This window comes from Alligator mississippiensis, chromosome 6 (genome assembly GCF_030867095.1).
Source record: "Alligator mississippiensis isolate rAllMis1 chromosome 6, rAllMis1, whole genome shotgun sequence".
In the NCBI taxonomy this organism is placed as follows: Eukaryota; Metazoa; Chordata; order Crocodylia; family Alligatoridae; genus Alligator; species Alligator mississippiensis.
The window spans coordinates 101,321,553-101,378,760 of NC_081829.1; the positions used below are offsets into that span (position 1 = coordinate 101,321,553).

The following is a 57,208-nucleotide window of genomic DNA, read 5'->3' on the forward strand; positions in this document are numbered from 1 at the left end:
GCTGCTGTGGGGAGGCACCCCCTGCCTGCTCATTGGAACCAAGGAGCGCAACTCCACGCTGCCACCCTTGCTGGCTGGTGGGCAGGGGTCACCTTGCCACTGCGGTGCGGGGCTCGCAGCAGTGCCAATGATGCTCCCGACCCTGGAGTGCCCTGCCATGCTGGGTGTGCCCTGCTGGGCCAGAGAGGACCCCAGGAGAGGCCAGCAGTCTGGGAAGATACAGCATGCTGCGGGCGGCCTGCCACCACCCTACGTGCAAATCTGGGGGGCATGTGCCCCCATGTCTCCCTGGTAGCGTGTGCAGTGGCGAGGAGTCAGGCCCCCGCCCACTCCCCTCTCGGGCCCTTCCTTTATTTGCTGGCCAAGTTAGTTGTCATATCTGCAGGGGTTCATGCTGCGTTCAGTGAGAAGAAGGCTTTGAGCTTTCTGCTTAGCAGCACTTCTGCAGCTTAGTCTAGGTGCCTTGAAAATGGCCGAGGCTGGGAGCAGGATCCTGTTACTGTCATCCGTGTTATGGTTAACAGTGTGAGCGTTTTACATCGTGTGAAAGTGTCTGATGTGGATCCGCCCTTTCTCACAGGCTAGTCCTTGTGCAACTGTCCTTGGCACCAGGTTATTGGTGAAGAGGTTCAGTGTGACAGTGGGCTCCAAAATGCCTGGGGTAGAAGGGCCCCCGACAGTTGACACGTCTGCAAAGGGTCCCTGTGCTGGCTGTAGAGAAACAGGGTTATGGGGCCTGCGCTAATCTCTTGAAAAGATCCGAGCCAACCCCGGCAGCAAGTGAGCGCGTGTTCCTGCCTTGGACACCCTCACGGAACACAACGTGCCACTAGTTGCCTTGGTTTCTCACTGGATGCACGTTGTTTGCTTGCACATGTCCAAAGGTACCACCTGCAGTGACTGCAGCTCTGGCCTCTGAACTACTAGGGCGCCTTGCAAAACAATGGCCTGCCTTGGGCTAGGCTGATATTAGTGGCCCAGACCCAGACACTTCCTGTTGTTTCCTGCTGTGCCTGGATTAGGTGTTGAGCACTTGGACCTCTTCCAGCATCAGCACGTATTAGCTTCTTATTCTCCTGTGGCCAACACCGGAGGGCATATGACCATGCTGTCTCTGTCAGCCTCTGTCTCAGCCTTCCCATGCTGGCTCCCATGAAAACCCTTGTCCCATCACAATGTGCAGTGGGGCTGCAACAGTATTTCCTAGCTGCAACTGGAGAATTGTGAGGTGGGTGGGAAAGAGCCTTCGTTGCCTGCACGCTCCTTCTTTTTTTCAGCTTGGAGCTGCTTGTCTGTCCCAGTGCTCCTTTTCTGTTCTCCTCTGTATATGCTGCCCCTGCGTAGCCCTCCTGTCTCCTGTGAATGCTGGGAGGTGGTGTATGAGGGTGTACATAGGCCTCCAGTCAGAACTGTTTACTTACGGAGTTAAGCTGAAACCCCTCTACAGAGCATCATGCGAAGTGCCTACACATCTGCAGCAGTGGAAGGCGAATGGGGTAAGGGTTAGAGGTGCGGGGATGGCTCTGTGTTGCCCTCTGTGAGATCCCAGGGAACCACGTTGTTACGGGCGGTCGAGTGGGTCACAGTACAACCATTCTTCCATGCCTGAGCTTCAGCCCATGAGGTTTGGGTGCAGGTTTCCCCCTGGGTGACATGACACTGCCTGTACAGGCGCAGTCACCTGAGCACAGAGCCAGGGGGAACTGTATGGTATGGTTGGGTTTGAAATGCAAAGGAGCAGGGACCAGGATGCACTGGTCCGAGTTGGGTTACAAACTAGTGAGGGGTTTCATACATGTCTGGGGCAGGGCACTGGGGGTCCCTGTGCTTCTGGCTTGTGGGGGAGGAGCCTGGGGCTGGGGATGCCCCTTGCTGCTGCCCCCGCAGCCCATGCTAGTGAGATGCTTTAACGCCCTTGACTCCCAGCGCTTCGTCTCCGCTTGTGTTGTGATGCCGTCACTGCTGACCCGCAGCCCCCGCTCCCCGTTCTTGTCCCCACGGAAAAGGTCGGTCCCGCGTGCGGCTCCCGCCAGCGATCACTAGAGGAGCCGGGGCTGGGGGCGTGTCCTGGAGCGCGCGGCAGGTCTGGCATCAGAGGCGCGTGTTCCCGTTGGCCGCCTTGAGGCGAGCCGCGATTGGGTGGAAGAGCTGTATGGGCGGGGTCTCGGAGACTCCGCCCTTCCTCGCTCTGATTGGCCTTTGCCGGTGGAGGCGGGTCCAGGAGGAAGTCTCGTTCTCCGCAGTCTGATTGGCTGTTGGGTTTGGTAGGAGGAGTAGACCCAACTGCGTGCTGATTGGTCCGACTCTGATCTTCAGCGGCTCCGTTTGCGCTGGCAGGGCGGGTGGTGGTTTTTTGGCCGCAGGCCGCGTGCCCTGAATGTGATCTGGTGCTGCCTGTGGGCTCCTTTCTGAGGTGTGTCGTTCCTAGCAAGGTTTGCATGGTGTTTCCCTGTTTTAAAGTTAATTAAAAATGAAAAAAGGTTGTTCAGTAAGAACTGCATGACATCTGTTCTAGTGGAGAGTGGGGATCCTTGTTTTAACATAAGTACCATGTTGAGCCCGGTGCGGGGGGACGAAGAATTGCCGGTATTATTCGTATTCTACGTCCTTGTCACGACAGAAATGCGTGGAGGTGGGATGCGTGTGCAGATGTGTATACAGTGCGTGTGCTCTGTGTAGAATATATACGGGAGCCCCGCGGCAGTACTGAGCGGTTGCCCCCTCCCCGCCGTTGTGTCCCGGCTTCGCGCCCGGCTGCAGGGACAGGAGGGCACGTGGAGCCACTTTCGTCCCTGTCCTTGTCCGCTCGCTGGCTGCAATGCCCGGCGTGACCACAGGAGAGCAGCACTGAGCCGTCCTCAGGAGCCGTTCCCCCCCCCTCCCGCAGTGCCCGGCGTGAGCCACCGGGGGCAGCACCGAGCGCGCTCTCCTTCGAACCGTGGTGCGGCGGGGGGGCGGGGACCTTGGGTTTGTAACCCGCGTGGGAGCGGGGCACGTGCGGGGTGCGCGGGGCCGCAGCCCGGGAGCCGCGGAGCCGGTGCTGGCGGGACGCTGCCCCGCGCCGCCTGCGTCTGGCCCCGCTGCTCGTCGCCGCTGTCCTGGGGCGCCCGGCCCGGCCTCGTTCCGCAGCGGCGGGGGCAGGACCCGGGGGTGTCTGTGGGGGCTGTGTCCTGTGTGGAAACGTGAGTTGGGAACCTTTTTCTGGCAGTGCGGTGATTTTGTGGGTGGGAAGTTGGTTATTTAGTGTGGTGATTTGGGGCGTTTCTGTGGAAACGTTTGGGGAAATATGGAGACTTTGGGGAGAAAGCTGGGGATTTGGGGCCTTTTTTCTGGATGTATGTGGAAATGTGTGTTTTGCTGTGGGAAACTGGGAATTGTGTGTGATGATAGCTCCTTTCCTTGAAAACACAGTGGCTCTGTATTTAAAGCTGGTTACTCTAGTAGTTTGTAGAAATGTGTTTAGAGAGATGGTGTGGTAATTTTAGGGTGAGTTGGGAGGGTTTTTAGGGGACTGGTTTGTTGTGGGATGTGTGGGAAAATTGCGTGGCAATTGGGCAAGCATATGGAAATACGGTCAGGTTGTGTCAGGGAAATTTTCTGGGGATTTGGAAACCCTTTTTGTAGGAATGTGTATAGATAAGTGAAGATATTTGTGTAGTGATTTGGGTACCCTTAATGGAAATGTGCTGGGTCGGCCCACGGCGGTCGTCTTATCCACTGCGGCGCGGTTAACGGCGTGTGCGTTTTCACTCGTGTGAAACGGTCTAACGTGGGTGTGCCCTTTCTCTGAGGCTCTCCTCATGCACCTGTCCTTGGCACCAGCATATCAGTGGTGAGCTGCAGTGTGACAGAAGTGTTACTTGGGGCAGAAGGGCCCCCAGGAGCTGTCGTGTCTGCAAGGGTCATTCTGGGTACCGAGACGGGTGTGGCGGTCCCTTGGAAATAGCCAAAGCACCACAGGCGAGTACGTGTTTCTGCTTCGACACGCCAAGCGGACAGAACGCACCAGCAGTTGCCTGGGCTTCTGCCTGGAGGCACGTCATTCACGTGCCCTGCTCCAACGGGAACACCTCCACTGACTGCAGCTCTTGCCTCCAACTGCTGGTAGCACCCTCAAAAAGCAATGGCTTGCCCCTTGACTTGCAGAATACTGGGGGCCCAGACCCCACAGACTTTGTATTCTCTTCCCCTGTGCCTGGGGGAGGTGTTGAGCCCTTTGATCTCTGCAGTCTTCAGCACTTGTTAGCCACTCCTCCTTATGTGCACAACACCCAGCCCCTGTGACCTTGTCCTACCTGACAGCCTCTGTCCGCCTCTCCTAGTCTCATCCTTCCTCGGAAGGCTTCCCATGAAATCCCGTCTTCTGTCCCAGCGTGCAGCAGGCCTGCACCAATGTTTTCCAGCTTGCTTTAGAGAGTTGTAGGGTAGGGGTGGTGCTTCCTTGCCCCCTGCTGTTTGCTTCTGTCCGCTTTAAGGTGTTCATGTATTTCAGTTTTCCTTTTCTCCCCTCCTCTGTGGTGCCTGTGTCTTGCGCATATGCAGGATGTTGGCGTAAGGCAGGGGCCGGCAGCTCTTTGGTCCTGTGGGCCACGGAGGCGGTACTGGGGAAGGCGAAGCGGGCCGGTCAGCGGTGCCGATCCCGAATAGCCCAGGTCCCGCTTGCCCTACGGCTCCTCCCCGTACTGCCAACAGTGCCCAGCCTAAGCCCCGACCCCCAGCCCGCCCTGCACCTTCTCTGGACTCCCTGGACAAAGTTGACCAGATGGAACCTGTGTGCATAACCCTGGCCCGTTGTGCCCCTGCTCCAGACAACCCGTGCACGCTGAGCAGCGGCAGTAGCTGTTGCTCGACATGGCGGAAACATGACTCCTCCTCGTCACGGCGGCCGGTCCCTTCTTCCTGCGGCTGCGCAGAGTCTACACGTGGGCTGCCCTGGGGCTTGTCTCCACTGCCATCGCTGCTGCTTCCGGGCCGTGCGGCAGGGCCGTGACGGCTGTGCAAAGGAACCGTAGGGCAGCCCAGCCTCAGGCTCGTAGCGGTTGCAGCCAGAAGAGCCTGGTAGCTGTGAAAGGTGTGGGGCCACTTGCCCCTTGTGCCGAGCACGAGCTTGCGTTCACCTCTGGCAGCTACGGCCGCTGCTCAGCGTGGATGGGCACACGTAGAGGAGGCGCCGTGCAGTTTGGGGTTTGGGCCGTGTGCACGGGTTCTGGCTGGGCTGGTGCTCGTCCACTCTGCCCGGCCTAGTCCTGAGCGGGCACTGGCTGGATGGAGTTGGAGCTGTGCGTGTGGGTCCCTGCCAGTAGCTTGGGTTTGGGGCAGTGGCGGCAGAAACTGAAAGCAGCTTTCTTTGCCTGCGCAGCCTGGGGAGGCAGTTCAGGCGCACCCCGCTGCATGCCCAGAGGCAGCGGGATGCACCAGAGGCTAGACAGTGATTGGGCAAGACAGGATTGAGGTACCTGCCAAGGGGCAGACTGAGTCCCTCCATGGGCCACATCTGCCCATGCTACTCATGGTGTTTCATATGGAACAGGTTTTAGGAGCAGAGTATCTGGAAGGAGGACTACTGTTGTAAAACTGTCCGTCTCCCTGCAGCTGTCTCCCCACACGGATTTGTGGCGCTGAGCAGCCGTAATATGCTGGTGCCCTGCCCATGGCGTTTTCCCTCCCCCCTCAAGGCCAGTGCCCCTCGCTCCCCTTTTCTATGCTGATGCTGAAACCTGTCTAGAGAGCAGGTTGCAAAGCACCACACTTTCATTTTTTAAGCAGAAAAAGAAATGAAAAAACCTGTTGTTGTTCAGGAAGCACCGCAGGACATCAGTTCAACTTCAGGGGAGTTTGAGATGTGTGGTATACAGATTCTCACCTGTGCAGGAGGGAGGAGGAGGCTAACAGCAGATTGTCTCCACTTTGCAAATGTCTTTTAAAGCTTTCCTCTGTTCACATCGAATGTTTACGTGTGGTTTTTGCTTTGTTTTTTAAATGGATATTCCGATACGTGTCAAGCAGATTGGCGTCGCTGGAAGTTTGGGAATGGGAGCGAATCCGTTTTCCAGCGGACTTGGGAGATGTCAATGAGCGGGGGGCCCGTGTCCCTGGAAAAAATACAACTCTGGAAGGGAAGAGCACTGCTCATCTCTTTCCCTGCCCACCTGGGAATGCTCCTTGTCCTGTTTTGTTTCTTTTACTCTGCTGTCTAGACCGATTTTTCATTTACAAAGGTTCACAAAACCAAAAATCAGTTGGTGTTTTAAGCTGCTTTTTTCCCACCTTTTCAGGAAGCAGTTACTCATCTTTGGTCTTGCCTGGTATTGAAGGCTGGAGAAACAGATTCTTATTGTACTTTCTCAGGCCATTGCTTGTGATGTAAATGCAGGCTTATTACTTGTTAACAGTTGCAAAGAGCATGTTCATCTAACACACGAGGTACATGGTCCCACTAGGGACCTCTTACTGGACTCGGTGCTGGCGACAGGGGATGACCTGGTAGGGAATTGACTGACTCGAGGTAACCTAGGGGACAGTGACCATCCATTGATTGGATTCACTATCTGGCACAGGGTGGGAAAAATAACCAGTAGGGTAGGAGTGCTAGACTTCAGTGTGGTCAGGAGATTAGTTAGCGAGGCGCTGAAGGACAAGAGCACTGGTAAGATGGGAGTCCAGGAATGGGAGGTGTTCCTAAAGGGAGCAATCCTACAGGTGTAGGAGAAGATGATCCCGTTGCACAGGAGAGGGGAAAGAGGGGCCAAGAAACCCTCTTGGCTGAACAGCAAAATGCAGGAAAACCTAGGGGCAAAAAAGAGGCATATAGACAGTGGAAGCATGTGAGATTTACCAAGGTGGAGTATACCTACTTGGCCTGCACTTGCAGGGAGGCAGTTAGAAAGGGTGAAGCAGAAATGGAGCTTGGGCTGGCAACAAAAATTAAAAACAAGTAAAGTCTTTCTTTAGGTGTATAAGGAGTAAAAAGAAGGTGCCATGGTAGCATAGGAACCCTACAGGACAAACTAGGGTAAATAGTGATAGGTGGGGTGAGCGGGGCAAGGTTGAGCTCTTCAGTGAGTTTTTTGCTTCTGTATTCCTGAACATGGAACAGGACAGGTCTCCCAGTTGGATGCTAGACAGGCATAAAAGGGACACCAGCCCACCAAGTGTTTGTGCCAACTTGGTGAAGAGGCACTTGGAAAGACTGGGTGTGTTTAAGTCAGCAGACCCACGTGATCTTCATCCAAGGGTGCTAAAGGATTTGGCAGCATTATAGGAGAGCCCCGACACAGCTGTTTGAGCACTCGTGGCACTCGGGTCAGGTCCCAGAGGGCTGGAAAAGGGCCAGTGCGGTCCCTACCTTTAAGAAAGGAAAGGAGGATCCGGGTAACTAGACACCAGTTAGTCTCACTTCTGTTCTGAGGAAAACCTTTGAAAAGATTAAGGATCGCATTTGTGGGAGTCCTGGAAGGTGGGGGGATGCTGAAGGGCAGTGAGCACATATTCATAGCAGGTAGATCCTGCCTGACTAACCTTGTTTCTTTTTATGACCAGGTCACAAAATGCTTACACACAGGAATTGAGGTAGATGTCATCTACTTGCATTTTAAGAAGGCCTTCAATATGGTATCTCATTCTAATGTCATTAATAAACTGAGCCGCTGTCACGTAGATGATTACACGATCAGGTGGGTGGCAAAATGGCTCAGCGTCATACCCAGAGAATGGCGGTGGATGGGTCGGTATCGACCTGGAAAGATGTGGGCAGTGGAGTCTGACAAGGCTCGGTCCTTCGACCTGTGCTGTTTAATGTCTTCGTGAGTCACTTGGATGAGGGCGTGGAAAGCACTCTGTCCAAATATGCAGATGATACCAAATTTATGGGTAACGTTAACATGCTAAAGCAGAGGTCCTCAAACTGTGGTCTCTGGACCAGCGCTGGTCCACAAGCTCCATGTAGGTGGTCCTCAGAAAGGTTGCAGAAAAATTGAGAATCTCTGCGTTTGGCCCTGCAGTTGATTACTTTTTTTTCCGGTGACGGAGATTAAGCGGTCCGCTGAGACCCTCGGCAATTTTCAAGCGGTCCGTGCAAAACAAAGTTTGAGAGCCGGTGCGCTAGAGGGTTGGGACCAAATCTGTGGGCACCTGGGCAGGTTGGAAAAATGGGCAGACCGGAATAGGATGCAGTTGAACAAAGACAAGTGCAAAGTGCTGCACCTAGGGAGAAGGAATCACCGGCACGCTTACAGGCTGCGGGAGGGCTTTCTCAGCATCAGAGCAGCGGAAAGGGATCTCGGAGTCAGCGTTGATACCGAGATGAGCGTGAGTTGTCAACGTGACAAAGCGATTGGTAAAGCTAACTGCACTTTATCATGTGTTCGCAGGTGCAGGACAAACAGGTCCAGGGAGGTGATGCTTACCCTCTACGCGACATTGGTCGAGCTGCAGTTGGAGTACTCTGTCCGGTTTTGGACGCCACACTTCAAGAGGGATGTGGACAACCTTGTGAGGGTTCAGAGGAGGGCAAAAGTATATCTATTATAGAAAATAACATGCAGTATATTTAGTTACATCAATTGCCACACTGCTAGCTAAAGATAAACCTATGATATACCATATAGGGATCATTTATATACGGTCTGTTAGCTCCTTTTAGGACTTGTGCTTTGTTTAATTGTGTTTGACGGTTTCCTTTACTTGCTGACCAAGTTAGTTGTCGCAGCTGCGAAGGTTCGCATTTTACCTTGCGTGAAAGTGTCTGATGTGCGTCTGCCCTTTCTCGCAGGCTAGTCCTTGCGCTCCTGTCCTTGGAACCAGCTTATCGGCGAGGAAGCGCAGCGTGACATTCGGAACCAAAAGGCCCGGAGTAGAAGGGCCCCCGACATCCGTCGCATCTGCAACGGGTCCCTGCGTGAGCTACTGAGAAACGAGCGTTTGGGGCCCGCACCGGTCTCTCGGAAACATCCGAGCCAGCCCCGGCAGCAGGTGCCTGCGCGTTCCTGCCTCGTACGCGGTCAGGGAACGCTACGCACCAGCAGTTGCCTCGGCTTCTGACCGGACGCACGCCGTTTGCTTGCAAGCATCCAAAGCTAGCACCTCCAGCGGCTGCAGCTGTTGCTTCCCAACTACTAGGAGAGCCTTGCAAAAGCAATGGCCTGCCCCTGGGCCAGGCTGATACCAGTGGCTCAGACCCAGAGACTTGCTGTTGTACCTCCCGGTGTCTGGATTAGGTGTCGAGCACTTGGAACTCTGGCAGCTTCAGCACATATTAACCTCTCGTCCTCCTGTGGCCAACACCACGGAGCCCGTGACCCTAATGTTTCTGTCAGCCTCTGTCCCACCCTTCCCCTGAAGGCCTCCCGTGAAATCCCTTGTCCCATCACAGTCTGCAGGTTGGCTTCAGCGGTATTTCCCAGCTGCACGTGGAGAGTTGCAAGGGAGGTGGGGAAGAGTTTTATGCCTCCATACTCTTTACTTGTTTCAGCCTGAAGCTGTTTGTTTATCTCAGGGCCTTTTTTTCCTCTCTCTCCTCCTCTGTCTGTGCTTCTGCTGTGTAGCCACTGCCTCCTGTGTATGTGGGAAGGTGATGTAAGGGGGTGCACAGTTACCCTTAAGAAGGAGCAATTTTTCTATGGAGTTAAGCTGAAACTGCTGTACAGAGCGTCTTGCAAAGTGCCTCCAGGTCTGCAGCGGTAGAAGGTGTATGGGGTAAGGCACAGAGCTGAGGGAATTGCACTGTGTTGCCCTCTGTGAGCTTCCTGGGAAACACTTGGGGCGGGGGGGTGGGGGTGCGGTTCCTGTAGGTGCCTGGGCAGTGCAACCATTTTTCTTCCATGCCCATGGGGTGTGGGTGCAGGTTTCCCCCTGGGTGACATGACACTGCCAGTGCAGGCCCAGTCACCTGAGTGTAGAGCCAGGGGGGACTTTATGGTATGGTTGGGTTTGAACTACAAAGGAGCAGGGACCAGGATGCACGGGTGTCAGAGATGTGTTCCAGACCAGGTGAGGGGTGCATGCAGGTCCGTGGCAGCGTCCTAGGGCAGGGCAGGGCACTGGGGGGTCCCTGTGCTTCTGGCTAGTGCGGGAGGAGCCTGGTGCTGGGGGTGCTCTGTGCTGCTGCCCACCAGCCCGTGCTTCTGGGATGCTTTGGTGCCCCTGACTCCCAGCCCGCAGCCTCTGCTTGTCTTGTGTTGCCCTCACTCCTGACCCGCAGCCTTGTCCCCATGGAAAAGATCAGTCCCAAATGCGACTCACGTGGGTGAACAGGTGATCCAGGGCTGGGTTTGGTGGGGGAGCGGGGGCAACGTGTCCCCTAAGTGCACGGTGGCATGCGGTTGTGTCCCTCACTGGTGCTGTGTGGGCTGGGGATGTGGTCCCACTGTTCCCGAAAGCAACGGGTTGCACCTGCTGGGCTGCAGAGGCCCCGGGGCGAGGGCAGCAGGGAGGGAGCCCGAGTCTGCAGTGGGCAGCCTGCCCCTGCCCTGCACACAGGATTGTGGGCACGGGTTCCCGCTGCCCCTCGGGAATGCGCACAGCTGTGAGGAACCCCCCACCCAGCCTGAGCCCGCAGCAGGCAGGCAGTGGGTGGGGGGAGCTGGGCTTTGGTCTGCTGCAGCAGCCGCTGTCTCCTGCCGGGCAGCGTGGACACGGGTCCCTGGCCCCATAGTGCTGGCAGCTGGGGGCCCCCTCTGGTAGAGCTGGGGGCCAGGAGGTTGGGCGGAGTGGGGAGTTGAGGGGCTTTTCATTTTAATCAGGCATTTTGGTGTTTTTATTTGAGAATTAGTGGGGTTATCTATCAGAGATTTTGCTTTTTTTTTTTTTTTTTTATCAGGGAAAAGCAGGATGCCTCGTCATTAGAGCAGCACGTGGGAGCCAGGGCCTGCAGCGTTATCAGGCGTGGGGTGGACACGCGGTTCCCGGTGTCAGTCAGAGCCCGGTGGGTGGCGGGCACGCTCCGCAGCAGCACCCGGGCTCCGGCGCTGCCGTGCGCTCTGGACACGAGGGGCAGCTCTGAGCCGGCACGTGTGGGGCCGTCTGCAAGGCTGGCTCGGGGCAGAGCAGACCGGGGTGCTGTGCGCGACCCTCGGGGCTGTCAGGCAGCCGCTTGCCCAGCGGAGGCATCAGCGCTGCAGGCGGGATCCCCCATGGCCACGTGCAGGGCAGGGCACGGGGGGGCGGGCGGGTGTTTTGTGCGCGGTGCCGCAGCTCGGCCCCTTCCTCCTCGAGCTGGTGCTGGCGGGACGCTGCTCCGCCCCGCTCCGCCTGGCCCTGGGCGCGCTGCTCGCCCCGCGCCGCCCGCACGGGGTCGGAGCCGCCGCTCTCCTGGGGCGCCTGGTGCAGCCTCGCCTCGCCCGGCCTCGTTGCGCGGCGGGGCAGCGCGGTGCGGGCGGGCAGGCCCCGGAGCCAGACGGACCCGGGGGAGGGGGTGTCTCGGTCGTGTTGGGCGGGCGGGGGTGGAAATGTGCCTGTGAGCAGGGGCGTGGAGCTGTGTGAGCACCGGGGGGTTTTCGTGTTGCCTGTTTTGTGTGGGGGGCTTGGGAGACATTTTTTGTGGCAGTGTGATGATCTTTTTGGTGGGAAGTTGGTCCTTTAGTGTGGCGATTTGGAGGTGGTTTGTGGAAATGTGTGAAATATGGTGGTATTGGGAGAATTGTGTGAGGAGTTGGGACCTGTATTTGGAAATTGTGGAAATGTGATTGTTTGGGGGGAATTTGGTCATTGTGTGTGGTGATATAGTGCCTTGTTTGGAAATACTGCTATTTTGTGTGGAAACGTCATGGTTTGGGAATCTTGTGGAAATGTGTGTGGAAATCTGGTGATTTTGTGTGGAAGTGGTGTGGTAATTTTAGGGTGATTTGGGAACTGTTTGTGCGACTGGTGTGTCGTGGGACCTGTGGACAATTGTATGGGGATTGGTTCACTGTATGGAAATACGGCTGTGTTGTGGGGGGAAAATGGTCTGGGGATTTGGAAACCCTTTTTGTGGGCTCGTGTGTGGGCTTGTGGTGGTTTGCGTGTGGAAAACCAGCCATGTTTTGTGGTGACTTGGGGGCATTTTTGTGGCAATGTTTGGAGATGTTTTGTGACGTTGGGAGAGGTCTGTGGGGATTTGGGACGTTTATTGGGGGAGTGTGTGGAAATGTTAAAATGTTGTGAAAAACTGGTGATGGTGTGTGGTACTAAAGGACGTTGTTTCTTGGAAAATGTGATTTTTGTGTGGAAAACTAGTGATTTAGGAACTCTGTGGAGATGTCTGTGGAAATGTGGTGATTATGCCGGTGAGAAGTGGTGTGGTAGTTTTAGGGTAATTTGGGAACTGTTTGTGTAACTGATGTTCGTGGGAGCTGTGGAAATGTGTGTGCATGGGAATATGGTTGTGTTGTGTGGGGGAAACGGTGTGGGGATTTGGAAACCTTTTTTAAGGGCATGTGGCGACTTTTGTGTGGAAAACAGTTTGTTCTGTGTGGTGATTTGAGAACCCCCTTTTTATCTGGAAGTGCTGATTTGTTTGGTGGCAGGCGAGTCATTTTGTGGTAATTTGGTGATGCGTTGGTGGAAAGGTGTGGGGAAACGTGGTATTGGGAGAATTCTGTGGGGACTGGGGAGCGTGTCTGTGGAAATGTGCTTTTTTGTGGAAGATGTGATGGTGTGTGGTGAAAAAGGATCTGTTTTGGAAATGTGATTTTTTTTTGCGTGGAAAACTGGTGATCTGGCACAGGTGTACATGGAAATGTGAGTGGAAATATCTGGTGATTTTTTTGTGTGTGTGGAAAATGGTCTGGTAATATTAGGGTGATTTAGGAACTGTTTTTGTGGAACTTGTGTGTTGTGGGACGTGTGGAATAGTTTGTGGTGACTGGGTAAGTGTGGAAATATGCTTGTGTTGTGTGAGGGAAATGGTGGGCAGGGGTTGGAAAAATTTCTGTGGGCATGTGTGTGCCTGTGTTTGGACACGTGGTGGTTTCCATGTCGAAAACTGGCCCTGATTTGAAAACCCTTTTTCTGGCAGTGTGGTAGGGTGTTGGGTTTTTTTGAGTGGGAGGTTGGTCATTTTGTGTGGCGATATGGAAGTTTTTTTGTAGAAACGTTTGGGGAACTATGGTGGTTTTGGGACAGTTCTGTGGTGCTTTGGGAACTTTTTCCTGGAAATGTTTAGAAATGTGATTTTTGTTGTGGAATTTAGGACCTAGAGGTATACAGGACATTTGTTTGGGACTATAGGGGTTTTGCGTGGAAATATGATGATTTAATTTTTAGAAAATGGTGTGGTAACTTTAGGGTGATTTGGGAACGGTTTTGTGCGACCTGTGGAAAATCGTGTGGCGATGGGGTAAGCATATGGAAATATGGGTATGTTGTATGAGGGAAAATGCATGGTGATTTGGAAACCTTTTTCGTAGTAGTGCGTGTAGAAAAGTGTGATTTTGTGTGTGTGTGTGTGGTCATTTGATAAGTCTGAACGGGAATGTGCTGGGCTGGCCCACGGGGGTCATTTCATCCGCTGCGGTGCGGTTAACAGTGCGTGTCTTCTCACTCCAATGAAATGGTCTAACGTGGGTCTTCCCTTTCTTTCCAACTGCTCCTTGTGCACCTGTTCATGGGAGCAGTGTCAGCGAGGAGCTGCAGCGTGAAAGAAGTGGGACTTGGAAATATCCAAGGGACCACGGGTAACAGGTGAGTGTGAGTTTCTGCCTTAAACACTCTGATGGGGTAAAATGCACCCGCAGCTGCTTACGCTTCTGCCTGGAGGTGCATCATCTGCGTGTCACTCCCCATTTATGGGGGCCTCAATTCACCTCCTTCCGCCGCACCTGATTTACATGTGGGGACCCACTCTTCAGCCTGTGGGCAGGCATGTACCTGTGTACATGGTCACATGCACATAGCACCCCTTTGTGACCCCTCCTCCTGTTTCCCTGAGCACCTTGCAGGATGGAAGTCTGGCAGCCTGCAAGGAGAAACCCACCATTGGTCATGCTGTTCCCCTTTAGAGGTGAAAATCTGGATTTTTCTCATTTAAAGGAGAAAATCTGGGGGCGCTGGGTATCAGCAAATAAAAACCTAGGTTTCCGGACTAGCCCAGGGATTGACACGACACTCGGTTCGAGGAGTGACGGAAAGGCTTTATTTACTACAAGTATTTAAGATCAAGTCAGGCAAATCCAAACCAAATCAAAGTCCAGTAATTAGCTGTAAGGTGATGATTTCTCGCCAAACAGGCGACAAAGAGGCGGTCTGTTTCCCTTCACCTTGTAGAGTAAGTTGGGTGCGTCAGCAAGCCGTGTCAGAGAGATTTTTCACTCCTGAAGCGTGCGTGTGCTGTGTGCTGTTTTACTTTTTATCCCCTTACTTTAGCATCTTCAAAGCATTCTTTTAGTTGTGTAAATTAAGATGGAGTCCCAAACAGTAACCGACAGGAAAAACCTGCCAAGTACCGGTTATCAGAAATTTCTAATGCGAACGAGTTAGCTTCTTCGGTAACGAGAGGTTATTCAGTTTGGAACGTATCGAGAAACCGATTAACTGCTAGGAAAAACATACTAAATCAGGAGGAGACATCTATTACATACGGAGAATGTGTTTCAGCATATAAACGCGACTTAGTCGGAAAAGAGATATTTATCGTGCTAATTAATTGAGGATAGACGCTTCATACCGTTACACACCAGACAACTAAGAGTCTGTCTGAAATCATCCTGAATATAGCCCGATAAGATGGAAGAGACTTCATAATTCTTTCTTAGGTGGCCTGGCCATGAAATTGCATTGTCTTGCATTATGCAGTTAGCGTTATTATTCAGTATTTTAACTTTTGTGAGTAGGGCCAAGCTTTACATGATTTTCAGAGTCGTTACTGGGTCGGGGTTCTTAAGGTGACATACTGGGTTTTACTGCATTTTTCCCTGGTGAATGCAAAACCCGGGTCCCTGCCAATTACCCTTTTTGTACGTGAAGTGAAGACGCTATGACATTTGCCGGTGATGCTCTTAGCGTATAAAGGATTACAACCCTGCAAATTGGATAAAGCAGCTAGAGACAGGGCTAGAATATGCACTTTTATTGATCACACCTCGAGGCATAAGAATAAACCCTTTGTGCTATGCCTACCTAGTGACTTGTCACACCACAATACAGATTGTCCAGTCTACCGGCTGGGGGAGATGCAGGAGGGAGGAGGAGGCTAACAGGAGGTTGTCTCCACTTTGCAAAGGTCTTTGTAGTTTCCCTTTTGTAAAAACCTAATTTTTACGTGGGCTTTTTAAATCGATAGTTTGACGGGCGTCACGTAGACTCGTTTTGCTGAAACTTTGGGAACGGGACCGAACCCATTTTCCTGTGCGCTTGGACCTGCAGATGGCTGGGGCCCGTGTCCCTGGGGAAACTCCGAGTCTGGAAGGGAGGAACACTGCTCATCTCTCTCCCTGCCTGCCTGGGAACGCTCCTTGCCTTGTGTTTGTTAGACTCTGCCATTTAGACCTATTTTAACTTGTAACAGGGTCACAAAACCAAATGCCAGTTGCTGCTCGTAGCTGCCGTTTCCCATCGTTCCAGAAAGCAGCTACTCGCTCTTGGTCTTGTCTGGTATTAAAGTCTTGAGAAACAGAATTTTATTCCACTTTTTTTGGCCGTTCCTTGGGATGTAAGTGTAGGCTCACGGCCTATTCCTTGTATGCCAGCTTAAGCACGTGTCGTTCTTAAGTTAGGCTTCTGGTAGGTGTGTAGTCTGCAATACTGAGCGTGGTCTGTCAGGCCCTGACCATATTTTCAGTTTACACCGAGGGGAATCTGCCCATAGCCTTCCTTCCCCTTTCTCATCACCATCTTCGTAACATCCCTGCCTCTTTACTTGTCGCTCATTTCAGGAGCTGTTGTGTGCCAGTGCTTCTGTTCCCTGGTGCTTTCCCCGGGTACCCACCCTGTCTCCTGTACGTGGTGGAGGACCGGTTTAAGGAGTTGCACGGAGGGCCTCACAGAAGTCCTGTGTGGTCACGGGTTTACAATGAAGACTGGCAGCTGTGTGTTACTATTTCTGGGGTGTGCCATGTGTGAGGTGCAGCTGTCAGAGGAACGCTTTGGAGATGTCGCTCACACAGGGAAGCAAAATTGTTCTGCTCCCCACTACTGAGCTTTAAAGGGTGATACCTGTGAGACATCACATCCTCTGTCCAAACCTGAGCCATCTGAGCAGGGGAAGTGGCATGGGAGCGGGGGCCAAGATACCTGGTTGACAGCCCAGACTGCAAGTTGAAGGCTGCAATGGAAGCGCTCAGAGTGTGGCCTGTCAGATTCCAACAAAATATGTCAAGTCTTACATGTAGCTTATCACAAGGAAACGAAAAAGAAAAGGACATGAGCAGGGGCCCATGTTAGAGTCTTAGTGCATTGGTCAGCGATTGGGGGTGAGGGGTGCATGTCCCTCCTTCACTGCTTGTGTGTTGACTGTCATTGTTAAAGGACCAGGGTTGGGGGCGGGGGCATTCTTGGCTGCTTGGCCAAGTGCCTGGGGGAAGAGCTAGGAGGGAGGGGGAGGTTCAGCAACCCCGGACTGGCCAGGTCTCCCCCTGCCTCCCACAGGGCTGCGCTACCTGCTACTGGCAGTGACTCTGCCTGGAGCAGTTGGCAGGCCCTTGTAAGCAGCCTGCACTGCTTGGGAGATGTGGGCTGTGACACCTTGGTTTTCTGGACTGTGGTAAGAAAGCAAACAGCCTTGTAGTACAGGCTTCAGTTGTGGGACTGCACCCTGTTGTTGAGACCCCCCCCAGGGGCTTATTTCTTGTATGTCCATGCAGGATAGTTGGAGGGGTGGGGAATGGAAGGAAGAGGCATGGATGAGACCTGCATCTTCTGTTCAGCAAATTTCTGTAAGTAATGTTAGTACTACTAATATTATCCCTGTTCTGATTCTTACTATTACTATTATTTGTTTTCCCATATACTTTGCCAACAAAGCACCTGGCAGGTCCAGTAAGAAAAGGAAGTTTCCAAACAGGTGACAGAAGGAAACCAAATGATTTAAGTATGCAAGTGGTGGTGGTGGTGTTGGGAAGGTTCAGGAACCATGGGGGAGGCAAGATTTTTTGTTATGTCTTTTGTGGCAACAACAGCACGGTTTGGACGGACAGAAGCAAGGTTTTAGGCATCCCAGTCCCCTTTTTCAGTCCTGGTTCCTTCCCAGAATCCTGAGGAAAGGTACTGTCATACCCCAAAGGTTGCCTGTATCTTACAGTTGGTCTGGTAAAACAGGGGTCAAAAAACCTATGGCCTGTGGTTTGGATCCAGTCTGTGAAGAAACTGGTTCTAGCCTGTAGCAGTTCAACCAAGGAGCAGCACACTCCCACGGTGACAGCAGCAGGGACATCCCCAGCGGCCTGTTGCCACTGTGTTCAGTTTGTTCTTTGTGCTGCAGCAGAAGCAGCCTCCCCAGGGTCCCGGCCCCTGCCTCTTTCTTTTGAGTCCCTTCACAGCCTGTGGAGATTGCCGGGGAGCAAGCTGTCACGTTGGCAACGGTGCACAACGGCAAAAGAACGGCCCTTCCCTGCAAGGAAAGATTGCACCTAACTCCGAGCGAGCAGAGCAGAGCAGAGCATGGACACAGAGCGAGATGCTCATCAGTAGGGTAGTCTGGCCTTGCCTTTGCTAGGAGTGCCCAAGTAGGGAGGTGTTGGAATAATTTCTCAGCTTTTTCCCTAGATCGCTCTAAGAGGAGAGGGGAGCGCTAAGCACACTTGGGTTCGTGCACGCTCCCCATCGTTTTCAGAAGCGGACGGCAGGAGAAAGTTTGCGGTCAGCGATAGCAGCACAAGGCCGCGCAACCAGGCTGGGGAACGTGGGGCTCTTTCCTAAACCAGGAGTGGCAGGACTTGCACAGCTTTGCCAGGTGAATGCTGTGCCTGAGTCCTATATATTGCTTACCTTGGCTCTTGCTGCCCTCTCCCTCCCTGCCTCCACGAGCACAGGTACAGCCTTTCTTAAGCCCCTCTCACTGCTACCTGGCCAACTTTTAAAGCAGTGGTTCTTGCCCTTTTTCACTGTAGGACCCCCCACCATCCTGGTCCGTGATTCAGAGAGTCTCTCCCTCCCTCCCTCCCTTTCCTTGACCCTGCCCCCAGGCAGCCTTGCAGCATTTCTCTCTACCTTGCTGTGACCCTTTCAAATCTTGCAGAGGAACCTCTCTGCTCCCTTTGGCTGGTGGTGTAGATAACAGGGAGGAAGGTAGGGAGCCTCTTCCTGTCCTGGAGGGCACAGTGAGCAGAGCTAGGGTATAAAGATGGACGTGGGCCCCGTGCAGCGAGCGGAGGCTGCTTCGGCACCGGACCTGAGGACGAGGACCGAGCTGAGCACGGTTGCGTTCTTGTTGCCCGGGCAAACGGGGAAGGTCGTGCCGGCTGGGAAGGGTCCGGTGGACACCTCGGCCTGTTCTCCACGCTTTTTCTGTGGGCGGAGCGGGTGGGTCGTCCTGCCGGCAGTCGGGTCGAGGACAGGCTCTGGCATGGCACTGCCGAAAGCATTTTGGCAAAGTTGAGGCTCAGCAAGGCCTGCCCATACTGCTGCTTGGTTCCTTAGTATCGCAATCCTGTTTTGGTTTCTGAGTTCCCCCATTTCGTGTTCTTACTAACAGCTCGTTACCGCCGGGCCTCGGCCGAGGAGGCTGCGGCCAGTCTGCGCTCAGAACCTTGCAGGCCGACGCGGGCACAGAAATGACGCAGCTACGCTCCCTCGATGGTTACCCTTGAAATGCAAAAGGCGGGTCCCACTACAGTGGCCACCCAGGCAGCTAAGAGGCAGGAGACCAAGCTGCAGCCTGAGCTTGCCTGTCATACCCCAAAGGTCCCCCACGCAGTAGTGCAGCACCACGCACGTTCTCCCCCGTGGGGTGGGAGGTGGTGGGTCTGACTGGCAGCAGGTCTGGAATTGGTGCAGATTCCCTTGCCTTTGCCTTCCAGCTCGCCCCGTCCTGCAGACACCCGAAGCAAAGGTCTGGGGTGGGAGCCAGGTGCCAACAGCTGGGGGTTGGGTTTAACGCCGTGTGCCAGGTAGTGTGGCGTGGGCCAGGTGCTCTTTCTTGGCTGAGTGGGTCAGGTGCCTCACCCGCAGAGGTTTTGGGGGCTATGGCATTAGCACCAAGCCGGGGTCAGGACGGGTGCTGGAAACGAGTGCTTGTCGCACACGGCCACGGAACAAGATGCGCAGCTCCGCATGACAAGGCAGCACCTGCGGCGGTGATGCCTGATGCCCGCTAGCGCTTCCTCACAGGTAGGACCTGCCTCGGGCCGGCGCAGTCCGGCAGCCGCGGGACCGCGTACCTGCCCGAGGCTGGGGTGCGCCCGGAGTGGCAGCGGCCCCCGCCTGGCGGTGAGGACGGCGCTGGCGGACGGGGAGGGCAGAGTTTGCAGTCCCGGTCCCTCCTCCCGTCCCAGGGGCAGAGCCAGACCCAGCGCGCACTGCCCTGCGGCCGGGCCGGAGTGCGCGGGGCGGGCGGCAGGAGCGGGGGGCGGTTGGGGCCCGAGCGCTTTTCCTGGGGGCCTGGGCGGGATCCGCCGGGCCGCCCTCGGGTCCCGGCGCGGCAGCGGGAAGCCGAGGTGCGGCTGGTGCCGCCGGGGCGGTGGCGGCAACGGGCCCCGGTTCGTGCGGCGGGGCCCGGCGGCCCCTGCGGAGCTGCCTCCCTGCGCGCCCGGGGCGCTCATCCCGTGAAAAGCCGAGCGCTGGCGGGCGCGGCACGTGACCGGAAGGGGCGGGGCTCGGCGGGCCGGCCTCGGGGCGCTGGAGGCGGGAGCTGTGGGCGGGCGCCCTGTGTGCGGGCTGGGCGTGCCCGGTCCCCAGTGCCGGGGCGGCGCTGCGCTGCCCCGTGTTCCCGCGCTCCTGCGTTTTGTCCGTCCTCGTTTTGGTGTTGTTAACCCGCCGCTTTCTCTGCGCTGCTCCCAGCCGGCGGGCGCGCTGCTCCGCGGGGTGCTGTCCCTCGGGCGCCTGGGGCCCTGCTTTGCTGGGGCCGGGGGTGTTTTGGGAGCCGTTGGCTGAGACCTGCCCTCGGTCCGAGTCCTGGCCTGGGAGTGCTGTTAATTGCCCGCGTTAATTGCCTCGAGTCGGGGCGGGTCTTTCCGCCGCGGTGCCTGGTCTCCGAGGAGAAGGGTTGCGGGGCCTGGGTGCGAGGAGTGTCCCCTGTGCCGGCTGGGCCTTCCCCTGGGCTCCGGCCCCTGCGTGCTCTGGGCCTTGGCCCGAGGTGCCCCAGCCGCACCTGGCCTGCCCTGCCCTGCCCTGCCGGGGGGCGGGGGCGGAAGGCTTGACCCTGCGGGTGCCGGGAGCCAGCTGCGGCCGGCTGGTCTCGGGGCCCGGCAGAAATGCGTCTCGCGTGAGGGCTGGGGGTGAGCGGTCCCGTTGTGGGGCGGGGTCCTGAGCTCTGCTGTTTTTAATGCTAGTTTACTAGCTGCAGCCCCCAAAACGCTAGGAATTACATTTTTATTCCAAAAGTATTTATTGAAGTCCAGGATTTTTAGGTACCCTTTGAGTGCGTACTTTAACACAGCGTCAGCAATTATTTCCGGTGCAGGGCCACTCACCAAGTGGTGGCACGGGTTGCAGCCCTGCCCCTGGCTCGGTGCCCTGCCCCTTGGGCAGCAAGTCCTATCCCGTAACCCTGGCCTTTGCCACTAGAAGCCCCTCTCCTTTCCCCCTGGAAACACTCCTTTCAGGAAGGGGTTTTGCCATCTCAGAAGCAGAAAAATTCCAAGTTAGGTTCTAAAAAGAGAACATCTACAACAATGACTAATTTTATTAAAAAAAAAAAAAGCGGTAATTTGATTTCAAGAGTCACTCTTGTGCTCCCCGGGCACTGGAAACACATCCAGCCTGAGCTTCTCTGAGCACAGCCAGGCTTCCAGAAACCGGTGCACCATTGGATCCAGCAGGTGCAGCCTGTGAGCTGGGGCTGCAGCCGTGCAGCTAGCACCCTGCCTGGGCAGCCTTGAGGGAAACGGCTGCTGCGGAGGGAAGCACCCGCCCCCTGCGACTCGGGGGCTGTGCAATGCCCAGCAGCTCGTGTTGGCAGGCTCTGCGGAGGGCTGTGGGGGGGGGGAAGCAGTGAGGGGCTTGATCTCTCTTCTTCCCCCTCCCCCAGCCTGCGTGCATCTGTGGGCAGGCTCCAGAGCACTGTGGTTGTTTCATTAAGCATGGTGACGAGCTGCTGAGATTAGACCATCGGAGCGCTCTGGAGAGACGGAATAAGCCTCTGGAAGGGGGAAAACTTATAGAGCGGATGACTGGTTCCTATGGAGGGGGGGAGGGGTGGAATAGAGCTGCTTCTGTAACTCTTTGGGTGGGAGTTGTTCTGCCCTCGGTGCTGTGAGGACTGGAAGTGGAGTTGCTTGTAAGGTTTTTTTGGTTGTGGTGGGGTCGGTTGGCCTTTCTGCCAAAGTTTCTAGGGTCTGAGAAGCAAGTGTAATGAAGAGACCTAGAGCTGATGACTCATGGAGGGAGCAAGAGGCTGGGTGTGTGCTTCTGGATTCCCTGTGGTGAGGCCTCTGCCCCTGTGCCCTTAGCTGCCTTGGAGCGGGACATGGTCACAGCCCGGGGGAGGTGCAAGCTTCCTTGGATCGGTGTGGGGTTGTCTTTGATTTGTCAGTTTGTTGCAAGGCACAGGGATGGCTTCTGGGAGCTTGGAGACACTGGGTGGTGGGGCCTGGATGTGTGTGTATGCTGTTTGGGAGGGATTTCCCCTGCCTTTCAGTCTGCTCTTGATTGACCCTGTGGGCTCTGTGGCTTGTTTTGTCTTTCAGGATCCTGGCTGTTGTGGAGAGACTTTGGGTTGGAGATGGATGCAAAGAAGTGGAGGCGTGCCATGGTGATGGAGGATAGAGCAGGAGGAGTAGTGTGATGGAAGGTGGACTTACCTCAAGCGGGGGTGGTGTTTTGAGTGGGGGTGTCTGGGTGGGCTGGGAAGTCCCTGCTCTGGGTTGGTGTCCTGAGCTGCACACTCCCAGGGCAGGGCTACTCAAGCGGAGGGCCATGGCACCCAGGAGTGCCTCTGAGATGAGTGGTGTACGGCTGGGCTGGCTTGGCCCAGAGTTGCTCTGAGTCTGTGCAAAGTTCTCCAGGTTGCGGTGGGACAGAGGATTGGGTCTCTGCCTGGCTGTACCTGTTGCCACATGCCTCCTTTCAGTGCTGGGAATTGCATTTATGTCTCATCTCTCTGGGTGTGTCACTGGTGTCTGTCTTTGTACTTCTGTTCTTAAAAATCACTGCAGCACTTGTTACTTTGTTCTTCCCAGGACTGAAAGGAGGGTTGTGTTTGCATGTAAATTGATCCCCTCACTTGGGAGGGGTGTAGCTGCAGCCCCCTGCGGTTTGTTAGTGGGGCCAGTCCAAGCTGCTGTTGTACCCCTGGTTGGGAGGGAGGGGATGCTGTCCCGTTGGTGGTGTGAGACCTGCGCATAGCGCTGCAAGTGTTAATTTCTGTTGTTCATTTTTGGCGGTGTGGACATGTTTGGCAAGATGACCAAAGTCTGGTCCTGAGTGGAGAAGAGCTGAGGAAGAGGTGAAGAGCCCTGGAGCTGGTATGGCGTGGAAGGAGTTGGAGACGGCCTGAAGCCATGCTCACGTGATCACCTGGAGCGAGGTATTTGCTTCTTGTGGGTTGCAGCTCTGGATGGAGAGATCCTGCAGTTGGTAAGGGGTTGCTTGGAGCAGTGTGGGGCTAACTGCTAGACTCAGACATTCGTGCTTTGCCCTTTGATGTTTTTCATGCTGAGGCTTTTCTTTTGCGTCCTCAGCAGGTGCCTGCATCGTATCTGGGAAAGGGATAGCAAGCATGAGGACTGATGGCGCACAAGGACTGAAGGCGCAGCGTGATGCCAGGTGTGGTGAGTGCTGGCTCTCGGGGCTGAGGCTTTCCCCTGCTGTCTGCGTACCCTGTGCGTGCCCATAGCAGTGTGTTGAGGTGCTCCCTTGGCTGGATGTGTGGGGTGGCAATTCTCCCGGTGGTTCCCTTTGACTGTGTTTTGTTCTTCCACTTGGGGTGAATACCTGTGCTTGCTGTGGGAAAGCCCTAGGAGGACTCTGCCTGCACCCTTGCAGCTATGGGGGGGGGGGTTAAAAAAAAAAAAAGGAAAAGAAAGGGTGCCCGTGGGGTCTTGGCAGGGTGGGGCCACTGTCCCCAGCCCGGTGAGGCCTCTGAGTTGCTGATAGTGGCAATTTCCTTTTCTTTGTCTCTGTATGTGTGTGGAGGAGCCATCTTCTGAAGGCTTGAGGGCTGTGGAGCAGACTCTGTGAAGATGAAGTGAAGAGTCCCAGAGATGGTGCAGGAGGAAACGGGCAGCCCTGTTGTGACTTCCTGATTTGCGTGGTGTGAGGCCTCTTCCCCTGTGGCATCACCTGGCTGGAGTCTGGGGTGGGTCTGAGCTGTCTTGCAACAGTGTGATGCGTTTGTCTTCCTGCCTGACCACTTCTTCCACACTTGTTCTTTCATGTTTCTAGGAGGTTTTGTGTGTAGCTTTGCAGGCGGTGCGTCTCCGCTCCCACTTCTTGCTGTGAGGATGCCTGGATAAGCAGCAGCATGATTGTGGCTGGGGTGAGTAGTGCCTGTTGGAGGTGAGGGCTCTCCTGCGGTGGCTGTCCCCTGTGTAGGTTAGCTGAGTCCTTGATTGCTTGTAAATATGCACCTCAGGCTGGCCACAGGCATGCCTTTGTGAGCAGAGTTAGTGGATAGGGGGGCTGGATGTATGCTGGGGGTTTGGAGAGGGGAACGTCCCTTATCTCCGAGTCGGTGCCCTTGCATTCCCTCGGTGGGCTGATGAGGTTTTTGTTTTTTTTCCAGTGGCCTCAATGTTGTGGGGGAGAGGAACAGAAGCGAGGCTTCTGCGGTGGTGGTAGAAGATGGAGGAACTGGATCCCGAAAGGTGGGCTGGGTTAAAGTGGGAGGCTGGGTTGCGTTTTCCCTGGTCGTGTTTGGGTGGGGAAGGAAACGCCTTGTGCGTAATGGGGTCTGGAGCTCCGTGCTGTCTGGGAAGTGATGCTGAAGCAGGGACTTGTGGCCCTTAGGGATGCTGCAGAGCAGGGGGTGTAAGCCTGAATTGGGTTTAGTTTGGTGGTGAGACCTGACTCCTTGTAAAGGCTGGAAATTGTCCTTGAGTATATTAGGGGTTTCAGTGTTTGCCCCTGGCTTCTGGGTGCAGGTGACAGCATTGGATGTGCTGGGACAGAGGAGCGGCTGCGTGCGTGTCCGCCTCTGCCTGGCTGTTGCTGCTGCCAGTGGTCTTCCTTCAGTTCTGGGAATTGCACTCTGTCCTATGTCTCTGGGTGTGTCACTGGTGTTTCTTTCTACTTTGATATCTAAAATCACAGCAGCACTTCTTCTTTCTTTCTTTGCTCTTCCCAGAGCTGGAAGGATAGGTGTGTTTGCAACTGAATTGATCCCCTCATTTGGGTGGGCTTTGACTGCACCCTGTGTGCCTCGCGTGCGAGTGGGGGTGTTATGCTTTCGGTGTCCTAGGCTGCTGGGGGTGGGGGGCGTTGTCTCTGCTGTCAGTACTATGAGACGTGAATACTGTTGCGTGTAGTAATTGCTTGTTGTTTTGGGTGTGATGTTAATATGTCGAGCGTGAGTGGAGAAGAGCTGAGGCGAAGAGACCTAGAGCCAGCGCTAGGTAGAAGCGGGTGGAGGAAGCAGGTGGTTGTGCAGCCATGCTCGCTTCTGGGTCACCTGGAGGGAGGCCTCTGCCTGTTCGGTGGACCTGTGTGCATGAGCAGAGCCTGCAGTGAGTAAGATGTTACTTGGAGCGGTGTGGCGTGGTCTTCCCACGGGGCGGTTGCTTGTGCTTGGCCATTTTGTTTTGCAGTGACGTTTCTTGTGTGCCCTCAGGAGGTCCCTGCTTCCCCTGTGTGGAGAGGATGGCAAGGAGGGAGGAGAGCGCGCTGGAGGAAGAGGAGCGCGATGCCAGGTCCCATGAGTGCTGTCTCTTGGGGTGAGGCCCTTCTCACAGATGGATGGGTGCACCCTGGGCAGGCACGTCTTGGAGAGCTGTGAGCTGGGTCCTGGGTGTGTGTGGTGTGAATTGTACTTGTGGGTTTCTTCTTCTGTTCATTTGTCCCCTTTGGGGTGACTGCGTGTTCTGTCCCTTGCAGGGTCCTGACCTGTGCAGAGGGAAATGACTGCCGGTTGAAGGAGTGAAGCTGAGCAGCGCCCACGGAGGGTGAAGCAGGAGGAACTCGATGCCGCACGGCGTGTCGGTGCCGGATGGGCAGTTCTGGCAATTGGTACGAAATGGCGTGGGGCGGTCTAGGGTTTTTGGAGTCTGGCAGTTAGTTTTTGTTTTGCTCTTTGTTGCTAGTTGTGCTGAGGTTTTTCCTTGGCTGCCTCAGCAGGTGCCTGTCTCCCGTATGGGGAGAGGATGGCAAGCAAGGATGCTTGAGGGCTGGAGGAGAAGAGTGATGCCAGGTGTGGCAAGTGCTGGCGGTCAGGGGTGAGGCCTTTCCCCTTGTGCCTGTGTACCCTGTGTGTGCCCTTAGTGGTGGGGAGAGGTGCTCCCTTGGCTGGACGTGTAGGGTGGGAATGCCTCCGCAAAGATCAGGACCCTGGACTGGAGTTCAGCCCAAGGAGCAGAACTAAACACAGGAGAAGGAAGCCACTGAGGAGAAGGGAGAGGGCGAGGGACTGGAGCAGAGCAGTGGTAAGGGAGCAAGACGAGCAGGATGCTAGAAGGTGCTGTGGGATGGTGGGGGTGTCTGTGTGTGGTGGGAAGGCCCTGGTGTGGGACGTTGTCATGAGTTCAATTAGTGCAAGCAGTTACGGTCAGCCGGGGTGTCGCGGAACCTGAGGTTTCCCTTGTTCCTTGCGGTGGCTTGCTGTGGCCAGGGGTCCCTCATCTGGCTCTGCGTGAGGCTTGAGCATCCCCGCCTGCCCCTGCCACTAGCTTTTTTGGCTCCCTGGGCTGGGTTTGGTCCAACATCTGGGTGCCGGTGTCTGGCTTTCCCAGGTTTTGTTGGGGCAGGAGTTGGGCGTGCGTCTCTGTCTAGCTGTTTGTCTTCCCACAGGCTCTCCTACCAGTGCCAGGAATGGCTTGTCCTGTGTCCGTGTGCTTTCTTGTTTGTCTTGTTGCTTTGAGAGTCGCTGCAGCATTTCTCTCCTCTTGCCAGAACTGGCAGGAGACCTGCGTTTGCACATTAAAATTGCTTCCTTTGCTTGCTGAGGGAAACTCCTGAGCGGGCTCTGGCTGGATAGTCACAGCTATGGGGGGCGGTGGTAAAATAAATTTGCTTGGGAGTGTTGGCAGGGAGGGTCCACTGTCCCCAGTGCTGTGAGGCCTCTGAGTTGTTGATAGTGGCCATTGCCTCTTTGTGAATGTGCGTGTGGAGGAGCCATCTTGCCAGGGCTTCAGGCTTGTGAAGCGGACACTTGGCAGAATAGGTGAAGAGACCCACAGGTGGCAGCGGAGGAAATGGGCAGCCCTTTCACGCTTTCCCATTTTGTCTCGTGTGAGGCCTCTGCCTCTGTGGCGTCACCCGTCTGGAGCCCGCGGCGGGTTGGAGCTTCCTCGGACCACCGCGACGTATTTGTCTTCTTGTCGGACCGCTTCTTCGCACTCGCTCTTTCGTGTTTCCAGGTGGTTTTGCGCGTGTACCTTTTGCAGGTGGCGTACCCCCTCCCCTTTCCAGCTGTGAGGTTGAGTGGAGAATGAGCCGCACGGTCGTGGCTGTGGCGAGTAGTGCCTGTAGGAGATGAGGGGTCTCCTGTGGTGGTTGCGCCGTATGTGTGGCGGTGCTGTGATTGGTGACTCCTTGATTGCTGTGAATATGTGGCTCTGGGTGACCACAGGCAAGCCTTTGAGAGCTCAGTTGGTGGGTAGTGGGGCTGAATGTGTGTGGTGGGGGTTTGGAGAGGAGCTTTCTTCCTCTGAGTTTGTGTCCTTGTGTCCCCTCTTAGAGCTGATGAGGTTTTTGTTGTTTTTTCAGCTGCGTTGATCTCGGGGGAGGAGGATACAAGGGCGTGTTGTGGCGTGATGATGGAAGGTGGAGGAACAGGATGGTGAAAGGTGGGCTGGGTTAGAGTTGCAGGGATGGGATTTGCCCTGGTGATTTTCAGGTGGGGGAGGTAATACCTAGTGTGGGACAGTGTCTGGAGCTCCATGCTTCCTGGGCAGTGATGGTGACGGAGGGGAATGTGGGCACCAAGTGTGCTCTAGAGCTGGGTGGTATAACCCTGGATTAGATTTTACCCTGGTTGTGAGTTGTGTTTGTGTGAAGTCTCAGAATTGCCCTTGGCTATATAGGGTTTATCCCTGGCATCTGGGTGCAGATCTTGCCCTTGGATGTGCGGGGGTAGAGGAGCGCATGTGTGCGTCTCTGCCTCTGCCTGCCTGTTGCCGCTGCCACTGGCCTCCCTTCCGTTCTGGGAACTGCACTTTGTTCTGTCTTTCTGGGTTTGTCACTGGTGTTCCTTCCTTGTTTGTTTGTGGCTTTTCTTCGTTTTGGTTTTTTGTTTTAACCACTCTAGCACTTCCTTTGTTCTTCCTTTGCTCTTCCTAGACCTGGAAAGAAGGCCATGTTGGCACCTAAATTGGTTCCCCCTTTGGGGAGTGGCTTGACTGCACCCTGCCTACTTTGTTTTGGGAGTGGTTTGGAGGGGAAGGTGTCTCCCCTCAGTACTATGAGATATGAATACTGTCCCATGTAGTAATTGCTTGTTGTTTTGGGGTAATGCCAATGTTTGGACCGCGAGCAAAAGAGAGCTTGAGATAGAGGAGAAGCGACGTAGAGCCGCGACCATTTAGGAAGTGGAGGAAGCGGGCGGCTGCGCACACGTGGTGACTTGCGGGTGGACTTGGGGGCAGAGCCTGTAGCGAGTAAGATGTTACTTTGAGCGGCGTGGGATTGTGTTCCAGTAGGGCAGTTGCTTGTGCTTTGCACTTGCGTGTGGCTTCAGGAGGTGCCTGTGTACCCCTGTGTGGAGAGGAAGGCAAGCAGGGATGAGACTGGGCTGGAGAAGGAGCAGCGTTATGCCAGGTTGGGCGAGTGCTGCATCTGGGGGTGAGCCTTTTGTCCTGGCTGGATGGGTGCACCCTGGCCAGGCATGCCTTGGGGAGCTTTGAGCTCAGGGCTGGGTGCGTGGGGTGGGAATTGTACCTGTTGGTCCCTCTGTCTGTTCACTTGTGCCCCTAGGGGTGACTGCCTGTTCTGTCCCTTTGTAGGATCTTGTCTAGTGTGGAGGGAAGTGAATGCTGGTTCAGGGAGTGGAGCTGAGCAGTTGGGGAGGAACAGGGTGTTGTGAGGTGTGTTGGCATTAGATGGGTAGATCCAGTAGTAGGTAAGGAGCTTGCTTGGAGTACTCTGGGGTTGTGAAGTCTGGCAGGTATTTCTGCTTTGCCCTTTATGGGTCTTTGTGGTGAGGTTTTTCCTTTGTGCCCACAGCAGGCGCGTGCCTCTGGGATGGGGAGAGTTAGGGTTAGGATGCACGATGGCTGGTGTGGCAGTGTGATGCCGGCTGTGGTGGCTGCTGGCTCTCAGGGCAGAGGCCTTCCCCCTGCTGTCTGCCTACCCTGTGCAGTGTGTTGAGGTGTTCCCTTGGCTGCATGTGTGGGGTGTGAATTCCCCCGGTGGTTCCCTTCACCCATGTTTTGTTCTTCCACTTGGGGTGAATACCTGTTCTCTCTATTCTCTAGGTTCCTGGTGTACATGGAGGGAATGGTGAGGGGAAAGGGTAAGGGCCCCTGAGGATCAGGATGCTAAAAGATGTTTTGCGTTTGGGATAGCGGGGCTGTCTGGGTGTGGTGGGGAAGGTTCAGGCAGAGTGTTGTCGGGTTTGAGGTTTGCCTCATCTCTAGTAGTGGCTTGCTCTGGCCAGGAGTCCCTCATCTGGCTGTACATGAGGCTTGAGTATCCCTGCCTGCCTCTGGCACTAAGTGTTGTGGGTCCCTGAGCTGGGTTTGGTCCAACATTTGGGTGCTGGTGTCTGACCCTCTCTAGATTTTGCGGGGGCAGAAGTTTGGTGTGTGTCTCTGCCTAGCTGGTTGTCTTGCTACAGGCTGTCCCAGCAGTGCCAGGCATGGCTTGTCCTGTGTCCGTGTGCCTTTCTGTTTGTCGTGTTGTCTTCCAAGTCAGTGCAGTCTTTCTCTGCTCTTCCCAGAACTGGCAGGAGACCTGTGTTTGGACGTCTCAAGTGCTTCCCTTGCTTGCTATGGGAAAGCCCTGAGAGGGCTCTGCCTGCACCCTCACAGCTACGGGATGAGGTGGTTTAAAAAAACAAAAAAATAACAAAAGTTGCCCATGGAGTCCTGGCAGGAGGGGCTGCTACCTCCAGTGCCATGGGGCCTCTGAGTTGTTAACAGTGGCAAGTGTGTCTCTTTTGTCTGTCTGTGGAGGAGTCCTCTTGCCAAGGCTTCAGGACTGTGAAGCAGAGACTGGAAGAAGAGGTGAAGAGCCCCAGAGATGGCGGAGGAGAAAACGCACAGCTGTCTCCTGACTTCCCAATTTGTGTGGCGTCAGGCCCCTGGCCCTGTGGCATCACGCGGTTGGAACCTGCGGTGTGTCTGAGCTTCCTCGGAGCGGTGCGATGTCTTCGTTTCCCTGTCTGACCGTTTCTTTCACAGTTGTTCTATCATGTTTGCAGGATGTACTGTGTGTATGGTGGTTGCTGTGGTGCATTGCTTTTTGATGCGCTGTGACTATCTGGCTCTGGGCGGCCACAGGCAAGCCTTTAAGAGCTCAGCTAGCGAGTAGTGGGTCTGGATGTGTCTGCCGGGTGTTTGCAGAGGAGCTTTCCCTGTCTCTAGCTTTGTGCCGTTTCTTCTGCTCTCTGGGCTGGCTAGGTTTCTGTTCTTTTTCCAGCATAGTCTATCTTGATGGGGTGAAGGATACAGGGAGTACTGTGCCACAGTGTTGGAAGATGAAGGAACAGAATACTTAAAAGTGGGCTTGGTTAGGGAGGGGTGGTGGGGTGGTGGTGAGTGGTTTCTTCCCTGTGGTTTTTTGGGTGAGGGAGCAAACGCCTAGTGTCTGATAGTGTCTGGCGCTTCTTGTTTCCAGCAGGGTTCTGGCCTCCTGGGGTGCCCCAGAGCTGGGTGGTGTAAGCCTGGGTTGGGTTTAGCCTGTGTGTGTGTCCTGGCTCTCTTTGTACAGGCTGACAATAATCTTTGAGTATATAGGTGGTTTCAGTGTTTGCCCCTGGCATCTGGATGGAGATCTTGTCCCTGGGTGTGGTGGGGCAGAGGAGCGGGTGCCTGTCTCTCTGCCTCTGCCTGCCTGTTGCTGCTGCTGGCCTCCCTTCCGTTCTGGGAAGGGCACTTTGTTCTGTCTGTCTGGGTTTGTCACTGGTGTTTCTGTCTACTTGGATTTTGAACATCAGTGCAGCACTTGTTGTTCTTGCTTTCCTATTCCCAGAGCTGGAAGGAGGGCTGTGTTGGCAATTAAATTGGTCCCCTCCTTTGGGAGGGGTCTGAATGCACCCTATGTTGCTTGTTTGGGGCAGTTGCTTGTGCTTTGTCCTTTTGTTTGGTAGTGAACTTTCCCCATGTGCTGTCAGGAGGTTCCTGCATCCTGTGAGAGGAGACGAAGCGAAGCAGGGACAAGTGAGGGCTGCAGAAGGAGCGGCATAATGCCAGGCACGGTGAGGGCTGTCCTGAGGCTAAAGCCTTTTCTGCGGCTGAATGGGAGGCGTTGTAGCCGGGCGCCCCTCGGAGACCTTTGAGCCGGGGAGCGGGTGTGTGGTGTGGGAGTTGTACTGTGGGTTCCTTCTCCTTGGTTGTGGTCCTGGAGTGACTACCTGTTCTCTTCCTTCTAGGGTCCTGGCCCGTGTGCAGGGAAATGTATGCTGGTTCAGGGGGTGGAGTGGACTAGTGCCCATGGAGGATGAAGCAGTAGGAGTTGGCTGTTGCATGGTGTGTTGGCATTGAATGGGCACATCCTGCAGTTGGTAAATGATTGCTTGAAGCAGTGTGGGGTTGCCCAGGTCTGGCAGGTTTTTGTGCTTTGCCCTTTGTTGTTTTCTGTGCTCGTTGCGCCGAGGTTTTCCTTTGCGTCCTCGGCAGGCGCTTGCCTCCCGTGGGGAAGGGATGGCAAGCGAGGCTGCGCAAGGGGTGACGGAGCACTGCGATGCCACGTGTGGCGTGTGCCGGTTCTCTGGGCTGAGGCCTTCGCCCTGGTGTCTGCGTGCCCTCTGTGTGCCCTTTGCAGTGTGATGAGGTGCTCTGTTGGCTTGCTGTGTGTTGTGGGACTTGCTCAGTGGTTTGCTCATCCTGTGTTTAGTTCTGCTTGTTGGGCTGATCACTTGTTGTCTGTTCTCTGTACGGTCCTGGTATGTGTGGAGGAAAAGGAAGAGGGCTAAGGAGCGGAGCAGAACAGTGGTAATGGAGGAAGAGAAGCAGGATGCTGGGAGGTGGGGTGGGTTGGGGCGGGCGGTGTCTGGGTGTGGTGGGAAGGCCCTGGTCTGGCATGGTGTCTATGTTAGGTGATCCCAGTCAGAGATGCTGGAGCAGGGTGTTGCGGCATTTGAGCTTCCTCTCATCTCTTGCGGTGGCCTGCTGTGTCCAGGGGCCCCTCGTGCGGCTCTTCACGAGGCTTGAGAATGCGTGCCTGTCCCTGCCAGCAGGTTTTTTGGCTCCTTGAGCTGTGTTTGCTACAACACTTGGGTGCCGGTGTCTGGCCCTCTCCAGGTTTTGGCGGGGCAGAAGTTTGGTGCGTCTTTGCCTACCTGGCTGTCTTGGCACAGGCTCTCCCACCGGTGCTGGGACTGGCTTGTCCTCTGTCCATGTGCCTTTGTTTGTCTTGTTGTCTTGAAAGTTGTTGCAGCCTTTTTCTGTTGTTCCCAGATCTGGCAGGAGACCTGTGTTTGCACACCTAAATTGCTTCCCTTGCTATCGAAGGGAAAGTCCTGAGGGGTCTGGCTGTCCTGTGACAGCTGTTGGCCGGGGGTTGGGGCGTAGGGGATAAGTCGCGTGCGGCGTCTCGGCAGGGAGCGGCCGTTGTCCCCGGTGCCGCGAAGCCTCTGAGTTGTCGATAGTGCCAATTGCCTTTTCCTTACGTGTGTGGAGGAGCCATCTTGTGAAGGTTGCAGGCCTATGAAGCAGCCACTGGGAAGATTTCATAGACATTCGGGCTGGAAGGGACCTCGGAAGATCATCGAGTCCAGCCCCCCGCCCAAAGGGCAGGAAGTCAGCTGGGGTCATAGGATCCCAGCAAGATGAGCATCCAGTTTGCTCTTAAAGGTGTTCAGTGTAGGCACTTGAACCGCCTCCGGCGGCAGGCTATTCCAGACCTTGGGGGCTCGGACAGTAGAGAAATTCTTCCTTATGTCCAGCCCGAAACGGTCTTGTCGTAGTTTATGACCATTCGACCTAGTCGTCATCCCTTGGGGCGCGCTCTGGTGAACAAACGTTCCCCCAGATACTGGTGGTCACCCCCGATAAACTTATAGGTGGCCACCAGATCACCCCTGAGCCTGCGCTTTTCCAGGCTAAAGAGCCCCAGGGCTCTCAGCCTGTCATCATAAGGTCTGCTTCCCTGAGCTCTGATCATGCGCGTGGCTCTTCTTTGGACTCTCTCAAGCTTCTCCACATCCTTTTTGAATTGTGGAGCCCAAAACTGGACGCAGTACTCCAGCTGCGGCCTCGCCAGGGCCAAGTATAAGGGGAGAATGACGTCCCAGGATTTGCTTGAGAAGCATCTGTGGATGCAAGCCAGCGTTTTGGTTGCTTTAATAGCCGCAGCATCGCACTGCAGGCTCATGTTCATCTTGTGGTCAATGATGACCCCCAAGTCTCTTTCTTCCATAGTGCTAGCCAACGTAGCACTGTTGAGCCTATAAGGATGCTGCAGGTTTTTCTTCTCAAGGTGGAGAACCTTGCATTTATCGGCGTTGAACACCATCAGATTCTCGTCCGCCCACTTGCTGAGCCTGTCCAGGTCAGCCTGGATCGCCCGCCTGTCTTCTGGCGTGGATGCTTTGCCCCAAAGTTTGGTGTCGTCGGCGAACTTGGCCGGCCCGCTTCTGACTCCAGTGTCCGCATCGTTAATGAAGATGTTGAACAGTATGGATCCAAGGACAGAGCCTTGGGGGACCCCGCTGGTCACAGGACACCACGATGAGTGACTTCCATCAATTACTACCCTCTGGGTCCGACCACGGAGCCAATTTTCCATCGAGTGGATCCTGGAGGACCCAAGGTGACAATTGGCCAGAGGCGATCATGGGAAACCAGATCAAAGGCTTTTTTGAAGTCAAGATATGACATCAATCTCTTCTCCCTTGTCCAGGTGATAGGTCACCCGGTCGTAGAAGGAAATGAGATTGGTTAAGCAAGACCTACCCGCAACAAACCCGTGCTGGCTATCCCTTAAGACGTTGGCGTCGGCCAGTCCGTTAAGGATGGCCTCTTTAATTAACTTTTCTAAGATCTTCCCCGGGATAGAAGTCAGGCTGATGCGCCTATAGTTAGCCGGATCCACTTTCCTCCCTTTCTTGAAGATAGGCACCACATTGGCCTTCTTCCAGTCTTCGGGCACGACACCAGAGCGCCAAGAGTTGTCAAAGATCCGCGCTAGAGGCTGGGCTATGATGCTCGCCAGCTCCTCGAGTACCCTCGGGTGAAGATTGTCAGGGCCGGCTGAGTCGAAGGTATCCAGCTTTTCAAGATGTTCCTTCATGAAGTCAGCATCAATGGAGGGCAGGGGATCACGCTCACCCGGTGAAGAGACCCACAGTGGGCAGCCCTGTTATGATTTCCCGATTTGGCACGGTGCGAGGCCTCTACCTCTACTGTGTCACCTGGCTGGAGTGTGTGGTGGGTCTGAGCTCCCTTGGAGCAGCGCGATGTATTTGTCTTCCTGCTTTGTCACTTTTTCCACGCTTGTTCTTTCAGGTTTCCAGGAGGTTTTGTGCGTGTACCTGTGCAGGTGGTGTGTCCCCACTCTGTCTTCTGGCTGTGAGGATGCCTGGATAAGGAGCAGCGTGGTTGTGGCTGTGGTGAGCAGTGCCTGTTGGAGATGAGGGCTCTCCTGTGGTGGCTGTGCCCTGTGTAAGCTAGGTGGGTTTTTGATTGCCTGTGAATATCCAGTTCAGGCTGGGCAGAAGCAAGCGTTTGAGAGCTCAGGTAGTGGGTTGTGGTGCTGGAGGTTTGGAGAGGAGCTTACCTTGGCTCTGACTAGGTTGCCTTGTGTCCCCTGTTTGGGGTGATGAGGGTTTTGTTTGATTTCTAGTGGCTTTGATCTTGTGGGGGAGAAGGATGTGAGGGCATGTTGTGCTGTAGTGATGGAAGATGGGGGAACAGGGTGCTGAAAATTGGTTTGGTTTAGAGTAGCGGGGTGGAGTGGCTGGTTTGCTCTGGTGATGTTTGGCTCGGGGGTGGGGGGGGTGCCAGTCTCTGCCTGTGTGTTGCTGCTGCCACTGGCCTCCCTTCAGTTCTGGGAGCTGTACTCTGTGTTGTCTCTCTGGGTGTGTCACTGGTGTTTCTTTCTGCTTTGATGTTGAAAATCACAGCAGCACTTTTTGTTCTTCCTTTGCTCTTCCCAGAGCTGGAAGGATGGGAGTGTTTGCATGTAAATTGGTCCCCTCCTTTGGGAGGGGTTTGCTTGTACGCTCTGTGCCTTGTGTGGGGGTGGCGGCTGTGTGCTGCTTTTGGAGACTGGGGCGGGTGCATCTCTCTCCTTAGTACTGAGATGTGAATACTGTTTCGTGTAGTACTTGCTTGTTGTTTGGGGGGTGATGCAAATATCTGGACCCTGAGCGGGGAAGAGATCAGGTAGAGGTGAAGTGACCTAGTGCCACCACCATGCAGAAGGAGGTGGAAGAAGTTGGTGGCTGTGTCCCTGTCGTCATTTCTGGTTCTCCTTGAGCGAGGCCTTTGCCTGTCAGGTGGAGCTGTGTGCGTGGACAGAGCCTGCAGCAGGTAAGACGTTACTCGTAGCGGCGTGGGATTGTCTTCCGGTCAGGCAGTCGTTTGCGGTCTGCCCTTCTGTTTGGTAGTGAAGTTTCCTGTGTGCCCTCAGGCGGTGCCTGTGTCCCCTGTGTGGGGAGGATGAGGGAGGGGTGGAGAAGGAACAGCGTGATGCCCGGTGTGGCTGTTGGGGCTGAGCCCTTTCCTAGGGCTGGATGGGGCGCACCCTGGCCAGGCCTGCCTTGGAGAGCTTTGAGGTGAGGGCTGGGTGTGTGGAGTGGGAGTTCTCCCAATGGGTCCTGTCTTGTGTTTGGTTGTGTCTCCTGGGGTTACGGTCTGTTCTGTGCCTTGTAGGGTTGTGGCTTGTGTGGATGCAAGCGAATGCTGGTTCAGGGAGTGGAGCCAAGCTATGCCCGTGGAGGTTGAAGCAGGCAGAGGTGTGTTGGCAGTTTGTGTGGGAGGCCTTTGCTTGTGAGTTGTGTGTGAGGCCCCTGTGTGGGATGGTGTCTGAAGCTTCGTGCTTGCCGGTCAGTTTGTCTAGTATGCGGGGCAGGCACCTTGGGGGTCTGAGCTGTGATTTTGGTGCTGGTGGGTCCAGCCGGGGTGTTGTGTCTTGCTGTGCTTGAGGAAAGCCTCTGTCTTTGTGTAGGGAGTTTTTGGACTTGTAGCGGATTAACTTTTGACACGTGGGTGTCGATTTTTGCCCCTACATAGATTTTGCTAAGGTAGAGGATTGGGTCCGTCTCTGCCTGGATGTTGCTATTGCCACAGGCTCCCCTTCGGTGCTGGGAACAATGTTTGCTGCTTGCGTGTCTGCATGCGTGTGTCTGTCCTGTTACGTTTGTTACTGAAATCACCGGGGTGTTTTGTTTAGTCCTTCCCAGAAGTGAAGGCGGGAGGGCTGCGTTGGCAGGTGCAAACAGAATCCCCTGCTAGGAAGGGGGAATCCCGGAGAAGGGTCTGTCTGCGCCCCGTCTGCGCTGCGGGGCAAAGCAGGCTGGTGTCGGAGCCCTGGGCGGGAGGGCCGCGGGTGCTAGTAGTGAGGTGCGTGCGTTGCGTCGATGGCAGTAACGGCTTCTCTGTTGCGGGCGGAGGGTTTGTTTGGTGTTTGTCCTGAGGTTTCTGAGGATGATGATGTGCACCAGACTGTGGGAAGAGGGTGAAGCGTCCCAGAGGTGCTGGAGGAGGTGCGGTCAGTCCCTGGTTGCCTGGTTTGAGGCCTCTGGCTTTGTGGTGTCTCTTGGCTGGATCCCTATGCATCTGTGGTCCCTGTGGTAGGTGGGCGAGTGCTTACTTGGAGCAGCGTGGGACTTCTCTCCAATCTGCCAGTTGCCTCCATGTTTTTGTTCTTGTGTTTTGGTGAAGATTTTCTGTATCTTGCAGGTTTCTTTTTTTCTCCAGCCCAGTCCTGGGTGTTGGGCATTGACTAGGTAGGGTAGACGGCTGGAGATCGATCTGGATGTTTCTGACTGGTGAGTACTGGGTGTCAGAGAAAAGGTCCTTCTTGTGGTGGTGTCTCCAGCATATGCTGTGGCTGCTGTGCTGTGGTCCCAGCAGAGGCAAGCCTTGGAGAGCTCAGAGGTGTGGACCAGGGGATGGGATTGCATTGTGTAGCTTTGTGCCTTTGCTTCTGTTGTTGGACTCCCTGGCTGTTGAATGTATTTCTGTTTGCAGGGTCCTGGTCCTTGGAGAGAAGTTTGAGCAGAGAAGGGTGGAAGATGGAGGCAGAGAGGATGGTGCAAGGTGTGTTTGTTCTGGAAGGGGGGTGGGGTGGGGTGACAAGTCCCTGGTGTACTGAGCTTCACGCTCCTGGGCCAGCGATGCTCCGGCAGGAGGTTGTGGCACCATGGGTGGCCCCTCTCTGTACCGGTGCAAGGCTGTGCTGGTGTACCTGGGAGTCCCGCAATTGCCTCGGTGTAAAGAATGGGAATCGTTCCCCTCCATTGTGGGCGATTTCTGGTCCTTTGAGCAGGGTTTGCTTCTGGCATGGGTGCAGATCTTGACTCTGTCTAGGCTCTAGCAGGGCAGAGGATTGGGTGTTTGCCTTGCTGATGCCATTACCACAGCTTCCTGCTTCAGTTCTGGGAATTGTCTGGGGGTATCACGGATGGCTTGGAGTCAACATCACTGCACTATTTCTGTCTCTGTCTCTTTTGTCCTTTTCTTTGCTCTTCCCAGAAGTGAAGGGGGAGGCCTGTGTGCGCACATGTAAATGGCCTCCCTTAGTTGGGAGGGGAGAGCTGTGAGACAGGTCTTGCTGCATCCTGTCAGCTTTGTGGGAGCTAAGTAGGGTGGTTTTGGGTGGAAGGGGCCCCTGCCGCCAGTGCTGTGAGGCCTGTGAGTTGTGCTGTTTTGTGGTAATTGCTGCTTTATCTGCAGCAGGGGGTCTTTTTACCAAGACTTTTGGGGCCGGGAGGAGAAGTGGAGATTGGGCAGAAGAAGAGAAGACATCTTGAAGTCATGAACCATGGAGCTGCCTGTCATTGGTGCGTGGAGCATGTGATGGGTGAGAGCTTGCTTTGGGGGAAGCTGTTGCTGCCTGGTTTTGCCTTGGCACATTTTGGTGAGGTTTTACTTGTGCATGTTCACAGGTGCTTGTGCTGTAGCTCTGTCGTGAGGAGCAGGGCAGGGGCAGTGACATGCTGAGGGCTGGAGAAGGAGCACCACAAAGATGGCTGTGGTGAGCAGTAGATGTTGGTGATGAGGATGTGTTCTCTGTGGTGGCCGTGTCCTGCAAACGGTCTGGTTGCTGTGAAGTAGATGTTTCCTCGGGTTGGATGTTGAACACCCTGCCCAGGCAGGCCGGAGGGAAGCCTTTGTGAGGTCTGAGTCTGTGGGTGAGGTGGGTTGGCTGCATCTGCCTGGGGCTTGGGGAGGACCTTCCGCCTACGTTTTGCTTTGCACCTATTTGTCGTCCGTGTTTTGGGCTGACAAGGCACGTGTGGTTTTTCCCCTGTCCCAGAGGCCTTGGTCAGGCGTGAAGTATGTGAGCCAGGAGAGTCGTACAGCACACACGCAGGATGGAGGTAGAAAAGGGATGGGGGAGTGGTTTGTGGGGAGGGGGTCGGGTGGTGGCTGTATGTTGTTTGGGGGCGGTGTGGGTGGGGTAGGACGGCCCTGGTTTGCGATAGCCTCCTGAGCTTTTTGCTTCCAGGGCAACAAGTCGAGCGGGGGGCTTTTTTGGCCAGGGCTGCTGTGAAATCTGGTGTAGGGCTGGGCCAGCCGGTCCGAGTCTGTCGGAGTCCACGTATAGGAGAAACGACGGATGTCTAAGGAGCTTGTGGGGCGTTTGATCCGGGCTCATCCCTGGCACTTGGGGTGCAGGCCTGGCCCCTCTCTGGGGTGTGTTGAGGGTGAGCTCTGGGTTTGCGTTCATGCCCCTGACTTGCTGTTGCTACAGGCCTCCCTTCAGTCTTGGGAACAGCGCTATGTCCTGTGTGCCTGGGGGTGTCACTGGTGTCTCTCTCTTTCTACCTCTTTGCAAAATGTCTGCAGCACTTGTTCTTTTTCTGCTCTTGTCAGGACTGGAGGGAAGGCTGTGGTGGGTTTTTTCCTGCCACCTAAAATGGTTTCCACCTCGGGGAGGGGTCTGACTGCACCCTGTGTGCCCTGTTTAGGCTGGGTGGGGGTATCGCCTTTGAATTCTCGGGGGTTGCTTTTGCCCTCAGGGCTGTGAGTCCCGTGTGCCGCGTGACTTTTCCTAATTTATTTTTGTTTTGGTGACATGTACGGGAGTCATCTGGCTGAGGCTCGAGGCTCCTAAGTGGGCATCGGGAAGAAGAGGTGGAGATATAGCGCCTGTGACCTGAGGAAGCTGGTGAAAGAAACGGATGTCGGCGCATTCGCTTTGCTGTTGCCCGGTGTGAGACTTCTGCCCGTGTGGTGGCCCTGGGCTGGAAGCCTTGCTGCGTGAAGCCTGCGATAGGTGAGATCTGAATCGGAGCGGTGTGAGACATTTGGTCCGTGGAAGTTGGGAGGTGGATTTGAGCGGGCTTGGGGGGAGCATCTCTTGGCCTCCCTCGGTGGTGCTGGTGACGGTCCTGTAGAGGGAAGGGTTGTGGGCTCCTGCCGTTGGTCACAGGGTGTATTTAGGGTTGTCAGACTGTGCTTGCCTGTGGCACTTGGGTGTTGGTCTTGCACTTCTAGGTTGTTTTGGGCCAGACAATTGGGTTTGTGTTGGCGTGCCTGTTGCTGTTGCGAGAGGGCCTTCGCAGTGCTGGGAATGGTTTGTCTGGTTTCTGCCTGTCTCATCTTTGTTCACTGTGCCTGAATTCACTGTTGCCTGTCTTTGCTCTTTGCCGGACTGAAAGGAGGGGACTTTTCTGTAGTGCTGAAGTTCTGCCCTCTTAATTGGGGGGGAAGTTCAGAGGGGTCTTAATGCTTCGTGTCTCCTTGGTGGGCATGTGGGGTGCTGTGTGCGCCCTACGTAGGGGGTGGGGGGGTGCTGTAGTCTCAGTGCTCTGCAAGTGTTAATAGATGTATTATTGTTTTGGGGATGGGAGGGTGCAGCTGTGTGTTGCTTTGCTGGCTCCTGTGGTGTGGGGTGAGGTGTTGGGTTCACGGTGAAGAGCCCCAGACCTGGTGCCATGGCCATGTTGGAGGAATCGGGAGGTTACTTGGAGTCGCCTTGCATGGAGTCCTGTGGCTGTGCCAGTCAGAGCTGGGAGACTTGTGGTGTGAGCTGTGTGGGGCATTGTTCCTGTTTTGCGGGGAGCTTTTTCCATGGGCATTTTTGTTGGTGTGGGGGGGCGGGGTTTTCTTCTGTTTTGATGTGTCTAGCTTTGCATTTGTATTTGAGGGGTTTTCTTTTTTTTCCCCTCTGTGTCTGTAGATGTTGGATTGCTGCTCCCTGTGTGTTGAGGAGGATGGGCTGCAATGACTGGAGGCCTGGAAAAGGAGCCGTGTGGCCAGGTACGGCGTGCATTTGACTCTCGGGGCTGGAGCCTCTCGGTAGCGGCTGCGTGGCGGAGCCTGCAGTTGCCTTGTCGAGGCGGCTTCCTGGCTGCAAGTGGAACAAATTGCCAGAGCCCAGCGGCTGGTGGTGTTGGGATGCGCGGTGTGTGTAGTGCTTGCCTTGCTTCCCTTGTGCTGAAAGTGTGTTCTGTGTTCTTGCCAGGGTCCTGGCCTGCATGGAGGGAAGTAGGTGAGAGGACTGCATCGTGGAAGAGCCGTGGGACAGTGTTGGATGACAGACACGGACCGGCCGGATGTTGCCCGCTACGTTGGAATGTCCCTTCTGTATTGGGATTCTGCGTGGGGGTGTGGGGTGGGTTTGGGAGTGTCCTCAGCTTTATGATCCTGGAGCCAGGGGTTTGCAAGTAGTATGTTTGGGTCAGTTTGTCTGTGCTGTGGGTGGACCTAGGGTGACCAGAGGTGAAATCCATTCCTGTGACCCTGTAGTTGGACGAGCACCCAGACACTTGCAGGAACCGCTGGGCAAGCAGGCCCAGAGCTTTCAACTGTTGAGCACAGCAATGCTGGAGCCAGCTAGCATGGAAGCAGAAGGGCTGGCCGGGCGCGGGGCCCGGGCTGCCTCTGTGGCTTCTGTGCTAGTGAGGTTGAGAATTGCAGTGCTGGGGGGTTGGAGGTTTTGGACCTGCTTGTGCAGGGTTCTTGTTGGTGTTGGGGTGCTGGTTCTGCTGGGTCAGAGCAATGGGTTTTATTCTGCCTGACTGCCATGTTTACCGTGTCCTGCAGGGCTGGGAGCCTGTCATAGCAGTGTGTGTTTGGCTGGGGCGGGGTGGTTGTCTGGTTTGGTCCCTGAGCAGTGTGGTGAGCATGTTTGTTATTACCCTGAAATAAAATAGTTTTCTGATAGCCTACTGTTAGGCTAACAATAATTTAGATTATTAAGAAGTATTAGCTTTGCAGTTGAATACAAGGCATGACCTGTGGCCTAGCAATGCCGCTGACCACAAGGCAGAATGATAGCTAAGCCTTTGCTTATGTTAAGTAATCATTTTAACTGTGTTGACTATTTTCTGAGTAAAATGCAGCAAGTGAATCTGTCTGTGTGCTGTAAACCAGATACAGCAAGGAACAAGGTAAGAGGAAGAAGGCATTGTTCTAAGTACAGTGATCGTGTCCTTAAGAAGTATCTAGTACTGTGCAAGTTTTTGCTAACATCATAATGTTACTGTTATTTAGGTTAGAAAATATTGTTGGAAAATCAATGTGACCTTTGTATGACCTTTGGTCAATGCTGGCTGATGCAACCTTGCAGTAAGATTGCCATGATCTGTCAATATAGGCGGGCAGACAAGGTGATTGGGCCCAACCGTGCGGGGTGAGCAAAGCCAAGCCATCTTGGTGATTTCCTCTGAGTTTTGCGCATGCGTTATGAAGGAGCTTATGGAACCAGAGTTTATAAATCTATGTGTTGAGTTGCAGTCGGGGGTCTCTCTGCCCTTACGAGGACAGGGGACCTTTGGTCGAATAAACTGAAAAGACCACACCCTCATCTCTTGCTTATTGGAGTCTCAGCTGGGAAACGAGCTCTGTTCGGGTTAAGAGAGTCTGCAGGTGTTCCCTTACCAGATTGGGAGCCTGGTCAGACAATTTCTCTCACAATTTGGCGAGCCAGCCAGGAGCACCCAGCTCGTCGCGTTGCCGCTGCCGCCTAAACCCAACCTCCGGCCGGCCGTAACAGAGGTGAGTTCACCACGGGAGTCTTGGGTTAAGGCTGCAGACACGGCGGGACGATAAGGTGACTCCTTCAATTTTACTGGCATGGTGTGGTCTTTTATATGTTGTGTATGTCTTGTCTAACGTGTTATAGGCCAGTCTGTTCTCCGGATCCTCAAACCTGGGCACACAGGCAATTTTAGTTAATTGCCCGTTCGACTCTTTTGAGCCGATAAATCTGTGTGGCGCGTTTTATGTCTCCATTCGTGCACTGAGGAACCGTCTCTGTTTCTGACCTTTTAACTGGATAAGTCCTCCAACCTGTTTGAGGCATCTTAGAGGCCTGCCTTTCCAGGTTGGTTAGGTCTAGGGCAGCCAAGAAAGCAGGGTTTTTGGGGAGCTTAATAGTATATCAGGTTATCTGGGAAAGGGATGTCCGCCAAGAATGACGATGGGACAGAAACAGTCAATTCTGGCTAGTAGTCCTCTTGGAGAATTGTTAAGCAACTGGAATAAGTTATCTGGACATGGCCAATTGAGTAAGAAGCGCGCTATAGCCTTATGTACTAGTGTCTGGCCCGGCTACACTTATAAAAACCCTGAACTTCAGTGGCCAGTGTTGGGATCCCTCAGTGTAGATAAATGAAGGTACCTCAGGGGGTTCCTAGAGGAACCCCATCCCCGACTAATGGATTATTGGTATCTCTGGTGTGATTTGATGGATTTAATTCTGCAGAGGAAAAAAAAAACTGATTACTTCTGGCCGCTCAACAACGTCTGTGGTGTCTTCTCCCCCTTATTCTCCCGCTATGCCACCATTGGTGACTAGGGGACCAGCCATAATAAACCCGGCCGCTTAGGCCGTGGCCCTTCTGGCACCTTTTACCCCTCCATCAGGCTCCTCTCCTCCCGTAACAGGAGTGTCAGGGTCTGTACCTGCCTCCTCGGAGCCTACTTTCAGTCCCATAGCAGGACATACTAGGTAGCGTTTGAATCAGGTCATACACCTGCTGTTGTACACATGTAATGACATCTGCACACCCCCATCACACATGCAGTCACGCCTGTTCAGAGTCCCTTACAGACACGCGCCTGCACAGAACCCCAAAACACACTGCGACATACACATGTGCCCCAACAGGTGTCCGTGACACACTTGCACACAAATGTGCATCCTCGCACACATGCATGTGCACAGTCTCACACACGCACCCAGAGCCCAGGTGCTTGTGACACGTGCATGCTCACACACACATGGAACTCAGGTGTCTGACACACATGCATATGTGCTCTCGCGGACACAGTCTAGCACACATGTACAGAACCCAAGTGTCTGTGGCACACAGGCAAGTACCCTGACATATTCACATTCACACACACACAAGCCCACATGGGTAGATATGAATCAACCTGCCCCCAATGATGTGTGCAATTATTGTAAACAATTGGGGCATTGGAGACGAGAACGCCCAAACTGCCCTAAGGGACTTCCCCCTTATGGAGGAAGAAAGGGGGGAACCCAGGGAAACAACCGGGCTGCCAGCACCGATCCTACAGATCCCTGGGTCCAGAGTTTGCAAGAAGATATAGATGACTCCCAGTGAAATAAGGGGGCGGCTCTTCCACACGATGTATTTAGGGGAATCTTCCTCTTTTGAGTATACCTGCGCCCCTTCATCCCCTTATGTACCACTTCAAATAGCAGGAAAATTTATAAATGTCTTATAGATAGAGGAGCAGATCTGTCCTCACTGGGAGAATCTCCAGAAAGGGCGGGAATTGCAGTCTCAGGATCTGAAAAGATTATGAGAGTAATTGGAAAATCTATGCAAGTGCCCCGTGGCACTGAAACACAAGTGCAGATAGGACCCTTGACCACTATTCATGCTTTCCTATTAGCTGAAGGAACTGTAGTGCACCTCCTTGGAAGAAATCTACTCTATAAACTACAGACCAGAAACCCTTCACCCTACTTACTCATGAGAATCAAGGCGTTGCTTCAGGTGTCTTAACTCAGCCATGGGGAGTTTCTAATCGTCCCATAGCATACTATTCTGCTCAGTTAGATCCTGTAGCAAGGGCAGCAATTCTCTGTCTTAGAGCAGTTGCTGCTGCCGCTGTGCTAGTTCAAAAGGCTCAAGATTTAGTGTTAGGACACTCTCTTGTGGTTGAAATATCTCATTCAGTGGAAGCTCTCCTACTACAGCACAACCTCTGCCAGCAGGGACCAACGCCCAGGCCGCTGAGCTAGCGGCACTCTGATGAGCATGCAAATTGGCCACAGCCTCCAGGGTCACTATCTATACTGACTCTCTAAATATGCTTTTAGTATCTGTCATGCGCTAGGACAGTCCTGGTGACAAAGAGGTTTTATCACGTCCTCTGATGCTGTAATCAGCAATGCCACGGAAGTCCAAGAACTGCTAGAGGCTGTCGTGTTACCAGGTGATATAGCGGTAATGCACGGTCCCAGACATTCCAGAGAAGATACTGACATCGCTAAAGGAAAGCATCTTGCAGATGCTGTAGCTAGAGCCGCTGCACTACAAACTAAAGGAAGTCTCCTTGCATCTCAAGTTGTTCTTCCACCCTTGTCTGTTATTTATGACAAAGTCCCAGCGGATGAAGTATCTATATGGGTCCAAAAGTGGGAAGCTGCGCAAGGAAAGGATGGAGTGTGACGTGTGCCAGACGGTAGACCAATTGCTCCTCGCACCTTGCTCCGAAGTCTGGCTCAGGATGCCCACAGATGCTGTCAGTTGGGAAAAGGAGAAATAGCAGAACAGGTCCTCTCCACCTGGTTTGCTCCAGGTATACATCTAGAAGCTGCCCGAATAACTCTGCAATGTTCAGAGTGCAGAGCCTTCAACAAATACAGAGGACACACAAAATTACAAGGGGCCCGACCGTGGGCCTATTTACCCTTTGAAAAACGACATGGATTTGCTCAAAGCTGTAAATTTCAAGCACTGCCTAGTAGTGGTAGATCAAGTAACAGGATGGCCAGAAGCTTTCCCCACTCGAGAAGCGGATTCAGTAGCAGTAGCCAAACCCGTATTAAAAGAAATCATCCCACATTTCGGCATTCCAGGAGGAATAAACTCTGACTGGGGAACTCACTTTACAGAAACTGTTTTAAAAGAAGTTTACAGAGTTTTTGGAATAATAACATACTTGCACGCACCCTATCGCCCTCTGTCCTCGGGTCAGGTAGAGAGTATGAATCAGAGTATAAAATCCCTTTTAGGAAAGATCTGCTCCTAAACCAAATTGAAATGGTCAGATGCTTTACCAAGGGTGCTGTTCGCTATAAGAACAAAACCCAAATGGCCTCTCAACCTTGTCCCCCTACGAGTTGTTGTTTGGTCACGCTCCTGTTATATAAGAGATGGGAAAATCTGCATGTTAGCTTACTCGGCGGAGATGAAGCTTTAATTAGTTATGTTTTATCCTTACAGGAGTCTCTCTAGTGTTTACACAGGTCAGCTGCTTTGGTTCAGCTGGTACCCCTGGACTGTAACCTTCACTCCTATCAATGAGGACTCTGAGTTTGGGTAAAACAGCATCGGTGAAAAACCGCCTCGGCCCAAGTCTGGGCAGGTCCGTACCAAGTTCTTCTTACTATACACGCTGCTGTGAAAATCGCCGAGAAAGAGGGCCGGATTCATCGCGGTCGCCTCAAACCTGGTATCGGCAAGTAATGACCGGTCAGCTGCTGTTCCGCCTTTATGGCTAGAAAGAATCGGAGAATCGTGGACCGTTCAGACTCCTTAATAGAAATGATACGTGTATTAAGCTTGCTTTGTATTATCTTTCTTGTTATACTTTGTGTTTGTATTTCACTGTGGATGCAGGGAAGGTTATAAGTTAATAATGGCATTTCACCGGGCTATCCTAACAGGATTATTGCTCTTGATGCATAAAACACCATGGCTATTTATGGGAAAGCGATACAGAACAGGAAGACCAGTGGAAAGATAATACTTACCTGATTTCCACTATAGCTATAGCACAGGCCCTAAAATTTGTCTAATGGTTGGATATGTGGTACACAGCCTCCTTCTACTAACTTTCCACCCTATCCTTTAATCTCTTGGGAAGGGTTTTTTTCTAATCCAGAGTGGGTTGATACGGATAGAGCTGGAATAAGTACCTGGCAGGACAATCCTTATTTTAAAGAGAGAGTACTTTCAGACATCATGTTATCTGCCCAGGTGTGTTGGGAAAAAAGTTAGTGTTATCTTACACATTGCAATCTGTTATCCTGTACTCCGCTGTACCATCTTCTTCCCTCTGGCCCCCCCCCCCCCCCCCCCCCCCCCCCCGCCTTATCTTATCTGACTTCTAGCTGCAGCTGGTACCCAGTACACAGACTTAATTTCTGCTTTTTTCTAACAAAATGGTTAGGGCACTTGACATAAGAAAATAGTTGGCTTAGAGATCATTCTGTCTTGTGGTCAGGAAAACTGCTAGGCCACAGGTCATGCCTAGTGTTTAGCTACGAAGCTAATACTATGTAATAATCTAAATTACCCTGAAATTAAATAGTTTTCTATAGTATACTGTTTACAAGAAAGACAAACTTGCCCATCACTCTGACTGTGAGGTGGAAGAGGTGCCAGGAGGATGTGTGGGGTCTGAGTTGTGCCTTGGTGTGTGCTTAGTTGGGTGAGAGGGGTGCGAAGCTGCCTGGGTGTGGTGGGATCGTGCTCTGCTCCCTTGCTTGTTTGCTTTGTTTGGTGATGTTTGTGTGTGTCCTTGTGTTGTTTGTTGTGAGGCTGGCAATGTTTTCTTCCTGGTGGTTTGTTTTGTACATGGCTGTTTGCTCACCTCCTGTCTACTGAGCTTTTTGTATGTAACATGTAGAGGAACTTGTGGGCCAGCCTGGAAAAATAAAATAAAGGAGAAATGGTTTTGGCACCTGCTGCATTGAGTTTATTTACTTTTTGTATTTATTACTTTTCTCGTGGGGGGCAGGGTCAGGGCTGGGTGCTCGTGTCCTGTGCGCGGCCAGGGGGGTCGCACGGGTCCGGGCAGGGGCGATCCCCGTGGCTGGGCCCTGGGTCCTCGAGGGGGGGGAGGGGTCGTGGGCCGAAGCAGGCCCTGTGGCCGAGGGCGGAGGCTGTGTTGCCGGTGCTCGCCCCGGTCCATCCCGGCTGCTCCCTCCCCCCCGTCCGGGTTTTCCGGGCGCTGCGAGAAGAGCGCGGATTCCTGCGCATGGCTGCATGGGGCTGGGGGGGGGGTGTCACGTGACTCGGCCACGTGCAAGCGGGCGGCGGTGGGGAGCGGCTCCGTGCGGTAAGTTTGGGTGGGGGGGAAGTGAGGCCCCCCCCCCGGTGGGTGCGGCGGCGGGGCCGGAAGCTGCGCGGGGCGCGTGGGGAGAGCCCCGGGGCCGGGGCGGGAGCAGATCGCGGCTCCGCGCGTGTCCCGCCCCGGCTCGTGGCCACTCGCTGTGCAGTGGGGGGAGACTCGGGGTCGCCGGTGGCCCCGCGCGTCTCCCGTGCTGCGCAGGTGACGGTCGTGCAGGCTGCTGGGGGCGCTCCCGGCGGCCGGAGCATCCGGCTCCACTTGCTTCGCTCTCCCGGCGGGTCCCGGCCGTGGGGGGGGGCGTGCAGCGGGTCGCGGAGCCCCGAGCTGACTGGCGCCCCCGGGCTCTGTTTCGGATCTCCTGTCCCGGGTGTGGTGCAGGGTGGGGAGCAGTGCACTTGCAGCTGCCAGCCTGCATCTGTGCCTGCCTGGCTTATACATGCGGGGGTCTTGTGCCCCGTGCTGTGCTTGGGAGTCCCCCCTTGCCCATCGAGCTGCCTGGGGCTCTGTTCTGCTCCCTGTCCCCGCCCTTTGGCTGCACATTTTTGCCTCGGATCCCATGCATGCCTGCCTGCAGCCTTGTCTGATACTTTCCCTCTGGTGGGGCCTGAATGCTGGTGTGTGTGTGTGTGTGCACGCGTGCTTGTGTGTGTGTGCGCGTGCTTGTGTGCGTGCATGCACATGCATGGGCTGTTGTCCCCAAAGGACAGTGAGTTCATGCCTGGTGCGCTTGTGGCAGTAAAGACAGAGGGGTGAAGGATCCAACTTAATCTTTATTTCTGCACAGAAAGCAGAGCTTGGCAATCGTTTGCAAAGGAAGCACACCCACCCAAGTGGGTATCAGCCTTATATACTAGCCTTACACACTGTACAGTCACTAGAGGTTGCCTCTTTTGGTCCATGCGCACTTCGCCCCCTAGGTACAGACTACCCCTAGCCAGCTGAACTGGGCTTCCTAATAGGTAATTTGCTCATGTAGCACCTGGTATTCAGCCAGCCTAGCAAGCAACCCCCCTTTCCAACTCCCAGCAAGTAACCCCCCTTCCAACTTTCCCCGGACTTTGTTGATACAGCTTTTCCTACTAGGAGGCCAGCAATTAGCAACTAAGCAACAAGCGATCTCCCCCTGCCTAAACAACCTACTCTATGCCCTTGGTTAGATAGATACTTTTTGAAAAGATACAAAGCTGTTCCCGAAGTAGAAAATGGATAGTGAAAGTTCAGGGGTGCTTCTCAGGGCTGCCCGAAGGAACGTGCAGGGAGCTGAAAACCTGGGTCCTGGCATATTGCAGTTTAATAAAACACAGCTCTGGTTTGTTTGGCTTGTTTGACACTGGACCGAGCACCGGACACCACAGAGACCGACGGCGAAGGTCATATATTTGCACTTGCTTGCCCCGCTTCTGTTCTGTTACCCAACCTGTCCCTGCTGCCCCCCACCAGTTGCCCCCTTTGTCCTGCTGCTTGCCTTGACCTGTGAACTTGGCCGGTTTTGGCCGCTTCATTTTTTGCACTAAGCCAGCCAGCCTGTGGCCTGTCCATAACGTGTGCCTTTTTAAGGCCCGTTTATTTTATCCCTGTAACCCTCTGCAATGCCCTTTAACACCCTGCCCCTTGTCCCTTTCACTCCTTGTTCCTTACTGGCAGTGTCCCTTGGCTCTGTAAAGTGGAAGAGCTGTTTAACCACCAAGGCCTTTAGCTTCCCTGCTGTTTAACTGCAAGGTCCCTGCAGCCCGCACTTGTTCTGCCTCAAGCTACCTGTATCTGCTGTCAAGCCCCCTGCTGCCTTAACCTGCCTCTTGCCCCTGCAAGCCCCCATCTTTGCCCCTCAAGCCGGCTGCAGGCCCCTGCATCTCCTCTCAAGCCCCTGCTGCCTTAAGCTGTGTCTGGGCCCCCTGAACGTCCCTGCATCCCTCACTTTTTTTGCCTCAAGGTTGCTGCATCCCCCCTTGTGTACCCTCTAGCCCCCTGCACCCCCCCTCTTTGCTCTTCCAGCCTCCTGAAGTCCCCTCAAGTTTGCTGCTGCCTTAACTCCGCTCTGGCTCCCTCAAGCTCCCTGCATTCCTCCTGTTTGCCTGTCATGTCCCCTGCATCCCCTGTCTTTCCTCTTGAAGCCTTGTGCATGCCCTGTCAAGCCGCCTGCTCTCTTAAATTGTGCTCTGGGTCCCTCAAGGTTCCTACATTTCTCTGCCTTTGCCCCTCAAGCCCGCTGCATCCCCTCTTTTTGCCTCTCAAGTGCCCTACATGTCCTGTCAAGACCCCTGCTGCTGCTACCCTCCTCTTGTGCCCTCAAGGTCCTTGTGTCCCCCCTGTTTCCTTGTCAAGCTGTATGCATCCCCTGTATTTACCCCTTGAGCTCCCTACATCCCTTGTCTTTGCTCTTCCAGCCCCCTGCATCTCCCAGTGTTTGTGGCTCACGCTCCATGTATCCTGTCTCTTTGCCCCTGAAGCTTCCTGCTGCCTTAAGGTCTGTTTGGCCCCCTCAAGCCACGTGTATCCGCCCCTCTGTGTTCCTCAAGCCTCCTGCAGGCCCCTGTATCCCCTGTCAAGGCCCTGGTGCTTTAATGTGTGTGTGGCCCCTCTCAAGGTCCCTGCATCTCCCACTTTTTCTGCCTCAAGCTCGTTGCATTCCCCTTTGTGGCCCCTCAAGCTGCCTGCAGCGTTGTCTTTGCTCCTCCAGCCTCCTGTATGTGCCTTCAAGCCCCCCCGGGTCTTAAGTGCCCTCTGGCCCCCTGAAGCTCCCTGGATTGCCTGTGTTTTCCCGTCAAGCCTTGTGCATGCCGTGTCAAGCACTGTGCTGCCTTAAGCCCTGTCTGGCCCCCTCAGGGTCCCTGGATTGCCCCCCCCCCCCGGTTTCTGCCTGAAGCTTCCTGCATCGCTCCTTGTGTTGTTAACCTTGCTTCACCTGTCCTCTTTGCTCCTCCATCCTCCTGCATGTCCCCTCAAGCTCGCTGCTGCCTTGATCCCCCTGTAGGCCTGTCAAACTCCCTGCACACCCCCTGTTTCTGCATTATACTCTGTGCATCGCCCCTTGCGTCCCCTGAAGCTCCCTGCACCCCCCCTGTTTGCTTGTCAAGTGTGCTGTTTGTCCCCTCACGCGTCCTTCTGCCTTAATCCCCCTCTGGCTCTGGCAAGTGCCCTGGATTCCCCCTCTGGGTTTGTGAAGCACCATGCATCCACATTTGTGTTCCCTCAAGGTTTCTGCATTCCCTTTTTGCTCCCCCAGCCCCCTGCATGTCCCCTCAAGCGTCGTGCTGCCTTAACTGCCCTGTGCATCCCCGCTGCTTTCCCTCCAAGCCCTGTGCGTTGTTCCTCTTTGCTCCTCCAGCCCTGTGCATGTCTCGCCAAGCCCCGTGCTGCCTTAACAAGCTTCCGGCCCTCTTAGGGTTCCTGCATCCTCCCGTTTTCCCCTCAAGCCCTGTGCATCCCTGCTCTTTGCCCTTCAAGCTGCTTGCATGTCCCCTGAAGCCCCCTGCTGGTTTAACACCCTCTGGCCCTCTCAAGGTTCCTAAATCCTGCTGTTTGCCCCTCAAGCCCCCTGCATCTGTCCCTCTTTCCTGTTTAGGCCCGTGCATGTTCACTCAACCCCCTGCTGCCTTAATGTCCTCCTCTCTGGGCCTCTCAAGGTCCCGTCAACCATTCGCCTGTGTTTCTGCCTGAAGTTGCCTGCATCCTGCCCCCCCCCCCCCTTTACCTTTCCCTTTCCCTCTCAACCTGCTTGTATTCCTCCTTCATCACCCCTCAAGTGTCCTGGTGTGTTAACCCCTCTCTGGTCTCCTGAAGCTCCGTGTATCTCATTGTCTTTGGTGCTGAAGCGCTCTGCATCCCCCATCCTTGCCCTTGAAGGCTGCTGTATGTTTCCTGTTCCCCCCTGAAGGTCCCTGCATCCCCCCTCTTCCCCCCTGAAGGTGCCGGCATCTCCTCCCATGTCCTGTCAAGCGCCCTGCGCACTTCCCCACTTTGCTCCCTCAGCCTCCTGCATGTCCCCTCAAGCAGTGTGGTGCCTTAACGTGCCTCTGGCTCCCTCAAGGTCCCTGCATCCTCTTCTGTTTCTCTCTCCAAGCTCGCTGCATTTCTTTTTCTTTTGTTTTCTTTCTATTCTCTTTTCTCTTTTGTTTCTTTTCTTTTATCTTTTATTTTTCTTTTTTCTTTTCTTTGTTTTATTTTTGTTTTCTTTTCTTTTCTTTTCTTTTCTTTTCTTTTCTTTTCTTTTCTTTTCTTTTCTTTTCTTTGTCTTTGGTGCTGAAGCCCCCTGCATCCCCCATCCTTGCCCTTGAAGGCTCCTGGATGTTCCCTGTGACCCCTTGAAGGTTCCTGCACCTGCCGTATTCCCCCTGAAGGTCCCTGCATCCCCCCTCTTCCCCCCTGAAGGTGCCGGCATCTCGTCTCATGTCCTGTGAAGCCCACTGTGCACTTCCCCCCTTGGCTCGCTCAGCCTCCTGCATGTCCCCTCAAGCAGTGTGGTGCTTTAACGTGCCTCTGGCCCCCTTAAGGTCCCTGCATCCTCTTGTGTTTCTCCAAGCTCCCTGCATTTCTTTTTCTTTTCTTTCTTTTCTTTCTGTTATTTTTTCTTTTGTTTCTTTTCTTTTTTGTTTTTTCTTTTCTTTTCTTTTCTTTCCTTTTCTTTCCTTTATTTCTTTTTCTTTTCTTTGTTCTCTTTTTTCTTTTCTTTTTCTTTTCTTTCTTTACTTTTCTATTCTTTTTTCTTTTCTTTTCTTTCTTCTTTTCTTTTTCTTTCCTTTTTTTTCTTTTCTTTGTTTTCATTTTTTTCCTTTTCTTTTCTCTTTTCTTTCTTTTCTTTTCCTTTTCTTTCTTTTCTTTTCTTTCTTGTACTTTTCTTTTATTTCTTTTTCTTTCTTTCCTTTTCTTTTTGCTTTCTTTTTTCTTTTCTTTTCTTTTCATTGTCTTTGGTGCTGAAGCCCCCTGCATCCCCCGTCCTTGCCCTTGAAGGCTCCTGCATGTTCCCTGTGACCCCTGAAGGTCCCTGCATCTCCCCTCTTCCCCCCTGAAGGTGCCAGCATCTGCTCTCATGTCCTGTCAAGCCCCCTGTGCACTTCCCCCCTTGGCTCCTTGAGCCTCTTGGATGTCCCCTCAAGCAGTGTGGTGCCTTAACGTGCCTCTGGCCCCCTCAAGGTCCCTGCATCCTCTTTTGTTTCTCTCTTCAAGCTCCCTGCATTTCTTTTTCTTTTTTTTTCTTTTCTTTCTTTTTTTTATTTCTTTTTCTTTTCTTTTGTTTCTATTCTCTTGTTTTTTCTTTTCTTTTTTCTCTTTTCTTTTCTTTGTTTTCTTTTACTTTTCTTTTATTCTTTTCTGCTTTTTGTTTTTTTCTTTTCTTTTCTTTTTTTGTTTTATTTCTTTTTTTGTTTTCTTTTGCTTTCTCTTCTTTTACTTTATCTTTTCTTTTGTTTTCTTTTTTCTTTTGTCTTTTTTCTTTTCTTTTCTTTTCTTTTTCTTTTTTCTTTTCTTTTTTTCTTCTTTTTTCCTTTTTCTTTTATTTTATTTTTTGTCTTTTCTTTTCTTTTTCCTCTTTTCTTTTTTACTTATTTCTTTTTATTTCCTTTTCTTTATTTTCTGTTCTTTTTCTCTTTTTCTTTACTTTTCTTTGTTTTTCTTTACTTTTCTTTTTTCTTTACTTTTTTCTTTTTCTTTTTGTTTCTTTCTTTTTTCTTTTTTTCTCTTTTGTTTCTTTCCTTTTTTCTTTATTTTCTTTTCTTTCCTTGATTTCTTTTTCTTTCTTTTCTTTTGTTTTCTTTCTGATCTGTTATTTTCTGTTTTCTTTCTTTTTTCTTTTCTTTGTTTTTGTTTTCTTTCCTTTACTTTTTTCTTTTCTTTCTTTCTTTCTTTTTTTCTTTTCTTTTTTCTTTTGTTTTATTTCTTTTTCTTTCTTTTCTTCTTCTTTTTTCTTCTTTCTTTTCCTCTTTTTTCTTTTCTTTTCTTTTTCTTTTCTTTCTTTTTTTATTTCTTTTCTTTTTCTTTTCTTTTCTTTATCTTTCATTTCTTTTTCTTTTCTTTCTTTTGTTTTTTTTTTTTTCAGAATATAATAGAATAGGGATAGTGGCGAATGTCTCTCTTCCCGTGGCCTGGCCCCGGGGGTGGCGGGAGAGCCTGCTGCCCCTTTGGTCACGCCCTAGCCTAGCAGATCAGATGGGGAAGTTAGCGAGATGGAGATCCAGCTCTCTGAGTTTCGCAAGAGACGTCGTGAGCGGGATGGCCGCTCTCCCCCCCCCAAGAAGACAGGGAACGTGCTCATGGACATGGTCCTTGCCTCGGACGACGAGAGGCGGGTGATGTGCGTGGACGTTGAGGGTGTTGACACTGTAGTTGTGGGCAAACTCACACACTGGGGTGCAACCACGCTGCTCTTCTTTAGGCAACATCCACCCCAAGCTGGCGGAGCCCCTCTGGGTCCCTCTTGACTATGGGGGACTGCTGACCTTGCTGAAGCTAACTATGGGGCAGAAGAACGTAGCTGGGCGCATTACCGAGTGGTGTGTGGACCCCAAAGTGTTTGTCAAGGTTGGCAGGGGAACAGTCAAGCTCATGCAGTAGGATCGCGGCAGACGACAGATGGCCTACCGTTTGGACAAGCTTGGCTAGAGGGTGAGAGTGGAGTGGGGCCTGGGCATGTTGCTTGACTAGAGTAGGGCACGGTAGTCCTTCCCTGACCTGTCTGTATTGCCTTGCTCTGCTCTTGGGTGTTTGCTCTTCCACCCGCACTTTGCTTTGGTCTTCCTCTCGCACACCCACACCCACGGTAGCCACAACCATTTGCACCATCAACATCAATGGCTGTCGAGACTCGGTGAAGCGCGAGGCCGTCCTGGAGCTCCTGCGACAGAAGAGGCTGGCTGTCGGCTTCGTAGAAGCGACGTACTCTGACAGCTTGAACCAGGCGGCCTGGTGGGCTCCCTGGCGAGGAGAGGTGTTCCTGAGCCATAGCACCAACCTGAGCACTGGGGTTGCGACACTCTTATCACCGCAGATGGAGCTTGACACAGCGGTTCCGCAGGAGGTTGTCCCTGGCCGCCTGCTGAGTGTCCGCGTCACCCTCGCACAGCACCGCCTGCTGCTCGTCAACATCTACACGGGCTCCGATGGCTAGCAGAGAGTTGCTTTCTGCGAGACCTTGGCTGCCCTCCTGCGCGATACTAGCGAGGATGATGACCTGCTCCTCCTCGGTGGGGATTTCAACTGCACCCCTGCTCTGTGCCTTGACCTTACAGGGCCTGAGCCGCACCTGCCTTCCGCTCGCAAGCTGCAAGCTGTCCTGGAGGGGGCAGACCTCATGGACGTCTGGCGAGCCTTGCATCCTGATGAGCGCCAGTACACCTAGGTCAAGATGGGTACGGGTGGTCTCACCATAGCTTGCCTTTATCGACTTTATATCACCAGACACCACCTACCACTTCTGCGTAGCAGCCGCATCGCTCCCTCTGGTCTATCAGATCATGGCCTGGGCTTCAGCGAACTGAGCCTGCCGGGGAGAGCCTGTGCACGGGTACCGTATTGGTGTTTGAAAGTCAGCCTGCTTCAGGACTCTTATTTCCGGGACTGCTTTGCCCACGTTTGGCGGAGGTGGGAGGCTGCGAGACTGAGCCACTTCTCCTGGAAGCTGTGGTGGGATGTGGGCAAGGTACAGATCCGAGCCTTCTGCCAGCAATACACCCAGCTGGTTGCAAATGAGACGCGCCGCCGTGTCCGGGAGTTGGAGGAGGACATGGCGGAGCTCGAGGCTGCTCTGCTGGCCGCTGGCAGTGAGGCAGCACTGAGCGAGAGCCTCCAGCTCTGCAGGAAATGCCTGCACGACTTGGCGGACAGCGTGGCCCGTGATGCAAGGGTTTGTGCCAACTGCCAGGAGCTGGTGGGAACTGATGTCCCGAGTCGCTGCTTTTTCAATCTGGAGCGGCGGAGAGCAGCAAGCAAAGTCTTGGATCATCTCAAGACTCCTGAGGGCCGGGTCATTACAGAGCCGGGCGAAATACGCGAACGTGATGTTGCGTTTTGTTGTGACCTGTTCACGGCCGAGCCGTCGTGCCCCGAGGCCACGCAGGAACTGCACGAGGGCCTACTGTGTGTCGATGGCCTGGAGGCTGGTGAGCTTGAGCGGGAATTGTCGCTGGAAGAGCTGCCGGCTGGCACGGGCGGCCTCGCCTCCGGGAAAGCGCCGGGCCTTGACGGGATGCCTGCCGAGTTTTACAAGACCTTCTGGCCTCTTCTCGGTCCCAGCCTGCTGCGCGTTTTCCAGGAGAGCCTCGCCGAGAAGGTCTTCCCGATGACTTGCCGCCGTGCGGTGCTGACCTTGCTGCCTAAGAAGGGAGATCTGGTCTACATGAAGAACTGGTGGTCGGTATCCCTGCTGTGTGCGGACTATAAGATTGTGGCCAAAGTGCTGGCCACCCGCCTCCGTGCGGTCATGGCCTCTCTCACCGGGCCCGAGCAGAGGTATTGTGTGCTGGGTAGGATCATTCAGGAGAACCTGTTCCTGCTGCGGGATCTACTCATGGCTAGCGAGTTGTTTGGCCTTGACGTCAGCCTCCTCTCTGTAAACCAGGAGAAGGCCTTTGACCGCGTGGGCAACGTTTATCTTTTCCGGGCAGTGGAGGCCTTTGGTTTTGGGCCCCTCTTCACCGGGACCCTCTGGGTCTTGCACTGAGACATTTCCAGCCTGCTCAAGGTGAACGGGGTGCTTTGCGCTCCGTTCCCCACGCGCAGGGGCATTTGCCAGGGCTGTCCACTGTTGGGCATGGTGTATGCCGTGGCCATCGAGCTGGTGCTAGACATGCTGCGCCGCCGCCTGAGTGATATGGCCCTGCCATTGGCCACGGGCCGATCCGCTGGCCGTCGTCTCTGGCTGTCGGCCTATGTGGATGACGTGACCGTCTTCCTCAACACCCAGGAAGACGTGCAGGCTCTGGCAGATTGCCAGCGGGCCTATGAGCGTGTTTCCTCCGCCCGCATCAACTGGGGCAAAAGCGATACTCTGCTGCTTGGCGCATGAAGTGGCATGCCTCTCTGAGACTTGCCTGGGGGCCTTGTCTGGTGCTGAGAGGGCATCAAGGTCTTGGGCGTGTTCTTGGGGCTGATGCTCTTCATGGCGCGCAGCTGGGACGGCCTTGAGGAGGGAGTGGAGGCCCGCCTGCAGCGGTGGCGCTGGCGTCTGCCCATCCTTTCCTACCGGGAGCGCGTCCTTGTTATCAACAAGCTGGAGGTGGTGGCCCTGTGGCACCGCTGCGCGGTGGTGGACCCTCCGCTGGAGTTACTGGATAGACTGCAGGGACTCCTGGTGGATTTCCTGTGGGACGGATGCCACTGGCTGGCACGAGCTGCCCTGTACCTGCCGAGCGGCGAGGGGGGCCAGGGCCTGATCGATCTGGCCAGCAGGGTGGCCGCCTATCGGCTGCAGGCCCTTCAGTGGCTCGTGTACACCGAAGGCCACCTCTCGTGGGTACAGCTGGTGTGTCGATTCCTGTGGTGAGTGGGGGGCCTCGGCTTTGAGTGGGAGCTGTTTGAACTGGACCTCACCTTTCTGAACAGGGTGGTTCTTCTCCCGTTCTACCGCAGTATGGTGCGGGCCTGGCGGGCGGCCTTTCATCTCTGTCCCCAGGCCAGGCACCTGCGGTTCCTGCAACCGCTTTGAGAGCCCCTGGTCCACAACCCGGCCCTGCATTGTGTCGTGCTGAGCCGGGCCTCTGCCAGCCTTGTGGCAGCTGTCATGGAGGTGTGCTCCACCCGCCTGGAGTACCTCTTGGACCCTGCTCAGTCAGACTGGCTGTCACCCAATGCCCTGGCTGCCCGGCTGGCGATGTGCTCCGTCCGCACCGTGGGGCGGCTTCTGCGGGCTGTTAGGGCCATAATCCCTACGGAGCTAGTGACTGCCCTGGAAGTCCATCTCCAGATGCGCTGGCCCCTCTCCGCTGCGGAGACCGAGAAGACGCCTTGCCATGAGTACCCGTCATCCCAGCGGTACCCAGCAAGCTGGGCGAGCAGCGCAACACGCCGCTCAGGCTCCCGGTGCCCCCCTGCAGCAATACGGGCTGCCCTTCTGGCAGCCTGTCCCGCAAGGGTCTCTACATGTGGGTGGTGCACACCGGAGACACTCAGGTGCTTGCCAGCTGCCCTGACAGTGTGTGGCGGCAGCGCCTGGCGTGGCCTGGGACCCCAGTGTGGTGCACGCTGTATAAGGTGCCCACCGCCAAGAAGACTGCTGACTTGCAGTGGCGACTCGTGTACGGCATGCTGGCCACTGGCACTTTGTGTGTCACCTGGACCCAGCGACCTCAGTGGCCTGCCCCTTGTGCCCAGGGGTGCTGGACTAGGAGATTTTCGACGTGTTGCTCGACTGTTCCCGGCTGTAGCTTGTCTTTGCTGCCCTGGGTGCACTGGTTTGGGTGGTGGGCCGAGACTTCTTCGAGGACGCCTGCATCCACTCCTTTCTGTAC

The 57,208-nt window shown here is 54.3% G+C and overlaps 1 long non-coding RNA gene across 40 annotated transcripts; it reads left to right on the top strand.

Moving 5' to 3' along the window:
* Window positions 1-3,034: 3,034 nt before the first annotated feature.
* Window positions 3,035-46,382, top strand: LOC132251241 (uncharacterized). Of its 40 annotated transcripts, none has more exons than XR_009463170.1 (23): window positions 3,035-3,182; window positions 8,370-8,514; window positions 8,771-9,426; window positions 13,593-13,659; window positions 15,257-17,863; window positions 21,756-21,859; window positions 22,471-22,594; window positions 22,749-22,838; window positions 23,203-23,365; window positions 23,452-23,545; window positions 23,792-24,731; window positions 24,836-24,938; window positions 25,099-25,230; window positions 25,336-25,436; window positions 29,331-34,850; window positions 35,957-36,310; window positions 36,513-36,581; window positions 37,218-37,324; window positions 37,430-37,518; window positions 37,801-37,864; window positions 37,993-38,763; window positions 39,670-39,749; window positions 39,955-46,382. It is a non-coding gene; the product is annotated as an uncharacterized LOC132251241 (long non-coding RNA). The 40 variants fall into 40 exon arrangements; XR_009463185.1 differs by lacking the exon at window positions 3,035-3,182 and having other exon boundaries at window positions 3,479-8,514; window positions 23,792-23,873; window positions 24,574-24,731; XR_009463167.1 differs by lacking the exon at window positions 3,035-3,182 and adding an exon at window positions 3,480-7,673.
* The last annotated feature ends 10,826 nt before the right edge of the window (window positions 46,383-57,208 follow it).